Source organism: Eretmochelys imbricata, chromosome 9 (genome assembly GCF_965152235.1).
Source record: "Eretmochelys imbricata isolate rEreImb1 chromosome 9, rEreImb1.hap1, whole genome shotgun sequence".
Lineage (NCBI taxonomy): Eukaryota > Metazoa > Chordata > Testudines > Cheloniidae > Eretmochelys > Eretmochelys imbricata.
Window position 1 is genome coordinate 49,939,630 of NC_135580.1, and position 72,089 is coordinate 50,011,718.

General features: G+C 44.4%; 1 protein-coding gene across 1 annotated transcript; it reads right to left on the reverse strand.

Annotated features, from left to right (window-relative positions):
* Window positions 1-1,774: 1,774 nt before the first annotated feature.
* Window positions 1,775-33,629, reverse strand: TRA2B (transformer 2 beta homolog). Its single transcript, XM_077826963.1, has 9 exons — window positions 33,480-33,629; window positions 24,430-24,563; window positions 13,587-13,749; window positions 11,969-12,157; window positions 8,394-8,509; window positions 6,960-7,043; window positions 4,644-4,709; window positions 3,293-3,366; window positions 1,775-2,184 (listed from the first exon to the last, which is right to left on the reverse strand). Exons 1-9 carry the CDS (start codon window positions 33,513-33,515, stop codon window positions 2,174-2,176), a joined length of 873 nt encoding a protein of 290 aa, XP_077683089.1. The 5' UTR covers window positions 33,516-33,629; the 3' UTR covers window positions 1,775-2,173.
* Window positions 33,630-72,089: the final 38,460 nt, after the last annotated feature.

Sequence of the window (72,089 nt, forward strand, 5' to 3'; positions counted from 1 at the left end):
GCTCAGTGGTATTCAATATCTTTAAAAATGATGATCTCAAAAGACAAAATCATTACCTCTCTGGTTAAAAACAAACCAACCAACTTTCAATGATGGTGGAATGGTAAATTATAACGGGGAAGGTCAGATCTATACGAGCCCCTGGATTACTTGGTAAGCTGGGCTCAGTTGAACATGTATGCGTGACCAATTGCAAGATCACATCTAGGAACAAAATGTACACTTACAGAACAGGGGACTGAAACCTGGAAGCAGTGACTCCAAAAAGGAGGTAAATCATGGTTAACCAGCTGATCTTAAGCTCCTAATGTGGTGGCTTAGAGTATTAATGTGACCTTTGGAGGTATAAACAGGGGAACATTTGAATAGGAGTAAGGTTGTGGCATTACCTTTGTAGATGGCATTAGTAAGAATGCAGTTTCCAGTTCTGGTATCCACACATTGTGCAGATCAAGTGGTGATTTGATCATGGTCTAAGTACCTATATAGCGAGATCTCTGAAAGTAGAGGGCTCTTTACGCTATCAAACACATAGCAAAATTCAAGTGAGGGTAATGAATCACTGGTACACTGTTGGATTCTCCATCACTTGACGTCTTTAAATCAAGATTGGGTGTCTGTTTCTAAAAACACTGCCCTAATTCAATCACAAGATAAGGGTCTGATGCAGGAATTACTGGGTGAAATTCTTTAGCCTATGTTAAGTAGGAGATCCCTTCCGGCCTTAAAAATCTACAAAAGCAAGTTTGGAATAAAACTTTGCAATTTAACCCAAAAGGAGTGAGATTGTGGTCATACTTTGTGCTGATTACTTCTACAGGAACTTTCTCAGGATAAAGCTAAGAAAGTCACTTAGTATAGTTGCCACCTCCTCTCCATTTTCATTCTTGTTTTACCTCCCTATCCCCACATTTTTCTTTTCCTTCCTGGTATTGTTGATCCTTTAAGTTCCCCACCTCCTATATAGGCCATATGCTGCTCTTTCTACTTGTGAATGGGTGAGAAATCCACTGATGGCAAGCAGTGTAGCAAAAACAAACAAAAACTTTAGTAAACAGAAGAGTCGTAGGAAAACTACTTTGTAGTATGAGAAAGTAGGGAGCTAGTAGGCTAGTTCTGTACATTCATGGTCTCCAATACTTCAGAGATTTAAAAGCTTACTTCAGGGATTTGCGTATTACAAAAGCTACATTCTCAAGGAATAATTCCATTTTAAAGAATCAAAACAGTTTAGTTGGTTACCTTCGGTTAGTGAAAACCTTACAGGTGAGAGTCTCGGACTTTCTATGTTCGTTAGTTGTGTAAGTGTTGTCTACTCCAGTGAAATCCATTCCCTGCCCAGTCCTAATAAAGCATATGATCTCATTTACAAGCCTTCAGACAGAATGTTAGGAGGTGTAGAATGTATTATGTCACCCCATGACAGACAACTAAAAGCTCAAATATTACCATACAACAGTAATTTATAAAAAAGCCTTCTCCAAGTATATAATACTATTCAACTTACCCATCCCTCCTGCTACTGTACAAGTTACACATTAAAGGTCTAACTAGTCAGACCTTTAGATGAGCATCTATTTACAAGCCACAAAGCAGCGATTTTGTAGAGTAACTTTTGTCCAGATAAAAACAGTATAATCTTGACATTTTATTAATGGGCTTCATACTATGCATATTCTGGAAGGCTGTGGAGAAGAGTGATGACTGTCTTTTCTCTTAATTAGCAACTGAATTTGAGAGTTGGAGGAACAGATTACTTTGGCTATGCATAAGATTTGGGAAGTAAAAATCAAACTGTTTATTATTTACCATTTGAAAGCATTTTACACAGGTTTTGATCTTCAGAATACCCTGGAATCAGTAGAAAAAACTTTAAATGAACAGTTTTGTATAATAGAAACCTTTCAGCAGTCAAAATTCTGACTAAAAAAATACATGCAAAACATACTCCTCTCAAAAACACAACTTTGAACAAAGCACCGAACTACACAGATATGCAGAATGAAACAGCATTTTAACTTCACCAAAAAGTAGTCTTCATAAAAGGTGTAAAAGTCACCTATTCACTAGGCACTGCTCACTTTTTAAACAGAATAGACAATAAAAATATTGTCCACATATCTGCGATCCCAGCTCAAGGGCTGTAGTTAGAAATTCATTTAAACTTCATGTTTTAATAGCGACCTGTAAGAGAAAAAGTATACAAAACGAATTAATGTATGTTATTACTAATAGGCTAAATCTTTAACAATATCAGTCAAAACCTTTCAACATCTTGATCACCTTGTTCAAGTAGGTAACAGAAATTCAAGAGCTAAGGGCTTGTCTGCATAGGGAAATTTGCCAGCATTAACTATAGCACTGAACTTCCCTGTGTAAACAAGCCCTCAGATACTTGACATATGGAGGACTGGTGTTTCAAGGTACTGAGAAAGGACAGGGACAATGCAGATTACTATGTACGGCAGAAGGATGTTTCCATGTTTATTAGCAAAGAATGTGGGAACATTACTAATGTATTCCTTAAGAACAAGTAAAAATAATGCAATGGCATTCTATTTTAAACAGAACCTCCCCATATGAATACCTCAACAGAATGTGCACTGATAGAGAGATACTCCAGACAGAAGCCCTTATTTTAGCAACTTTTTGATATTAAATATACTAATACAAAAGCCATTACTCGGACTTTAATCTCAGATTAATTTAAAAAGTGTTCTCTGTCCTATAGAAGGTACCATGTTGGGAAACTCAGTTACAACATGTTAGCCTCTTCCAGGATTGATCATTTGATCTTGGGCATAACCAAAACGTTAACCATGACATGGCAATATGGTATAACTGGGTCTCCCATGAATTTTTAAAAGGAAAGTTATGCCTGGCAAGGACACAGTAATGCAAGAAGGCAAGAGTAAAACTGACATTTGCCTTGTCCTTAAAAAGGTGGTCACTTGCATTGAGAACTCAGTTTTTTTCCCCCCGCAAGGGGCATTTGGGCAGGAGGAGGAAAGGATAGCTCAATGGTTTGAGCATTGGCCTGCTAAACCCACGGTTGTGAGTTCAATCTTTGAGGGGGCCATTTAGGGATCTGGGGCAAAAGTTGGGGATTGGTCCTGCTTTGAGCAGGGAGTTGGACTAGATGACCTCCTGAGGTCCCTTCCAACCCTGATATTCTATGATTAATACTCTCACCATCTAGTTTAAAGTTCCAGTAGTCGCATTCTCAAATTTTTTATCTACATGAAAGTCATCATCCAATCAACGTCACAGCCAATTCTAAAACAAGACTTACGAGGTGAATAGGATCGAGATCTGGATCGAGATCTGTAACCTCCTCGGCTGTAGTATGGGGATGGTGATCTTCTCCTGTGGAAAGGATTAACATGATAATTAAGCCAATTCAGGTTTCACAGTAATTAACACTGATCTACACAAATTGAAATGATACCAAGAAATACCACATTATAATTCTCCTTCAACACCCCGTTGCTCGATTAGTGTACATGCCATGAAAACTGCTCACCAGAAATTTAAGGTTAATCTTGTCACACATGCACTCTAGCTGCCTGTGCAACATTCTTAACTAGCAGTTGATTCACTGAAAACCATGCACTGCTAAGCTGACACAGGAGCATCTGTATACTGTATTAATAGATGCTACCTAAAAGTCAGTAAAGGTACTAGAACATAATGGCCATATGGGGTCACACCAATGGTCCATCTAGCCAAGTATCCAGTCTTCCAACAGTGCCAGATGCTTTAGAGGGAATGAACAAATCAGGGCAACTGAGTGATCCACTCCCTGTTGTCCAGTCCCAGGATCTGGGAGCACACGAACAGCATGGGGTTTGTCCCTGACCATCTTGGCTAATAGGATGAATCTATCCTCCTGGAACTTACCCAATTACTTTTTGAACCTAGTTATACTTTTTGCCTTCATAACATCCCCTAGAAATGAGTTCCACAGGTTCACTGTGTGCTTGGTGACTGCATGCCTATAGAAGCTAGTAGTGTATGAAGAAAGCAAGCTTGAGGTACTTAATATTTCCAGAGAAAAGGTTTCATTTTATATTTTAAAAAACAACCACGAGTCATGCCAATGTTAATTTTTGGACTATTAAACATTCAGAGACTGAGAAACATTAATCTTAATGTAATCAAACAGCATACCATAAGATAAGTAACAAACCAATACTACTTATCTTAGCTATTCATCACCAAATATTTAAATTGGAAAAAAATCTAACACCAACAGCTGCAATCTCTGGGCTGGTCAAAAATTAGCACCCCCCCACCCCCCATCAAGGCTCTCTACATTTGTCCCACCCCCCCCAACACTTATTCTTGTCCCCCAGCGACTAAGTGCACAGAACAGTTTAAGAGTAACTGAAAAAATTCATTACACATGGAAAATTCACAATCTGTGCCGGAGTGTCAAGCTCCATCACCAGCCTATGTTCTCATCAACCTATATAATTTTAAATTAGGTGAACTTTTGTTTTATTCGTTCACCAGTGAACACTACACTTTTTTTTTTTAATGCTTCTGGATGTACATTAGGTCTCAGCTGTTTAATTTTTTAGGCAGGCTGTTTCATGAACATTTCTACTGTTCTTTGGATATTAAATCCTGTCCAAGCATACCTGTAAATCTGATCCCTGTCTTGGGCAGCTCTCCATCCTCCTCCTCCTCCTCCACCACCACCTCCTCTGTGAAGACAGAAGCAAAATAACCTTTTTTGCACTTCATTATTTTCAAAAGGTATAAAAACAAGAAAAACAGTGTTATATCTAATATAAAACTACAGCTGAATCACACAGGAAAGACAAGAAAATACCTAAATAAAATGTGCTGCATTGTGTAAGTGAAAGCTATCTGTTTCATCACAGTTCATGTGTGTATTATGCCCAACATGGTTTGGCAAAAATCACGAAGTGTCTGGGAAAGTTGAGGAAGTCTCATGGTCCAGTTTGCCAATATTATACATTACAATTTCCTATCCTCCAGGTAGCAGCAGTTTGGGAAAGGAAGAAGCTCCATCATTCAGAAGTTAAAGCCATGAGGTGCAACAGACTGGTATCAGACACCCCCAGAGGACCCAGCTCAAAGAATACTCTAGAGCGGTAAGGAAACTGAGCATGGAGTTTATTTTTGTATAGATCTGTGCATTTCTTATGCTACTAAAGGACAGGCAGTGGTGTTTTAGAATCCTGTGCAGAGTCTGCATACGTTGCGTGTTACACCTATTACATGACCTTGAAGAATTAACTTGTGGGCCCAGACAACCTACAAAGCTGGAGTTGTGGGAGCCACAGGGAGCCTGAGGGGCAAGGCAGCAGCAGAGGCAAGGCAGGAGCGGGGAAGGAGAAGAGGTGTTGGATGGGTCTGGGGTTCTGAGGGGGCAGTCAGGGGATGGGGTCCAGGCTGTTTGGGGAGGCACAGCCTTCCCTACCTGGCCCTCCATAAAGTTTCACAAGCCCAACGTGGCCCTCGGGCCAAAAAAAGTTTGCCCACACCTGTCCTAGAAGGAGTGACAGGAAAAAGGACTAAGGGAAACAGTTGCTCAGAAGGGATATTTTGAGCCAGCTAAGGAATAAAAAGACAACCTCAGATTTAAAATCTTATTGTAACTGCACAAAATCTGCCTCAGGCCTGATGATAGGAAGTCATTAAAAAACATATAAAGAAAATGAACTACTAGATATTAGCGTAACATTTAAATTTTGTCCTGACTGTTGCATGGTCCAACTTTGTTCATGCAACCAATCTGAAGATTCAGATGTAACACGACATTTTTCATCAAGACCACCACCAACCGGCTATATTCACGTGTTTTAAATAAATTTCAAACAGTTCTACAATTTATTTATGGCAACATATGTTAACTATGAGCTTTCAGTCACCTTAAGTACAACCATGCTTAAATCCTCTGCAAAATAAAACAGCGATTAAGCCTCATTGGCACTGCCACTTGAAAGGCTAGAGGGCAACTGTTAATCTACACCATAGAATTCAAAGTTCCTAGACTACCCCTGCATTCTACGGCGTTCTCTACAATTCAATCCTGCATACGTCTAAGCTTTCACTTTCTCCCTTAATTTGGTTTCTCTTCTCATTTCCTAGAGTTAGTCGCTGTGTTGGTGGATCCTGAAGCAACTGTTGTCCATAACAGGCTTTACAACAGGAAAATCCAGCTATGGGTGCCAAGGAGTTAGCGCATAGATATGAAGCCGTGAAATATGATTGCCCTCTGTTTTATAGAAAGGCTATGTGACATTTTCGTAGTACATCTGTCCAGTGCAAGGACAGGTTTAATTTATGACCCTGTCTACACTTTAACTTTCAAAATAATCTTCCACTGTTGTACTCAAAGTGGCAATAACTTTTGAGCACTGGTGGTCACTGCTATTTTCACCGCTGTGTTGACTAAGTTTCTCCAGAACATGGCTAGACCACCAGATGGGGAAATGCAAGTGGTAGATGTCTATACTAGTACTTTCACCACTGCTGTCTCTTGGAGATTCCTTCCCCCCCCCACCCCTTTTTGGGTCAGTGTACAGAAGAGGCGTGTATGTCCGCTTGCTCTTAAAGCTGAAGTATTCACAGCAGACACACTATTAAGCTATTAAACTACTTATACAGATATATGTAAGTATAGCATTATGGACTATTTATGTTGAAATTAGAGATCTCATTCAAATTGAAATTCTGTCTGCCTGTCACATTGCCATCTGTTATTTCTGATGTACAGCCAAACAATTATTTGCAGTAAAGACCAAAGATTTCAAAACCAGAGCTTGGATGTAAAACAGTGACTTCAAATGAATTTCAAAAGGTACAGTTATAAAATTTAGTAAGTTAAAGAAATGCAAATAATTTACTTCCAAAAGCACGAGTTTCAAGAGAAACTAGCCCATGGTGATCTGCACATATTTTGTTATTTGTTAATAGTGGCTCACCTATAAGATCTGCTGTAATATTCACGATCATCATACCCTCTGTCATACCCTCTGTCATAGTAATCTCTTCGTCGGGAGCTGCCACTGCATGGAATAGTGAAACAAAGTTACAAAAATACAAAATACGGCATACAGGCAAGCCTAGCTGAGTCCTACAGCACTGTAGGAATCTTCACATAAGGTAGTCAGGAAATATAACTGCAATCTCAACTTGGATTTAATTTTTTGACATGAACACTAAGTTTAAAGATTGCAGGAGGAATTCTTTTCTATGACAACTTTCATCTATTCCTAACTTTCAGGGGAAAAAAGTCCCCTTTGGAAGGATTTTTCCTTAGGTGAGGCCAGTATCATAGAAGATTAGGGATGGAAGAGACCTCAGGAGGCCATCTAGTCCAACACCCAGTAGGGACTTAAAATGTATGAACACAGTTTCAGTTACACAGCTACTAAACTGACATTTCAAAAAAGCTGTCAGCTGACAAAAATGTTTTCTTCAAGACTTTCAACTTGAGATCTTAGTTCTCATATGCCTTTGATGGTATGAAACCAAATTTTTAATGTAAGCGTTTTAGATCGCAAACTCAGATTTAAAGCTATACATTTAACATTTCCGGGTATGGCCTCTCCTACTGTTGGTCTCCAACTACCCATGCCCTCTTGGTTTTCCTGGCACCACTTCCCAGGGAAAACAATGATGTTGATAGATCTGGACGAGTCACAGCAAGTTAAGAACTGACTAAATTAGGGAACATTAGAAAGGTGGATACAAAGTACTGAAATTGATGCATTTTTGGTGCTTTAGGTTTTTTTAAAAGTGTTCTATTACCAGTAAGTGACATAAGTTCATGTAGTTTTATTTCTATTTATGGTTATCTAAACACAAAGTTACAAGTCAATAAATTATTGTACACAAATGCATCTTGACTTTTTACAGTTGGAAAAAGCATACAACCTTTGAGGGCTACCCCCAAGTAAGAATTAAATAAAAATTATGGAATTTGCTTCAACAATAACTACACAAGTTAGTCACTTTCATTAACGGAGTGGCAGTTATTTCGCTAATAAGTGCCATCATTTGACATTTTAAAAGGTTGTTTTATCTAAAAATTCAATTTTTAGATAACTGTCAAGGGGGAAAAAAGTAGTTTGATACGTAGCCCCAATGTTGACTGGCATGATTTTGTTAACATTTGGTGCAAGTATACAAATCAAGGTGCACTATTATTTTATGCCCATATACTTAGAGTTGCATGTTTACTTTTGAAAGTCTGGGACTTTAACAAAAGTACCATAAAACCACCACCACCACGTGGATGGAGAACTCCTACAAGAGCACAGATCATTAAACAAAATAAAACAAAGACTACTTGGCGAACAAAATGTGCATTTCCTTTATGCCACTTGTGCTATTCAATGTCTGAAATAACTTACTAAGTTGGTCTCCCCATGTAGATTCCAGGTGTGGGGGTGTGAGGCCTTTTTGTTATGGAGAAATCTACCCGGATTCTTCTCCCATCAAGTTCCATTCCATTGGCACGCTCTTTAGCCTATATGGAGTGAAACAATCATGATTTAGACAGTTTTAACTGCAAACAGATTAACTTCAGCCTAATAACTGCTAACCCAAGTTTCCATCAACTACTTCTCCTTTCTCAGCTAGCTCGGGCTGGATCATTGATCTGTCTTTTCCAAGCGTGCCAGTCCAATGCTTGCTCCATACCCACTCCGTCCTCCCTTACAGTCTATCCACTGTTTACTTGGTTGTCCTCTTGTTCTCAGGCCGCAAACTCTAGTCTCAGATGTTTCCCTAATGGAATGCCTTTCATCCATCCTTGTACATGCCGATACCATCTCAGCTTCTTTTATAGCTTCTCTCAGATACCGCAAACCTCGGTTTCACGCCTGATGACATCATTCCACACGTGGTCCTGCAAGGTCTCCCCCTCAAACATCTCATTTCAATAGCTTCAAGTCTTCTCAAGTGCCTCTCTTTGGTTACCCATGTCTCTGATCCACACAGAAGAGCTGGTCTTACCATGGTTTTCTATCGTTGCCCATTATGTAATCTGAGCATTCGTTTATTAGAAGTCACTCCACTTACCTTGTACCAGACTTCCCCCATGCTCAGCTGTCTTGGTTATGGTTCTCTGATTTCTCTATTTGTCACTAACCAGCCCACAAGTTAAACACAGATGATACCTGATTTAGGTGCTGGCCCTCAATGTTGATACTCATCTGTCTTTGTTCTGAGCAAGTCACTCACATGATTTCGCTTTTCTTTACTCATTTTGACTCTACAGTTTGTTAGTTCCCTATTGCCGGCATCAATTGCCTGGACCAAATCTTCCTCACCATAGGCCATTAGCAAAATTTAATTTGTATAGATCTTCATACAACCTTCCATGTGGATTTACTTACCTATGAAGTCTATCACAATTATGAATAGTAATGAACTAAGCACAAATCCCTGGTGGAGTCCAGCCTTCACCCTTGAAACACTGAAGGGCAACTGGCACCTGTGTCATAGAACCCTCATACAAACCCATCACCATCTGGACAAGATCCTCCAGTACCTCACAGAATTAGAGAGGCACCAGCAGTCATGTATGTATTTTGCCAGATGCTCTCTCTAAAAAAAAAAAAAAAAACCACAAAAACAAAACCCAGCCTAAACAATGAACCATGCTAGATATTTCCCTCCAGCTTCTTTATCACCAACTGTCTGCCAATGAATACACTATCTGCTGTCCATTTTCCTTTTCTAAAGCCAAACTGCTTCTTTCCTTAAATGGACTCCACATTTCAAAGAATGCAGCTATGATGCTCACAGTGGGTCAGGTCACTTGTGTTTCTATATCAGTACCAATATGGAATTATCTTTTCTTCCCAGAGTGTAGGATTCATGTAAGCCAATGTATCTTAGCCTCTCTCAAGGCTTTGATCATTTCCACCATTACTTCATCTGGACCTGCTGCTTTTCCAGGTGACCTGTGGGCAGACCTCAAGGCATCTACATTCATAATTATATGCTGCATTGTCATGCAAAGCAATAAAGGGTTTTCCACATTAAGTAGACCCCCCCAAAATTTTCGTTGTCAGTTACATACAAGACCCCTGCATCCTTTCTGGTGTGTTTTCTTTGTCATCTTCCTTAAAGATCTTCCTTTCTTGTCCATGAGATCATATACATTTTCTTTTTGGCAAACTGAGAACAATTGTGAAACTCATACAACGTATCCAAAATTAGGTTTCTTGCCTTCCATACTGCTTGTTTGGAGGCTCTGTAGGTGACATCCACTTCTTCTGAAGGTTTCAGAGTAGCAGCTGTGTTAGTATGTATCCGCAAAAAGAAAAGGAGTACTTGTGGCACCTTAGAGACTAACAAATTAAATAAATGTTACTCTAAGGTGCCACAAGTACTCCTTTTCTTTCTTCTGAAGGGTTATTTTCCTGATGCATGTTTCATTGGAGCAAAGCTCATACTGGATCCATTTGCCAGTTGCGACCATTACAACCAATGTGCTGGGGGTACAACTGCTTTTCTTTGGGTAACAGTACACTCATCTTCCTCTGGTTCATTTGGGTTAGCAAGAAGTTGTTTGCATGCTCAATACATTTCTTTGGTGTGTGACTCTTTTTCTAAGATAAATGATGGCAATTACCCACTGATTGCCTAGACAGATATCAAGCGGTGCAATGCCCTCCACATTCTGTAATCCCAGTTCATATAATCCTCGTGTATGCTCATAGCCTGACTTGAGCCTGCATAAGCAGTAATTTCTCTGGTCCAACCTTTAAGTCTTAATACAGTTCAATTACTTATTGTTTGGATTGTGATTTCAGCAAGATCATAAACTCATTAAATTGAGTTTGTATTTAGGAGGATAACTCTGGTACAACTGGAGATCTACAAGGTATTTTTATTTAAAGCATACCTCGCACCCTGTATTTTGTGCTGAGATACCTACAATGGACAGGATCTAATAATTCCCCAAGATGGTTTACAGCTCTTATATGATGAATAGAGTTAGCCTTTTGGGATATGTGTAAGTTACTTTCACCTCCAGCTGTGGATGGGCAACATTAATAGTCTAACTGCCATGGTCAGGTTCTAGTCTCCACCAAGTGCTCTGAAAAGGTGTTCAGTTTTATTTATCATTGACATTTGAAATTTTGCTTCAACGTGTATTTTAAACCTAATAGGATTGTGGCTTTGGGCACATATCTGATTAAATTAATCTAATATAAAAACTAAAACCATATAAACCTTTTAAAATATTGTTTTAAGACTATCATACATTTACCTGTTTTTCAAGACCTATATCCAAAATCAAATGCACCCCAGGGGAAGTCTGAGTTTAATATCTCATCTACTTCAAATTGAGAGAGTTACAAACCAGTTAACTTTTAAGCCTAATTACATATTTAAATCAACTGAATGGAGGATTTTAATACTAAAACAGTATTTCGTTCATCCCAGAGGATCCTAAAGCAATTTACAAATTCTATTCATATAAACAATACTAGTGAAATGCAACCAACCAACCAGAAAGAAAAAGCAGCTTTAGTCAAACACACGCAACCAGCTGTGTGGGACTATCTATTTCTCACCAATGTAGGGCTGAATTGACCATACTGATATTTTAACCTGTGGCATTTGAAATAGTGATCACTAAATCATTAATCATTCCTTTCAGAAATTTGTCTTTTAAACAATTGATCAGTTTGAGTAAATACATTCATAATCCCATCAGTTATTTTGAAGAACTGTTAACAAACTACAGAAAACAAATGCGACACTTTCAAGAATGCTATTCTTGTTCTTGTCCAGGTGCATATTTTCATTATAGCAGTTTTAAATATTAATACTGTACCTTAATTCCTTTTCTACAGTCTCAAAAAAAGGTTTAAAAAATTCATTTTACAGGGCTATGTACTAGTTATACAGGAATAAGTTTTTAACATTTGGGAATTGCAAATTTTCAAAGTGTTATATTCCAGCTTACCTCCTTTGCATCATCAACATTTTCAAAATACACAAATGCAAATCCTCTTGAACGCCGAGATTGCTGGTCATACACAATGGAAACATCAGCAATTGGGCCATACTTGGAGAACACTTCTCTCAGGTCCCTTTCTGTGGTGTAAAGACTCAATCCAAACACACCGAGACAACAGTTTGGGTCAGGATTTGCCTAGAAGAATAAAAAAAAGTTTCCTTTCAAACTTTTAGCAATTCAGTGACTTTACAAACATGAGTTGATTTGGCATGACTTCAAGACAGAAAAGAAATTGACTGCTATCTAAGAAGTTAGTTTTACTTACAACAGACATCTGTGTTAGGAACAAATCTTCAGACTTAGCTTTCACAAAAACATGTTTTGCATTTCTCACCACAAGAGGAGCACACAATTCCCATGCCAAACTTTGTAGTGGCATCACAACTTTATTTCCAGAAGTGGGTACTGTCTGGAAGTGCCCAACAGTTTATCCACAGAATAGGGCGCTGACTGGTGGATACAAATATCTGTATATTGGTCTGCGGGCACTCCTATATTTGAGTAGTTTGGCATTTATTTTATTCTCCATTTTATAGATCTAAGAGATTAAAAGACAGTTGAGAATGAATATGACTTTTTAGTCAAGCTAATTTGTTTTGGTTTAATGAAGACATCAAGGCAGTTTTCATTCCCCAATCTCCCCCTCAAGTGTCCTCCTAATTAGGAAACTTTGGAAATTAAAAAATGAAGCTTATTTCTTTACTAAATATTTTATCTCGAGTGGGTATGTACACTTATTTGTTATTGTAGGGATGTTCTTGAGTCAGGACTGTTTTGGTAGCTTTTTTTTAAATAAAAAAAAGCATTTGTTTGGCAACAAAAATTACATGGACTTTGCAAACAAGACAGATAAATTAAAGGGCCCACCAACTTTGACTATATCCCTTTCTATTAAAATCTTTTAAAGCTTCAGGTTTTAAGGTGCCTGAATATATGACAAAATGCTGTGTATTTCAAGAGAGACTAATACAACAAATCTAGTTTATTAATTTTGAAACCTACACACAAAAAGGTAATGGTCAATCAGACCTGTTTAAGAGAACCACCATCTCAATTTAATTGACTGTGTTTATAGTCAGTCAACACTTGTTTAGAAAAATGTCTACATTAACATATAACTTTCAGTGAACAGGCACCTTAAGTTACTGTAAGCACTGTGAAACTTCAAAAATTACAAGCTCAAATGTGATCAAATAAGGAATATCTGAAGATGCAAATATTAATGTACTGAAGTATGAGTTACCGACTCATAGTAAACATACAAAACAAAAAAAAAACCTTACAAATACCTGAGATCACAAACTTTTCTTTCACAAATTATTCAAAAAATCATTATTAACATTTAAAATGTGGTAATATAGTTAAAAACAAATGTCATGTTTTGCTGTGAATTTTTATTAATATAGTACACCATGAAGATAAATTTATTTTCCAAATCTGAGAAGAGATGGAAGCAGATCGCTTTTATAGATTCCTTAGTCAGGGGGGAAGACAAGCAGATTGAAAATTGCAATAAACCCACAAAGAGCTAAATTTAACAATCCCAATGCGTTAACAGTTTTACCCTGTTTCCAACATGACGCCTACGAGTAGACATAGGGGAATGGCTGTGACTGTGTCGTCGTCGATAATCCCGACTGTAAGACCGGCTCCTGGACCTCCTGTGAGAGCGGGAACGAGAGCGTGATCTTGTATAGTGTCTACGAGAACTCCTCCTTGATCTAGATCTGTGCAGAGAAAGAACTAAGTTACTTCTGAGGGGTTACCATGTTGCAACTACACATTAACATGAGGAAATCAAATACTCCATTTTCTATTTATAGGTAATTTTTAACTTAAAAATCATGTTGTACTACATCTTGTAGGGCAATACAAGTACTTATTTCATCACCAGTTCAAGTTTCTCAATTCAATCTTTACAGTTAGATTAGATTCCTTTAGAGTATTCATCACTATAGTGGGCCCCCATATAATTGCAAAAATAGAATTCCAAACTCCATTTCAACTCCAAGCGATTTCCAATCATTCATAATTGTTGATTTGAAGCAGTTTATGCATAATCTAATTGCAAAAGATGAATCAATGTTTCCACAAAAAGAGGGGAAAAATGGCACCTTCTTAGACAAAGATACTACAAAGAAGGGGACCAGAGATATAAGACACAAATATGACTGCAAGCACAGTTTTTTGTTTTTTTTTTTTTAAAATGAGGTGAGACTGAGATGACCATTGTTCATTTCAAGAGGGGACATGACAGAGGTTTATAAAACATTGAAAGATAAACCAGATACTCCTATTTATCCTCAATAAAAGAGGATACCTAATGAAGCTGAAAAACAACTACTTTAAGAACTGTGAGGAAATAATCTTAATATAAAACAAACATACAGCACTTGCCCAAAAGGCATTAAGATGAACCGCTAAGTGTGATTTGAAAAAGATTAGACATTTATATTGAGTATGAGAACATCCAGTTACTCTAGCTATTAAAACTCACCACTAACTATAGTTTTGAGTGTTGCCATTGTACAGTCACACTTGTGGTAGGGACCCCCTGTGCAACTGAGCTTCTGGAACCTTTCTAGAAAAGCAGTACTTGCTGGGACAGTGAAAATGCCCTCTTTCAGCATTGAATATTCAGAGATCATAAGAAGCTGTGCAATCCCGATTTGCTTTAATTCCTTCCATTAAACCTTTTAGAGCTCTTAAAACAGTAGAGCTGTTAAGAAGGGAATTTGGGTAATGAAGCCAGGTAACATTCCTTGAGCTTTATGTTAGAACTTAACTAAGTGGGGAATTAGCTTAATATAGTGCTGACCACAACCTGTCCACGTCTACAGTGACTAACAGTGGTCAGCATATTACCTTACTTGACCCCTCAACAGCGATGTTAAAGAAATTTGTAGTTGAGAAAAGCCCTTGAAGAATACAAGTTGATGGTCAACCTCTCTTCGAAGTAGTCTCTGCACATTCCCTTTTATGACTCAATCTCCAAAAGGACAGAGGACAAGAAGGGACTAAAGGAAATGCAAAATGGGTCTAGACTTCTGGGCAACCTGTCAAATTTGAAACTGGATCGATGTTGAAGAAAATGCGTCAAACTTCACCTATGTTTCAAGTGACTTTATACTCTTCAGCTGCAGAGACTTCTGTGGAAGGGGTAATGGGGATAGATGAAGGGTATTACTTCTAGAATCTAAGAGACAAGGGGTGGGGAGGGACGGGGAAGAAGGAGAAGCTAACTTTGTTCAAGTTGTACCAACCCCTTAGATGGTGCTGCAGATGTAGTCCTTCTTTTGAGTTTTCTTTCTATTCTAAGCTTGCCATTAAGAAAAGGAAGGTTTCCTACTTTGGCTTGTGACTAAACCACCAAGCAAGATAACTTGATCTAAGCTCAGTTGATAATGCCCGATGTCACAGTTCTGACTAATCTGATGGTATCCAGAAAGCATGGAGGGCATGCCCTGGAACAGAGTGACCCATCAGTTACAGTCTTAATGGGCACTGAGAAGATGGGTCAAGAAAAGGAAATACCTGACCCCAAACCTGCAATTGATATCAAAATACCTTAATCACTGGTGACATGGAGAATGCCAAGTCAATCTTCCTGGCATCTGTCAAAAAGGGTTGATAAAAATCAATGTTTATTTAAAATTTAAAAAATCGATTTTTTTTATTTAAAATTGGATTTTTTGATAAAACGCTTTTTGAGGAAAACCTACCTAAAGAAAGATATCTGAGCTATAATGAAATCTCATCATGAAATAGGGATTATAAATTCTAATTCTATAGTATGAGTATATATTCATGTAATGTTTAAGAAAAGGTTTGTAAAGGAGTTCCAATAGTTCATGGATTATGGACCCAATTTTATGGGGTTCCAGGGGCTTCTGTATAGATTTAGGTTAATCTTTCTATCTACCCAATGGGACTCAGTGCTCAGTCTAGAAGATACCATCAGAAATGCTTAGTTTTACAGTTCTCAAACTGTGGATTTGTGTGTCCAGAGGTAACATGCTTGTTAACAGCAAAAATGTTTTAAAATATACAGACGTGAGAAAACCTCAACCCTATTGTCCCTTGGCAAATTTGTGTACATAGAGTCAATCCCTTATCTCTCTCTAAAAGTGCAAAGTTTCAAAAAGTTCAATGAATAGAAGATTGTTGGAGGCAGAATAGATCTAGAGAAGGAAAAATGGTCTGGAGATAAATGTGAGAAGGGAAGGACAGGCAACAGAAACCACAGTGAAACTGTTTGAGCAGCATATTCCAGAAGTCTTGAGGTCTCTCTCAGTGTAGCCTTCATTGATTTGAGATCTACTATACCATTCTCTCACTAGAAGGGAAAACTTATAATGGTAGCAGGCCATGAGAGAGACCCAGTTGGGGAATATTTTAATGAAGTTCCTCTATCTGTGGGTAAGACGGGCATGCGTGCAAAATGCAAAGTGCAACAAAGAAATGCAAGGCCTTGTTGCCCGAATGAAACATCACGAGAAGTGTTCCTTCTCAGGAGGAAGCTGCGTTGAAGATGATGAAAGGAACATGGCTGAACACGCAGGATCTTCAGGTTGGTGAACTTTTTTATTTCATATTTCTTTCTTAAGCACTGCCTATCTTCCTTCTGGACTAGTCTTGAATTCTCATGTTTGATCAAAAAATATAGTTGTTATTCTATGGTACTATCATTGTAGATGCAGTTGTGATAAAAAAAATAGCTAAAATAAGCAGATCTTCCTTTTACAATTTCACCTTTAAAGTAGTACTGAGTGTCAGTGAATGCAATGAGTAATACTAAATGAGCAGTATGGTGGTAATTAAATAACTGCATTGACTTATTTTGTTTAGGAGAATCCATCCTCAACATACAGGATTCTGAAGACTATCCACCTTCAAGATCACCATCATTTTCTACAGTTTCAGAATTATCTGCCAATGATAGTGTTTCAGTCACATCATGTATGTCACATAACCACAGTACATCACCTGTGGCAAAAAGAAAAAAAATCTGTCATCCAGAAACAACCATAGATAAGTTTGTGATAATAACCAGCAGATTACAAGAAGTGGTAATTGATGAAAACATTGCCCGGTTTGTTTATGGAAAGGACAGTTTGTTGCATAGGATTGAGAACCCACACTTCATTAACATGGTTCAGCATTAAGACCAGGATATAGTCCACCCAACAAAGCAGATGTTGCAAGCAAATTGCTGGATAATGTGTATGAAAAAGAAATTGAGCAGTGTGCAAAAGTTCTAGAGGGTAAAATTGTCAACCTGAGTCTTGATGGGTGGAGCAACGTCCACGATTCTGTTGTATGTGCTTGTGTGACAACAGAAAAAGGGACTGTCTTCCTTACAGAAACAATTGATACATCAGGAAATGCACACACAGCAGAATACTTACAAGAAGTCAAAGCTATTAAAAAACTGAAAAAATTTAAGTGTCTAGCATGCAGCTTGGTCACAGACAATTGCTGCAAATATATCCAAGATGAGAAGAAATTAAGGAGAGCGCGAAGAGAGTCCCAAGCTAACGACATATGGTTGCAGTGCTCATTTGATGCACTTCCTAGCCAAAGACTTAAGTGTTCCAGAAATAAAGGCGAATGTTGTTGAAATTGCAAAATACTTCCGTATCAACCACTTTACAGCAGCAGCTCTGAAAAAAGTGGGAGGAACCAGGCTAACTCTCCCACAAGACGTGCGATGGAACTCAGTAGTGGACTGATTTGAGCACTATATCAAGAAGTGGCCTAATCTGATGACAGTTTATGACCAAAATCGTGAAAAAATAGCTGGCACTGTCACAGCTGAAGTTCTCAACATTGGGCTTAAGAGAAATGTTGAACACATGCTGAGTACCCTGAAGCCTATTTCTGTAGCCTTGAACAAAATGCAGGGAAATACCTGTTTTATTTCTGATGCTGTTGAAATTTGGAAGGAACTAAGTGAGATCTTAAAAAGAGAAATATGCAATGACAGAGTTAAATTACGAGCATTAAAAAAACGAATGGGACAAGCACTATCTTCAGCTTATTTTCTTGCAGATATTCTCAATACTTAGTACCAGGGTCAAACCTTAACTGCTGAAGAAGAGGAGTTAACATGGACAAGGAGCTGACATGGACATCCACCAATCATCCCTCCATAATGCCAACTTTAATAAACGTCAGAGCTAAGGGTGAACCATTTAAGAAATATATGTTTGATGATTATGTTTTAAAGAAAGTCACACCAGTGAACTGGTAGGAAGTCACTTAACCACTTGGATTCAGTGATAATCTCACTTAAGAGCGGTAGCTTCTTCCACTGGAGTGGAAAGAGTATTTTCTTCCTTTGGACTAATTCATTCCAAATTGAGAACTCATTTGGGACCTGAAAAAAGCAGGAAAGCTTGTTTTTGTTTTCCAGATTATGAACAAATAGAAAAATTAAGGTGAAGACGACTGAGTTAACAGCAGAAGCCAATATTTTTAGTTTCTCATGTTGACCTGGCTGACAGTCTATTTAATTTTTGTTTTTTAAAAAATATTTCAATTAACTATTTTAGTTAAATATCTGCTTCAATTACCTTTGGTAAATGAAATAACCAATCATTCATTTTCTGGTATAGCTGTAAAACTAATCTGAAAATATATCACTTTAAAAAATGTATAGTGTACACCTTCTAAAAATGAAACCTACATCTGAGTTGTGAAGAATTTGTATTAAGGTTATAACAACCAACAAGAATGCACTCTTATATAGAAATCCATGATTAAATGGAGTCTTCCTGACTACTGACTGAAATCATGATTTAAAGCAAGTCCACCCTGGAAAACCCTTGAGCCCCTAACATTACTGATATCTGCTGAGACAACCAGGAATCGGGTGTGGAAAGGCATAGTGGAATCCCTGTTGCAGGACCTAGTGCAAATAATCTGCTTTCTTGGTGACAACAGGTGCAGATGCTGGGGTTGTCCGATCTCAAGCAAGGTTCAACAAGCTGCCATTGTCAAGCAGAGCCATCTTTCAATGCAATGACAAAAAAGGTGATGAGTCTTCTCTTGGACTGTCGTGACCTCCAAGTCTGATGACGCCACTACCAGTATCAACAAGTCTCAAAATTGTCTGTAATCATTAGGAAGTGACAAAGATGTAGACATGACTGTGGAATCTGAAGACTTAAGTTTCATCATGACTTGGAATCACTTTCTGCTTCCTCTCCATTTGAATATGACAAGTCATCATGATGTCAGTTAGGGACAGAGACTGCAATTTAATGTACTTTTACCTCTCACAGGATGAACAAAAAAAGCAAGTTCTTAGGATCTTCTGGTCTCCAGAAAGTTGACAGAGATCCTTGACAACATGGAGGTAAAGGGGACAGGAATAGGGCATCTACACCAAATGTTTCCCCAACAAACCTGCACTGCCCTGGAGAAGAAGGCCCAACTGGAGTCTAACTGGAGCCCCAAGTGGAATCTTCCCAAAAGCCAAAGCCCAAATAACCCAGAAAAAGCCTTCATATCCATACTATATGAACCCCAGGCTGACCGAGAGCCCTCTAGAACCATGATTATGTATCAGGAGAATGGTAAATTCTCCAGATGCAAAGTAGGGATCCCAATGGATCACTACAGATAGCAATAGTCACTGTACAGATTGTAGAAGGGGTATCAATACAAAGGGACCAGCACTGTGAAAGGGAGAGCCAGAAGTAACAGGGATCAACATTCACTGGAAAAGCTAGAGATGTGCCTTCGATCTGCTCCTGTGCTGCGCTGCTGTGGATTTACATAAGAATGGCCCAACTGGGTCAAACCAAAGGTCCATCTAGCTCAGTATCCTGTCCTTCTGACAGTGGCCTATGCCTGGTGCCCCAGAGGGAATGAACAGAACAGGTAATCATCAAGTGATCCGTTCCCTGTCACTCATTCCCACTTCTGGCAAACAGAAGCTAGGGACACCATTCCTGCCCATCCTGGCTAATAGCCATTGACGGACCTACCCTCCATGAATTTATTTAGTTCTTTTTTGAACCCTGTTATGGTCTTGGCCTTCACAACATCCTGTGGCAAGGAGTTCCATGGGCTGACTGTGCGTTGTGTGAAGAAATACTTCCTTTTATTTGTTTTAAACCTGCTGCCTATTAATTTCATTTGGTGACCCCTAGTTCTTGTGTTAAGAGAATCAGTAAATACTTTGTTATCTACTTTCTCTACACCAGTCACGATTTTATAGACTTCAATCATAAATCCTCTAAGGCGTCTCTTTTCTAAGCTGAATAGTCCCAGTCTTATTAATCTCTCCTCTTAAGGAAGCCGCTCCATACCCCTGATCATTTTTGTTGCCCTTTTCTGAACCTTTTCCAATTGTAATATACCTTTTTTTGAGATGGGGCGACCATATCTGCACACAATCAAGATGTGGGTGTACCATGGATTTATAGAGAGGCAACATGATATTTTCTGTCCTATTATCTATCCCTCTCTTAATTATTCCCAGCATTCTGTTCACTTTCTCAGAGCCAGTATGGCAATCTAGCCACACAAGGCCACAGAAATCACTGAAATAATTTAAAGTCTCATCCACAAAAAATTCTTAAGGAATCAAAGAAAAAAGGTCTGGAATGGAAAAAAAGGTTCCCTCCACCTGCAGCTTGCCACAGGAAGAAAAAAGCCAAGGTAGATGGGAAGCACACAACTTCATAACTTTTACTCTGAACACTCAGTACTGGCAGGGAGTGCTCAGATGGTCCCAGAAAGCACAGCTTTTCTATAAGTCTGCCAAAGCTGAACCACGTGTGGAGAATCTTACAAATGGGAATATGCTACAGTCACCTAGGGGAAAAAAATCATCCTTCAGGGCATAATCCAACCACAGATTGTCAGGTTAGAAAGAAATTTCCTTAAGAACAGGTTCTTTTGCATCCTCTTCTGAAGCATCTAGCAGTGTCCCATCTGTGACAGGATATCAGACTAGATCAGGACTGCGCAACCACCCACGCACATGACATTCACTCTGCAAATTAAATTCTAAGCAATTTTTAAATTAGTCTCATTGGGATGCTAACTCAAGAGCTAATCACCACATTAATGTCAATAAATGTGATCACAATTTAGTCAATGAAGCTGGAAAGAGGGTAGGCAGTGAATCCTACATGGGGGTGAGTATCAGAAGTTGCTGTGAAGACAGAAATCCAGAGGAAAGAAGATGGGAAACAGAAGAGGGCAAGAAACAATGGAGACTAGAGAAAGCAACAAAGGGCAGAAATAATGGTGGTCAAATTTACATGCTTTTTCACTGAATGTTAGAATAAGGTACTGAACAAATAAGGGCTAGTAACTAGACGTCTTGTTGCTACGTGAAGCCATATTCCACCCTGACCTTTGGAAGTTCTCAGGTTGAGAGTGTATTTAGCCCTAAACATATGCGCCAGCCCACAGACCATAATTAACAATGGAGTTAGCCCTCTTCAAAGAATGAGCTAGCTGTACATCACTGGACAAGATGGACCACTGATCTGAAAAACTCCTGTCTTATAATAGATGTGTTCCTTATGTATACCCACCTTGCTTTTATTCTGCTCATACTACAATGCCAAGAAAACCAAAAATCCTGTGCTCAGAACTGTTTACTAATGGGATGTCTACACTGCAGCAGCACAGCCACAAGTTCTTCTGTTGATGTAGCTCTCAAACTTTCCAGACTACTGCACCCCTTTCAGCACTCTGATTTGTCTTGTGTACTCTCAATTTCACTGATGAAATATTAATTTTTAGATTCTGCTCATGCTTTTTATGTAGCCTGTTGTAACACTAGGCAAATATCTAGATGAGCAAATGTAACCCCTGGAAGACCTCTGTGTATGCCTAGGTATATGTGTACCCAAGTTGAGAACTACTGATGTAGATACGGTTACACCCTGTCAGATTGACTCTACTGGGGTTGGGTTAACCTAACCACAATGCTCAGGGCATGAAATTTCACAACCCATAGCAACGTAACTTAATCAACCTAATTTTATGTAGACAAGGCCCTAGCATCAATCATATGCTTATACAAGCCAGCTGAAGGCGTTTTGCTCATACAGGTGTCAAAGAGCACCAAAGACAAATGCACAATTATCATTTTGTGCATCATCAGATTTGTCTCTCTCTTCTACTGGTGTGTCAGAAAGAACCCAGTCTAGCTCTCAGAACTAAAACTAAGTTTGTAGGGCTGTTTCATTTCTGAGCAGAACCACTTTTAAAACGACTTGCCCTTGACCATGTTCAAAATCTGACAAAACTGGAGATGGAATGTAGGTACCTTGGCTCTCAAGTACACCTTAACACAAGGCTGTAATTCTACTCAAGTTAGATGGTTAAGCCAGTGGACTTTGTAAACTCTGCAAACTGACTATTTCCAGTTCAAGGCATTTAAAGTTTATTACAGTGTCTCTGTTCCAGGTTCATGAAACACAGTGGTCAAAAGCTTCCAATGAGAGTGGACATCCTGTAAAGTTAGTAGGCCGAGGAAATTATAAATTCTATTATAATGCTTGTGATCTTCCCAAGCTCAATAGTTATTGACTTCTTATTTTCTTTAAAAGCCAAGAGTTTAAAAGCCAAGAGATTAAAAGCTAATACTGTGGCAACATTAAAGTTGCAGTATCAACTATAAAACCTCAGTAAGTCCCCAAAGTTATATTAATTCCTTTCAACATCTGGCTACTTGTTGTTAATTTGTATTTTATGGTACATTAACTGATGTTCTTATCCATTAGAACATCTAAGCCTTTTCTGAACGCTCTTGGTGTCCTCAGATCTCTCACAGCAATGAGTTCCACAGGTTAATTATGAACTGTGTAAACAGGAGTTTTCATTTTGCTTTTCAGTTTCACTTGATACCCCCTTGTTCTTTTATTACAGTCAAGTGTAAACTGAGTGCAGGATTTACCATTCATTATTTTGTACACACTTATCATATCCCCTTATTCATTTCTTCTCTGAAGAGTCCAAATAACTTCATACAGAAGCCCCTTCACACTCTTAAGCATTTTGTTGCTCTCTCTGAACTTTTTTTTGTGTGGTAGGGTCACCAGAACAGTATTTAAGAAAAAGGTGTACCACTGATGTACATAACGGCATGTTTTCAGTATTTTTTCTATTAATTCTTTATACAGCCTAACACTTTGCGCTTTTATACAGTCAAAAAAAGTCAGTGTGAACAGCTCAATGAAAGCCACCTCTGCTCAGTGACACCTACGTCTCTCCCCTGAGTGTTTACAATTAAATTTAGAACCTAGCAACATGTATGAGTAAAAAGAAAAGGAGTACTAGTGGCACCTTAGAGACTAACCAATTTATTTGAACATAAGCTTTCGTGAGCTACAGCTCACTTCATCGGATGCATTCAGTGGATGCCACTAGTACTCCTTTTCTTTTTGCGAATACAGACTAACACAGCTGCTACTCTGAAACCTGTCATGTATGAGTAGTTCAAATTATTTCTTTTAATTTGTCAGCACTGAATATGTAGATCAGAACAAAAGAACACTGTACAATAAGCCATCTTTATGTACATTAAACAAAGAAAAAATTGGGAATTGTGCTTTTTTAAAAAAAACTTAATCTATTAAGACAGTCTGAAAGGTGTGTAGTTTGTAAAACCTACCTCCCCCTCCCTTCTCTGCTTTTGTATTTAAATCTTGAATTCAGGCCATATGCCATGGAAGATGCTATGGTGACTTATGAACTAGTGCAATGACATCACAAGAGTCAAGAGAGGGGAAGGAGTTTTAGTCGGACAATTTAGCAGTTTGTAGACATTTAACTATCAAATATTATGCCACTGAGAGACAGGAAACATTTTATTAAACTGATAACACACACACCCCCCTAAATCAGGGGTTCTCAAACTGGAGGTTGGGACCCCTCAGTGGGTCACAAGGTTATTACGTGGGGGGAGGAGGTGTCACGAGCTGCCAACCTCCATCCCAAACCCTGCTTTGCCCCCAGCATTTATAATGGTGTTAAATATATATAAAAAAAGTTCTTCATTTATAGGGGGCGGGGGGTCATACTCAGAGGCTTGCTATGTGAAAGGGGTCAACAGTAAAAAAGTTTGAGAGCCACTGCCTTAAATGAAGAGGTGAGCCCATACATGTGAAGACTGCAGGAGTCCTTCCAGAGGGGGAAGGAAATAAGGAAGACCTAACTTGATATACCTGAGGTTGAAAGAAAAGCAAGAGTCTTCACATCTCACTTATTTTTATGTGTCATACAGCAACTGAAATGGCACAAGATTGTTTTTATTCAAATCTTCCGTAGGTCTGTTTTAAACCTTTGGTACCAGATTCAGGCTTAGCTTGATTAGTTTCCACCCCACCACTGTCAAAACAAATTCAGACACACTTCTGTGTTTTAGGTAAACTCACCTAGATTCAGACCTGGATCTAGATTTTGACCTGGATCGTCTTGAGTCCTCCTTGGATCGAGATCTTGCAGGAGTGTGCCTTGCAGACTTGCCGGACCCATGAGCACTTCCGCTTCTGGAAGCAGAACGGGATTCCTGCATGCAGATATTGAAAGTCTAATTTGTACACAATTTCTGGGTGATCTAAACTCTGTAAACAAGCTCCAGTGAAAAAAATGGTAAAATTTGCATCTCAACTATGTGTCCGGGCAGTTGAAATTAGAACTGCCTAGATTTTAAGAAGTTTTTTTCCCTGGTAGGCACTTCTTTACCCTGCATATGCTTTCTCTATTAAACAGATAATGCATGCATGTTTAGCAAAATATACAGGGACACATAAACAGACTAGTAATTACTTAGCGTAGTGCTTTCAGATTCCAGATTACTTCTTATCTTAACTTCATTTTTATTCCTTTTCTTCATTCTTCCGTTTCAAATTCTGACTTCTTTCATCTTCCCCACTTCACACAAATTGCTCAATATTCTATAAGTGGGACTTCTGGTCTGATAATTAGCATGCATTCACTTTCTTTTTTTTTTTCAAATTTCAGCTTCACTTATTCCTGAGCTTCAAATAATTCTCATTTATAAAACTTGTCAAATGACGACTTCCGCATTTTCCTTCTTCAACATTAACCTTAATAGAAAAAGAACAGGATGAAGAATATTTTAAAACTCCAGGATAAAATCTAGTGCCAAAACTGAAACTAGAAAAAAATGCTATGGTTTTTGGACTTTTTTATTATATATGCAGTTCAAGACTTGGACCTACCAATTTTTCTATTACTTTTTACATGGATGTCAAATCAGTCTAGTATTGGGTAATTGTGCATTCTCTATTTATGCCTAATTTAAAATTAAGTGTGCAATGGATTGAAGATTTACCGGTCATTTTGAAATGAAAAATTTCAACGGCTACTATATTTCACACTTCTTTAGCCACATATTTAAATCTTAATCAACAAGAAAATGTTTAAGTGTCAAAAGGTCACCACTGCACTTGAATTTAGTTAAACTGAGCAAACCGATAATCTTTTTTAATTCAAAAGTACAATTCAGTTGTATATTAAATGACTTAACCTTACAACGTTCCTTTATGTCACTAATACACATTATAACAATTTTGAAAGTGTGATTTTAAAAGCTAGGTATGTGCATGTTTAGTTTGCCTGCAAACTCACAGAACATGCAGGTTTTGTATTTCCATATGCAACCATGGTAATTCTGCACACAAACTGAAGATGCAATTGTGCATATCAACATTAATTCTGGTTCTCAAAATCTAATGTACTATTTATACCATTGTTTACTACTTGTATTTTTCTTGATATGGATAATGAATATACCCTAGTTACTTACATTTTATGATTTAAAAGTTTCTAGCCAGTGCCACGTTCAACTTTCATACACAATCACAAGGCTGCAACATTTGGGTTGCAAACACTGGAGAAGCATGTTAGTTTTGAAATATTGGTTGGGGAAGTTTTTTGTTTTAAAGCTCATGGAAACTTGTCTATAAATAGCAAGCTTTTTCCAAATTAGATTTCTTTAAATTAACATTTTTGGGCCAAAAATTACACTCTTCTTTTGTCAATTCTAATGATTTTCTCTCTTCTTTTTAACTTCATATTCCCAGTGTTTGGAAATTCATACACAAAGGTTTTTTCGTACTGGATAGTCATTAGCTGAAGTTTAATTTTAGTTGAAACCACCACTTCCACACAACCAAAAGAAAAGCTTGTTCTGCTGTGAGTTTCATTGTTTATGTTGACTACCATTAATGTTTAAAATATCATGAAGTGTTAAGTGAGAATTTATTTCGAAATAGCAGCAATGGCAGTTAGAAGTCAGATATTCCTCTTATATTTGAGAAAAAGTAATCAACTATACTACCCAGCTATGAAGAAATAAAAAGCAGACCTTAAGTTTTCTACACTAAGCAGTATTTACTATGAGTAGTCTTTTACAGTTTCATGCAATGAGAGGTAATATGATTTTTCTAATTAGTGTGAACATTATTTAATCTGGACTCAACTACTACATTTAAAGAAAAATTCTTAATCCACCCCAGAACTCTGCCTCATTTTAAGTTTCTATGAACCAATTCGATTTAAAAAAATTTGGAACTTAGTTGTCACTTCAAACACAATTTCCTTTTACAAAGTACTTTATGCACAACAGTCATAAAACCAGTAAAGGCCAAAATGTCTTGTAGATTAGGCTTCCTAAACCTAACTCAATTTACTCAGTGTTTTCCAAATATACTCCTTTTAGGCCCGGCAGAGAAACATACTGAGCATTAAAAATTCCCATTGCTTCTATAATCCTAGTTTTAAAACCACTAGACTTGGGAAGAATTTGAGCATTTGCTTCATTTAGTGACATTTGTCCAAAAGCCTTAATCCACTTGTTAACACAGAACATTGTCCTATGTGTAGTTCATACACACTTTGCTATATTCTTCATAAACTAAGCTCTCATTTTTAAAGAAATTTCTAGTTCTTTGTGGGTCTCAAACTTGCAGACAAAGAGCAATACTATTGTATGAACGCCCAACACCCATTTTAAATGGCATAATTTCTAAGATTACATTTTATCCAAGAAACTCATGTGTTCAAAAGATGGGTCACTTTACCTATATTACCACTGCAACAATATCTGAGGTGGAACATGTTAAACCATTTAACATGCCAGACAATTACAAAGGTTGGCAACACACTGTTCCATACAAATGCAGAGGTAACCATAACTAAGTGGAATTCCCTTCCAAAAAAAAAAAAAAATTGCAGGAGAAGGAAACCTAAAAAGAGGAAAAAGATATTGCTTAATATCTACATCCTAAATAAAGCAATTGGCTTCTCTCTCATTCAGCTCTCTCTCTCCTGTAATTCTTTCAACAGACGTCATGATTCTATGCCCAACCCCTAGTTTCAGTCTAACTTTCTATACGATCTCCCCAGGTTCCTTTCTGGGAGTCTTTGAAGAACCTATTCCCTCCTCATCTCTAAAGAGGGCACACATCACTGCAATAATCCTTAGAAGACTGAGGAAAGCTGGACATGACTCCAGTAGAGCATGTCAACACTACCCCTCCACTTGGCAAGAAAGGAAGCACTCCCTTCACAGAATATATTGCCTCAAATACTAGAAGCCCATGGAGCAGAGAACCTGATTTGTTTCCCCACTACATCTTCATCAGTCTCCTCTCATCTTGGTGCAAGTTTCTCCCACAGTTGATTCTTACATTTTTCAGCTTCTAGTTTGCTTGGTTTTGCTCTTCCCAGTCTGAGTTTTCCTCTCTTCCTACTTGTATTGCTTTATGCTCCTCTCTGTATTAAGATTTCTCTTGGAAGCTTGCTATGCACAGGAGCAGCAAAGGCAAGGCAAGTTTCTGCTTGTGCTATGGCTGTGGGGAAGGGTGGCAGAAGAGAAGTTGGTTCTCCCTCCCCAACTCTATGCAAGAGTGTGAATCGGTCAAGGATTGTATTAGTTTCATACCACTGCATATCCCATTTATGGAAATAGCAAACGTTTCTAATTGGAAATTTGTTTATCCAATGTTTTATATCTAAATAGTTTTCTAAACCTGAATTTCAGAATTGCAGAGAGGGCTTTTTTTAGGATTGTAACTCCCCCATCCTTTCCCTGTATCTGCTACTATATTCATTCACATTTTTCCTTCATTCATTCAACTTTGGATTTTGAGAGTCCATGGGAGCCAGCAGATCCAGGGTCGTAGTTCCTGTAGCAGTCATGCCACATATTTTTGGCATACACATGACAAAACATTCACTTAATGCACTTAAAAAGGAAATACAAGAGACCAGAAACTCAAATCTGCGCCTTCTGTGTTTTCATTATTATTCGTGGCATTCCATTAAATTATGCTACTATAATAGAACAATTAAGATACTACTAAAAATATGGAAAAGTTATAAAATCAGAATTATTTCTAAGAAGGTAGATTGTTTTCAAGAATGCTCCATGTGGTGAAAGCTGTAAGGCATAAGGCAAGCGCAAACAGCTAAAAGAAAACCTTGTATTTCTACAAACACTTTAAAATAACATCTCTCATTCATTTCTATAATAATTAAATGACAAGTAATAGGGCTTCAGTTATCTTAAAGGGATAATCAACTTGAATTTTAATTTAAAAATATAAGCAGTTTCAGATAATGCACTTAACCCTGATTTCCTGTTAATTTGTGAGTTTACAATCACATTTTTCGAAGTGTTTTTCCTATTCTTAGTTACTATGTAAAAGTTCCACTTAACAGGAGAAAAACTGAATCTTTCAGGTTTTGTATTAGTAGATAAATTCAGAGATGTGATATTTAAGTTGACTGTGTCCTAATGTTTAGAATGAGCCATGCTTAAGTATTTTCACCAAATGGAGTTGACTGTTCCTCTCATAGTTTGAATACTATTGAAAATTTCTTATAATAATTTCTTATTCACAACACTGGGACATGTTCTTTATTTATTAGTAAAAAATTTAAAGTTGATGTGTAAGCATTCTATAAACAAGGCACCAGCAGAATACGTTAAGTCACTCATATAAAGGACAGAGGACATTCAGTACAACTATAATTATCTTTCACTGGCCATGTCTTCACTGGAAAAAGGTGTGTTTTTCAAAGTTGGTAAAAAAGCAGCCAAACAACTTTTTCATTATGAAGACAAGGTGAGTAAATCCTCTTCTGAAAGAGGTTCAGTACCTTCAGCTCTTATTTGGTCATTCAAAGGAACAGGATCAGTATTCGCAGGTCTCAAACATTACCAAATAAAAGTACACAGACCAAGGTAACTATCCATTTTCCAGAAAGACTGTTAACTCCGAAACGTATACTTCAGAGTGACCAGAAAACCACTGAACCAACATGTGGCATAAAAGCTCTTGAAATAAGAGTAGGAACAGTTGTCAGTGTTCATTGTGAAAAATGTTGCCATTTATTTCAAATCCTGGATTTTGCACAATTTACATCATCTCACTTCATCTTGGGCAGGTCGTCAGTGAATACATTTCAGGGGCGTTATCATACTGGGAGACAAGCACATTACATCTCACTCAATTACTGGGCCCCCAGCTTTACTACCCAACTTCTAGCTTGAAGCAGCTAAAAGCCACTTCTCTCTAACCTTGCAAAAAAAAGTACTTAAAAATACTAGAAAAATGTCACAAAAGCCAGTGTTGTTGTTATGTCAGTCCCAGGATATTGGAGAGACACACAAGGTGGGTGAGGTAATGTCTTTTATTGGACCACCTTCCGTTGGAGAGAGAGACAAGCTTTCAGGTAAAAAGCAGCTCTGTAAGGTTGAAGAGCTCTGTGTAAGCTCAAAAGCTTGTCTCTCTCACCAACCGAAGACAGCCATATAAAAAAATATTACCTCACCAGTGTCTCACATAAGACAGTCTTAAAACAGCAAATCTTATAATCTAGTCTAAAATAGCAGATTTGTGGTAGCTAGTTGGCTGTGTTCTCCATTTTTATTTTTTAAAATGTGTGAAATGTATGAATTTTCCCCAAAAAAACCCCAAGTCAGTAATATTACTCCTGTGTGGCTGTGTTTTATAATTAAATGCTAGTGAGACATACCTGATTTTAGGTCTTGTTCGTGTCTATGTTGATAGGGGGTTGCTTACATATGCAATTTTCTGAAGCCCCAAGGTCAGGATGATGTATAGTTTAAATTTCACACACTTTCTATAATTTATAGTTTCTATAAAACTATAGGTTTTAATATAGCTTCCATAAACACTAATCAGAGACGCAAAGTGGTTATGTTGGCAAATTACTCAAACCCTGCCAGTATTTTCTTAATCAAGTAAGGCTTCTGCCAGTACACTCTCATATAGCTACCACAGTTCGGCAGCCCACTATGAACAGGGATTAAATGGTATAAACAGAAAGTATGTTCTTTTCTTTGCAGAAAAGTTCAAGATGTAGAGATTATGAAAAGATTGGAAAAACACTAGCCTAAAATCTGATAATGTCTAGCATCTTGAATGTACCCTGAAGTTTAAAAAGGAATTCTGCCCCTAATTGTTGAACATTTAGGGTTACTACACTGCAATGTAAGCCTGTGTTAGAGCCTGGTATCAAGGCTAATGCCCTTGTGTCTCCACTGCAACTGTGTTAACCCAGGACCAGGACCCTGCAGGTCCAAGCCCTATTGTTCAGAAGTGTAGCTGCAGCCCTCCTTGACACATATCCCAAGAATCAGCTGGAAGTAGCCCACATTTCCATGCAAAAACTTCCTGAGCCCTCTTACCGCCAACAATCTGCAATCCACTCTATTGAAAAGGGAAGCTACCCCCAGCCCCCCTTTTGCAAATCAGAGCACCTCAGGTCAGTGTTAACCCATTTGGTTCAGATCACCATTCTGCAAATAAACTACCAAAATCTCCTGGGTTTGCAGCAGAAAGTGAGCAGATCGAGCCTTCTGCTTCCTGGTAATGTGCTGAGGGGGCTGGGCAGTAAACATGTCCTACCACAGTCCTACAGCTAGATTGGCCACATTTTCGGGAGGGGGAGGGGGAGCGCTAGGGACTCTGGGATATGGTTACTTTGACTTAGGTCTGCACACTGCAGCGTGGATGCCTGAGCCCTAGGTTTAAGCATGGGTTAGAAAAGTCTGAAAGTAGGGTTTAAATACAATGTAGACGCTCAAGCCCAGCGTTCCTTACCACTGGTCAACTGATTTGAGTCCCACTAACCCTAGGTTTATACTGCAGTGTAGCTATACTCTTAGGGTCAGTACTACTGTCCAATAGTAGTAAATCTGAGCCACCGGAAATTCTACACATGCTACTGGAAAGATGAGTACATGGATAAAATTTAAGATTTCATACTAACACCCTACATATTCGTTTCTATGGAAAGCTTACGTTTTACTCTGATTTTTTTTTAAAGGAAATAAAAACCTCTATGACAGATTTAAAAACTCAATTACCAAACAATGTGTAGAAATATAAACAGCTACATAGGCCTCAGGCATAACGGGAAGTCAGAAAATTTCATTTAAAAAATATGTATTTTTGCAATGTTTCAATTTAAACTAATTACTCCATTTGGATTACACTGACAAGCTTCCCCCTCCATCCCCACCCCCGACCACCAAATATCTAAATAATTCACCTCTCTTTTTCGGCTTAACTTCCATTTGTTATATTTGACCCAGCTAAATATAACATTTTTGCAGTAAATGCTGCTTGTTTCAGAAGTTGCCGTTTACTGTACCGTAACTGCAATACTACTACTTGGCTTTCATAGAAAATTTTGTGCCCCTTGTGAACACGAAGGATAATACTGTCCCAATAATCACTGTTTGCAAAACCAAAACTTCAGGACTTGTAATTTCAAGTCAGTTGATACTGTCTAGATATACCAGTCACTTTGAAACATGATTCAGGAGGCCAAAATATCTGCGCAGAATAGAATTGTGGCTATTTTAAGAGGCAAATTTATGTTTTTAGACATAATTAAAGGGCCAAAGTTCAATGTATAAAAGATTAACTTACACAAGCAACTGCAACTTTTGACTATTAAACATTCAGAAGTGCATTACTACCTGCATAGTGAAATCACGAACAGAATTATCACAGAAAGCAAGTAACAGATGTGTTGCAGTGTGGACAGGCAGAACCACTGAAAACTATCTTACTGCCACTCCAAAGATTTTCCCCTCTATTCTGATCTACCTGTGATCAAAGGGCTAACTGTATACTGCAAAAGTCTACAGTGTTCTTATCTGAGCAATTATGCTATTCCAGTTTTTGGGGAAAAAACACATTCTAAGACACTGCCATCCTTGACAAGCCCAGTAAACTGCTATGAAAAGTTACACAGTGTTTACAAGCAGCGTAAGGTTTGACAGAGTGCTCCCCTCATAGTTGTAAACACAGCAAGAACTCAGGTTCAGCTCCATTCTCCCATCCCATTGACTCAGGCCCCAGCAAACGCAACGGATGTCTATGCCAATACTAATGGTAAAGCAAGCTGGCCCTCCCCATAAGCTAGCCCTCAAGCTCTATAAGCATTTTAGGCACCATCAATAGCTTCTGGTTATTGATAGTTTGTCAAAAGCCGTCACACCCAACCATTAATAGCAAGATAACAGGGACAGTACAGGCAGCGCCAGTGCCTCCAGTGGTGAGTACAGGAACTAGAGCGTGGAGGCTTGAGTTCCAATCCCGTTTCCACGGTGCCTGGAGTGGGACTGCACCCACGTTACTTAACGTCGTCTAAATACCCCATCCCAGAAACCCAGAAACACCACTGAGGAAGAGAGGACAGGCTATAGCCACGCTGCTCTGCGGCAGCGACTGCCAGCAGACGGGTGGCTACGCCCCTGGGAGCGCCGGGAGAGGTGCTGGGCCGGAGGAATCACATGCCCTAGCCAAGCTCCTTGCTTCGCCCACGATTGGCTCAGCAGCTTCAGGGCGAAGCCCGCTGAAGCTCCCTGGTGCTACTAACTGCGGGAGGGGGGAGGGCTGTGCGCCTCTGGCGTGGAGCCCGCGCAAGGCACGTCCTGCCGGGTAGAAGCTCGGGTCGCGCCCGCCAGCACGCCCAGGCCGTGACCGTACTTCCAGGGCTGCCACCCCCGAGAAAGGGGCTCGCCTGCCAGGACCCCGACTGCGGGCCGCCTGGGCATAGAAGCGCCCGGCCTCTCGGCCATTTTGTCCCTTTGGCGGGTCACCAGCCCAAGATGGCGCCGGGAGGACTCACCATGGAGCACGCAGTCGAGCAGCTAGAGTGTCCCCGCCTCCCCCATTAGCGGCTCGGCGGCCATTTTCCCGCGCCAACCCCAGCCAGCCCTAACGGACGGGCCTCCCAGCGCGTTCCCCGCGGAGGCTAGGCCGCGCTCCGCGCCGCCCCCTGCCTGCGAGCTACAGGCCTGCCCCTGCCTCGCGGGGCCGTGGAGCGGCGCCCCAGGCCAGCCCCAGACGGGCCAGGCCGCGCTGCCGCTTTGGAGGCCCGGCCGGCTGTGCACTCAGGCTCCATGTATTACCCGCTCGCCGTAGTTCTGCTCCCCGCTGTCGCTCATTGTCCCTCGAAGGCTGCCAGCAACCGTCGCACCAACCTCCACCACCGTCCGGCGCCAGCGCTCTCTACCACGGAACGGAAGTGACGTCTGTCCCTCCCTGGCCAGGCCCCGCCCGCTCCGTGAGGCAGTCGTGAGTGACGCACCCGGTGACTGGATGAGCCTAGCCCCGCCCCCCACTTGCCCCTCCCCCCTGACTGAGCTGTGAGCCTAGCCTCATCCACCGTCCCCCATTCCCCCATACTGGGTCTATTGGGGGGAGGGGCTGTGTGTATTGGGAGGGATATTTGGGGTGTGTGGGAAGGGTGTATGTTTACTGGAAGAGGTATTTGGGGGGTGCTCGGGTGTGTGTGTACTGGGAGGGGTATTTGGGGGGGTGGGAGATATGTGTGCATTGGGAGAGATTTTGGGGGGGGTGCTGTGTGTGTACTGGAAGGAGTATTCGGGATGTGTGGAGGGGTGTATAGATACTGGAAGGGGTATTTGGGGGATACTAGGGATGTGCGTGTAATGGGATGGGGTATATGTGGGTTCTGGCAGGGATACCTGCAATCTCAATCTCAAGGAGGGGGAACTGTTGTGCTCCCTCTCAGGGTGGTAGGCCGGCTGGCGCAGGCCCCGGTCGCAGTGTCAATCAGCACCTCCCTATGGGCCTTTCCCATACTGAGAGCAGGGAGCTGGGGCCTGGCCACGCTGTGACTGATCCTGACTGGGTTCTGTGGTCATGCAGTGGGGTAGGCAGCCTGGCCGAAAGGCGCTGGCAGACTGGGTGGGATCCGGCAGTTGCAGATGCAGGGGGGACCAATGAAAGTGCAGAGATGCAGGTCCGTAACCAGGGCAGGGTGAGTGGGGCAGCTGCCCAGGGCACAAAGCCACGGGGGCAAAAAAATGATGGGGGCCCAACAGCTGGGTGCGCTGGTAGGCTTGCTCTTCCTGGGCGCTGAAGAGCCTAGTTACGGCTCTGCGGGACGACTTTTTCTGATCTGTAATGAGCAAGAAAAAATCACGGACATTTTTCCACATTTCAGAAATTTGCCCAGATGGAGATCGGAGGACCAGAAAAAAGGTCATGCCCAGGAAAACCCAGGTATGGTAACTCTAAACCCCTCCCACATCTCTTCCACAGGCTGAGGGGTCAATCTAACCCCACCCCCCACCTACCGCTCTCCCATGCTTTTCTCTCTCACCAACATAAGCTGGTCCAATAAAAGATATTGCCTTACCAACCTTGTCTCTCTAATACCATGGGACTGACATGATTATAACACTGCAAACAACATATAGATATGAACATGGAGCCTTTTTCTTCACATGAATTTTATACCAGTGTAAACTCATGCACTTTGATGTTGTTACTCATAATTCACATCAGAGTACACATTCCAACCTGTCTGCCCATAGCAAGAGCTTAATGAAGCATATAGCATGAGTTGATGTTCTGATGCCATAATTACAAATTCTCAGTGTACCTGACAATTTACAAAGGATGCAGTTTAAAAGACTCACCAGTAAGATATTGCCTGTACTAGTCATATTCTCATGCCACATACAGAGAATACCTGCTCTAACCAGGCAGGAAAGGGATAATAAGCCATAAATTTTTCAGGGATCAAAGTAGTGGTTACTGAGGCCAGATTTACACTACAACGTTTTGTCAATATAGCTATTTTGGTCAGGGGTGTGAAATAAACACACTCTCTAGCTGATAAAGGTGTACCCTCAGAGCCCTCTAATGTAGGTGCAACTTATAGCAGCAAAAGGCATTTTTCTATTGGCGTGGTAACACCACCTCCTCAAATGATACTAGTGATGTTGACAAAAAAGTGCTGCATCATTAATTTTGTTTCCAACATCTTGATTTTATGCTACCTGAATGCTCATATTTTCCCTCTTTTTACTCTCATCTTTCCATATTAGTTTTGTCAGGGAGGGGGTTAAACTTATAGTAAAAGGGTTGGGTAAAAAAAGGGAAGATATGAGCACTCAGCATAAAATTGAGATGTTGAGAACAAAATAATTAAGGAACCAAAGGACACGAAGAGAAGAAATTCTTGTATTGCCCGTACACTAGTGCCAGGAGCCTGGGTAACAAACAGGAGGAACTAGAATTGCTCTTTTTTTGAATATCAATTGAAATGTTGGAATCAATGTTGGAATAAATGGTTATAACCTATTTAGGAAGGACTGAGTGGGCAAAAAGGGATGGGGAGTGGCACTCTATGTCAAAAATGGCATTATCTGTTTCCGAGTCACTGAGAACTTCGAAGAGAATGATCTTGAATGTATATGGATCAAAGTCCCAACAGATAAAGCACAAGAAGGGGTATTAGTTGGTGTCTGCTACACACAACCAAATCATGCTAGGGAACAGGATGAGCAGCTCCTGACGCACCTATCTACAGTGTGAAGGAAAAAATGCTTTGTAATCATGGGGGACTTCAATCTGAGTGACATATGCTGGAAGTTTCAGGCTACCAGTACTAAAACATCCTTGGAATGTCTAAACATTATACATGACAATTTTATAACTCAAATAATATTGCAAACACTATGGGGAAATTCTATATTTGCCCTTGTTCTAACAGATACAAAGGAACTAATCACAGAACTAAAAATTAATGATAGCATAGGTACAAGTGATCATGACTTGATCACATTTATAATGAGTATATAGAATAAAATCCAGACCAGTAATATATATACTGGGTGCTTTAAGGGGGCTAATTTAATAGAATCATAAAAATGTAGGCCTGGAAGAGACCTTAATAGGCCATCTGGTCCAGTGCCTGGCATTGAGGCAGGACTAAGTATTATCTAGACCATTTCACAAAGCTGAAAACAATTATGGACCAAATCAGCTGGAGGAAGAATTTAATCAGAAAAATGTAAATGATAATTGGGAATCATTTAAAAGAACACCTTATTAGATGCCCAATAAACCACAATCTCATGATTGAGGAAGAAGGCTATGCTGGTTAAAAAATGACCTGGATTAGAGAGGAAGTGAAGGCAACTGTATATATAATACAAACACACACACACACACACATGGAATGAATGGAATAAAGGGGAAATTGATAGTAATGAGTATAAATCAGAAATTAGGAATTGTAGACTATAGATAAGGGAAGCCAAGGGACACAAGAAGAACTCTATGTCCAGCACAGTTAACAACACTTAGAGTTTTTAAATCCTGACAATGGTATTGGTCCTTTACTAGATGGAAGTGGTAGAACTATCAATAATAATGCAGAAAAGACAGAATCTTTCTTTTCTGTATTTGTGGAAAAAACAGCTGATGCAATCTCATCACATGGTGGGATGGAGAAAGTTGCATGATGGGAACTTGACCCCTTGCTAGCCCCCCCTCGCATGACTCGTGTGTGTTGGTGACACAGAGGCCCATTTGTGGTTCACTACTCTGTATCAGCAGCTCTTATCAGGCGTGACACACTCACTACACTTCACACATTGGTGTCATGATAGTTATTTATTAACTCACTGATCATTGATGCCACTGTGAAATGTTTGTAACAACTCAGTAGGTGAAATTATGGTACTCTCTAATATTATGTCCTGGAGACTGTAACAGACAAAGGTGACAAAACAAGTTTCTTCTAGATAAAGGGAAAGAAAATATAGTGGCAGACGCCCTGTACAGGAAATAAGGCTCTGACCAGCTGTCTCTGGGTCTGCCAGGGGTTACCGTCCTGCAGCTTTGTAAGGGGGAGATGCAATGCAAAGAACATCCCAATGCCAGAGGGCAACGGGCTCATTAATGTCATAATCTGGACCTAAAAGATGAGGGAGGTCAATGGCTGAGCACTTTGAAATGTTACCAGCCTTCATTCCTCTGGCCAGGCTGACTCACGGGACCAGGAGGTTGGCATAGAACTTCAGATTGCCCCTGTAGGACTCCGACACAAACAAATGAACCCTGGATACCCAGAGGGCCGTGCCTTTCACTCATCAGTCATCCAGGATCAGAGGACACAAGTGGTAATTGTGATAATATCGGTATGAGTCCCATGTGAGCCTCAGATTCTCTCTGAACTTTGTACTGCTATGCGCTGAGGGTAAAGAGAAGGGACGAGGCATTTAACTCACTGTACCAGCCTGGCTGAAGACCCGAGTCATTCACAAACCAAAGAGAGGCCACACATGTGAGCTGCGGATCCCCCACCTCTCTGCATGGAAGCTGAACAACGGCCCTGAACTGGAGAACAAGGGGGAAAAAGGCCAGGGGGCAGAGACGGTGCAGCCAAAGCTGTAGGGAAGTCTCCAAATATCCAAAGGGTCCTGCTTTAGCTGCTTCTGCCAGTGAAGTCTCTGGCTCACTTTTGACTGCTGTTTTTTCACATGGTGGAGGAGGGAAGATGCTACCTGAGTCCTAGTGCCCCCACAGTGGGTGGAAATGGGGGGGTGTCTCCCCTGCACAGTTCTGGGTCCAGGGAGGTCCTGTGGGAGCCCAGCTGAACCCCATTTTGCTCCCTCAGTCAGAGGATGGAGACAGGGCTTGGCCAGTCAGAGATGCACAAATATAGCAGCAGGCTGCGCTGGCTGAGGAGGAGGATCCACCTGTCCACAAGGCTGGGATGCTCCTGGCCACTACCCCCAAAAGGAGGAGACATAGGGTGCTGATGGTCAGGGACTCCCTTCTGAAGGGGATGGAAGCCTTCATCTGCCAACCTGACATGATGTCCTGAGATGTTTGCTACTTGTCTGGACACGACAGAAAGGTTGCCGAGGCGCCTCCATCATTCTACCTCATGCTTCCCATCCATTTAGGCACCAATGATATGGCCAGGTCTGAGCCTGAGCTGATCCGCATTGACTGCAGGGCTCTGGGAGCGAGGGTGAAGGTTGTGTTCTCGTCCATCCTCCTGGTTGAGGGTAAGAGCTCAAGCAGGGACACACACACATCATGGATATGAATGCATGGCTGGGCAGATGATGTCGAAGGAGGTCTTTAGCTTCCTCGATCATGGGATGCTGTTCCAGGAAGAAGGTCTGCTGGGAAGAGATGGGATCCACCTGACCAAGAAGGGGAAGAGCATCCTCATGCACCGACTGGCCCCTAGCAAGGAGGTCTTTAAACTAGGTTCAAAGTGAGCAGGAGACAAAACCCCTGTCAAGGCTGATTCCCCACTCTGGCACTTCAAGTGCAGAAGGTGAGGGCCCGCAAAGATTCTAAAAATTAATACTGGCCACTCCAGGCTTGTATCAGAGTAACAGCCATGTTAGTCTGTATTCGCAAAAAGAGAAGGAGTACTTGTGGCACCTTAGAGACTAACCAATTTATTTGAGCATAAGCTTTCGTGAGCTACAGCTCACTTCATCGGATGCATCTTATGCTTATGCTCAAATAAATTGGTTAGTCTCTAAGGTGCCACAAGTACTCCTTTTCTGTTTTCCAGGCTTGTATTAATCTCCCAAGGTTACAGCTTCTCTCTGACCTTGGATGCTGCCACCACCCAAGTGCAGACCCCCTTTGACAACCCATGAAGGCGCAATTGAGAATTTCTTCCTGTGGGGTACCCTCAAGCCCTTTCACCCCCCCTTTGGGGAAGGCTGAGAAAGAAAAAAAAAAAATCAGCTGTTGCCACCAGCTAATTAACATGTGCACAAACCTCTAAAGACACAAAAATCCAATTCAGTTCTTTAAAAAGGTAAATTTTATTAATGAAAAAAATAGAAAATATACCTGGGAACTGAGGCATTTGCTAGATTAAAAAAAACCCAAAACAACTACGAGGATTAAGCATCAAGAATAGCTTTCTTGAGGTCCAGTTTAAAGGTTACAAGCAAAACAAAAAGCCTGGAATTAGCACAGAGGAATCTACAAGCCATAAGGAAATAAAAGGAATAAACCTAATCACATCTTCCTAGACATTTCCTGATCTACTTACATATCTGGGGTTTTAAATGAGTCTTTCTAGGTATGATACTGATGATTTTTTTCATACCTGGCCAAAGCTCTTACAGCATAGCTCTGTTCTGTCCGCCTCTCCCTGGAGAACAACAACAGTCAGACAAAAGGGGAGTATTGTTTCCATTTTAAAAAGTTTTAGCCTTCCCATTGGCTTTTGGCCAGGTGCCCACTCCCTTCCTTTTACCTATGCATGGCAGTGAGACTTCTTAACACTTTACAGGTAGAGCGATTAGAGAACAGCAACTAAGAGGGATTTTATAGCTACTGGCTGGCTGGGTGTCCATAAAAGGGAGCTACCCCCAACTCCCCTTCATTTATCACACACCCTCCAAATTACAGACGGTGCTGGCCAGCCTGGTTCAAGTCGGGTCCACACTGGCTGGGATTTCTTCCTGGAGGTTTAGGAAACAGAGTTAATTAGATACATGCACCTCTAATTTTGCTAATAATGACATGAAGAACTAAACAGTATTTTCCACATGTTAAAGACTACAAGGACCTAGAATATAGGGACATTTTTACCTGGCTGATTCTGGGAAACCTTCCTAGGAGAGTGCATCAGCCACTTTGTTAGAGGCTCCTGAGATGTGTTGTATCACAAAATCAAAGTCTTTAAGAGCTAAACTCCACCGAAGAAGTTTTTTGTTAGCCTTTTTGACGGTGTCAAGCTACTTCAGTGCAGCATGGTCAGAAACGCCATCCCCAAATATATGGGTGTAGCTTCTCCAGAGCATACACAATGGCGTAGCATTCTTTTTCTGAGACTGACCAGTGGCTTTCCCTCTCCGAAAGTTTTTTTTGCTGAGGAACACGACAGGATGGAATTGTTGATCTGGTCCTTCCTGCATTAAAACTGCTCCTATACCACGCTCAGACGCATCTGTGGTTACGACGAAAGGTTGGTCAAAGTGCGGGGCCCTTAGTACAGGCTCAGACGTAAGGGCCTCCTTAAGCTGGCTAAAGGCTTTTTGACACTTCTCAGACCACTGAACTGCATTTGTCTGTTTTTTCCTGGTTAGGTCAGTCAGTGGGGTGGCAATTTGGCTGTAGTGTGGTACAAATCGTCGGTAACACCCAGCTAAGCCCAAGAAGGATTGGACCTGCTTCTTTGACTTAGGGACAGGTTAATTTTGGATAGCATTTACTTTAGCCTGTAGGGGGTTAATAGTTCCTTGACCCACCTGGTGTCCAAGGTATGTTACCCTGTTTAGGCCTATTTGACATTTTTTTACCTTAACTGTTAATCCTGCCTTCCTTATGCGCTGGAAGACAGCTTGGAGGTGTTCCAGATGTTCTGCCCAGGAATCTGAGAATATGGTCACATTATCAAGGTAGGTGACTGTAAATTCCCCAAATCCAGCCAGAAGGTTATCTACCAGTCTCTGGAAGGTGGCAGGTGCATTTCACCGTCCGAAAGTGAGCACATTAAATTCATACAGCCTTCATGGGTGAAGACTAACCTTTTCTTGGCTGGGTCATCTAGCGGCACTTGCCAGTACCCCTTAGTTAAGTCTAAGGTGGAGATGAACTGGGCACGTCCCAGTTTCTCCAATAGCTCATCTGTGCGTGGCATTGGATAGTTCTATGGGCGAGTTCCAGCATTTAGCTTACAGTAAGTGGATTTCCCCATCTGGTTTGGGAACCAGAACCACTGGAGAGGCCCATGCACTCTCAGAGGGGCAGATTACACCTATCTGTAACATGTCCTTGATCTCCCTTTCTATCGCAGTTTTGGCCTGAGCAGCTATCTGGTAGGGTTGGGCTCTAATTGGGCGAGCATCACCTGTGTCAATGGAGTGGTATGCCCGTTCTGTCTGTCCTGGGATGGCTGAAAACATTGGTGTGAAGCTGGTGTACAGCTCCTGGATTTGCTGTTGCTGCTTATGCCCAAGGGTTATGGAAAGGCTCACCTCTTTTACGCCACTGTTGCTTTTCCCTTCGGAGTAGGCCACTCAATGTCGTCTCTCTCCTGTGCTATAAACTGGAAAACCTTGATTTCTCAGGAATAAAAGGGCTTTAGAGAGTTAACATGGTATACTTTAGGTTTTAGGGTAGGGTCTGGAAATGCTATGAGGTAATCAACAGCTCCCAGGAGCTCTTGGATCATAAATGGCGCCTCCCACAACGCTTCCATCTTCTTGGCCTGGAGTGCTTTCAGGACCATGACTTGATCACCTACTCTGAAGGAACACTCTCTGGCATGCTTATTGTACCAGGCCTTTTAGTCTTGTTGAGCATCCTGTAGGTTTTATCGAGCAAGGGCTAGAGAGTCTTTGAGGGTGTTTTGCAGGTTGGTTACAAAGTCCAAAATGTTAGTTCCTGGAGAAGATGTAACCCCCTCAAATTTCTGCTTTACCAACTGTAATGGTCCCTTAACTTCGTGGCCATAAATGAGTTCAAAGAATGAAAACCCGAAACTGGGATGTGGTACAGCCCTGTAGGCAAAGAGCAACTGCTGCAACACTAGGTCCCAATCATTGGAGTGCTCGTTCATGAATTTACTTATCATAGCCCCCAAAGTCCCATTAAACTTTTCCACTAGGCCATTCGTTTGATGGTGGTAAGGGTGGCAAACCAAGTAGTTCACCCCATGAGCTTCCCAAAGATGTTTTATGTTCCCTGCCAGGAAGTTAGTTCCTGAATCTGTAAGGATGTCGGAGGGCCAAACTACCCTGGCAAAAATGTCTGCCAATGCCTGGTTCACGCTTTTAGCCCTGGTGTTGCTTAGAGCTACTGCTTTCGGGTGGCAAAATCCCAGAATATCCACAGCTACATGTTGAAATGGAACCTCAATTATGGAGAGGGGCTGGAGAGGAGCCTTGACCAGGTCTTGGGGCTTTCCCACCCGCTGGCACACCTCACAAGACTGGACATAGGTAGAAACGTCCTTGCCCATTCCCTCCCAATGGAATGACTTTCCCAAATGGTCTTTGGTCCTATTCACCCCAGCATGGCCACTAGGGTGATGGTGGGCTAAGCTCAAGAGCTTTTCCCTATACTTAGTTGGAACTACCAACCGTCTCTGAGAAAGCCAGTCCTCCCCACCAGAAAGGGTTTCCTTGTATAAGAGCCCTCCTTCTACAACAAACCTGGACCTATTAGAAGAGCTGAGAGACGGTGGGTCATTCCGTGCCGCCATCCAAGCTCCCTTAAGGCTTTCATCTGCTTCCTGCTCTGCCTGGAACTACTCCCTTGATGCTGGAGACGTTAGTTCCTCGCTGGGTTGTGGACTTGGGCTTGGTCCCTCTGGAAGCGATGCAAGTGATGGTGGTGTCTCCATTGATTGTGAACCGCTCTCCTCAGGTGCACTAGGTTGTATTTCAGGCTCTGGTTGAGCTTCTTGTGCCGGTTTAGCTGCTGCTGCTGCAGGTGCAGGCTCTGTGGCGCCCTTTGGTGCTGACTCCCATGACTCTAGTGGGGTTGCAAGCATGGGCTCTGGTGCTGACTGCTCCACCAGTTCCAATCCTTGGGCTGATTCTGGTTGGGTCCAGGAACTGGATTGACAACCACTGCCATAGACTCTGGTCTGGGGTCTAGTTCCACCACCTCTGGCTGGGTCCCTGGGCCTCTGGTATCAGGGGACAACAGACTGGGTTCTTGTAGGAGGCTCAGGAATGGGGTTAGGTGTGGAGGCCTGTTTAGCCTGGGTGAGGGTGACCATCCCCACCCTTTTTGTTAGCCTCACATGGTTGGCCAAGTCTTCTCCCAGCAGCATGGGAAAGGTATAATCGTCATAGACTGCAAAAGCCCATATTCCTGATCAACCCTTGTACTGGACAAGCAACTTGTCTGTAAGCAGTTAAAAGAGTTGGCCTTAAAGGGTTGTACTGTGATTTGGGCCTCTGGGTTGATGAATTTGGGATCCACTAGGAATTGGTGGAAAGCAGACACCTGTGCTCCAGTGTCTCTCCATGCAGTAATCTTCCTTCCGCCCACACTCACAGTTTCCCTTCGCTCTGTGGGTATTTGCGAGGTATCTGGGCCTGAAGGCTGTCAGTGGGATTGTAGGGTGATGAGTTTCAGTCAGCTGGTGCTCTTGGGGCAGTTGGCTTTTACATGCCCCAGCTCATTACATTTGAAGCATTGCCCAGCTGACTGTCAGCTGGGGCAAGGTGGGTGGTTGGAGAGTAGGGTGGTAGGATGAGAATTTATTTGCGGTCTCCCCGACTATGTGGAGGGCTCCTCCTTGTGAGGTGGGACCTTGGGCTGACTCCGATGATGGGGTGTTGTCTCGGGTTGCCCCTTCTGGTATCCCCACCAACTGCTACTAGCTTTTTTCTTCTCCACCACTTCCACCCATTTGTCTCCGATCTCCCCCACCTTGATTACAGTTTTGGGCTTCCCATCTAGAATGTACCTGTGATGGGTTGGATCACAGAAACCCCCTGGGGGCTGCCACCTGGTGTGCGAAGACTACTTCTGCTCCTGCTTTCCTGCCCTGGCAGCTTAGGACTTCAGTGCCCTGCCTGGTTTGAGCCAGAACTGCTAGCCTGGTGCAAACCCCAGACCCAGGTCTGAACCACGTCCCCTAACAGCTGTAGGCTTAATTGAAAGCAGCTTGGGAAGTGTTTCTGTCTTTAACACTCAGATGCTCAACTCCCAATGGGGTCCAAACCCCAAATAAATCCGTTTTACCCTTTATAAAGCTTATACAGGGTAAACTCATTAATTGTTCGCCCTTTACAATGATAGAGAGATATGCACAGCTGTTTGCACCCCCCCCCCAGGTATTAATACATATTCTGGGTTAATTAATAAGTAAAAAGTGATTTTATTAAATACAGAAAGTAGGATTTAAGTGGTTCCAAGTAATAGCAGACAGAACAAAGTGAATTACCAAGCAAAATAACATAGAACACGCAAGTCTATGTCTAAGAAAACTGAATACAGATAAAAACCTCACCCAGTAAGCTTCCTTTTACAGACTGATCTCCTTCTAGTCTGGGTGCAGCAATCACTCAGACCCCCTGTAATTACTGTCCTTTGTTCCAGTTTCTTTCAGGTATCCTTGGGGGTGGAGAGGCTATCTCTTGAGCCAGCTGAAGATAAAATGGAGGAGTCTCCCCTGGGCTTAAATAAACTTTCTCTTGTGGGTGGAGACCCCCCCCATGCAAAGTCTAGCTCCAAGATGGAGTTTTGGAGTCACATGTCCATGCAGGACTCAGTTTTTTCAGGCAGCAGCCATTGCTTACCTGCTACCTTGAATGTCCTCATGTAGACTTCTTATGTGGATTGGAGCCTTCCAAGATCCATGGTCTCTTAAGTGCTTCTTGATTGGGCATTTAATTTGCACATTCCTTTGTCAAGAAGCTGACCAAATGCTTTACAAAGGCTACTTAAAAATCAAGCCAGTACACAGCCAATATTCATAACTTCAAATACAAAAACGATACATGCATACAAATAGGATTAATAGATTCAGTAGATTAATAGATTCATAACCTTTACAGAGATACATTACATGGCATATGTAGCATAAAACATATTCTAGTTATGTCATATATACATTCAATAAGCATATTTCCATAAAGCCTTATGGGGGGCACCGTTACAGTACCTTTCTATTTCCTCAGGAACACCCACTAAGAACTGCTCCATTTGTATGAGGAGAGACACATCTGCCAGAGACTTAACATTTGCTCCTGATATCCAGGCATCCCAATGTTTCACAGTGTGGTAGGTGTGTTGGGAAAATGCTGGTTTACCCCTTAGGGCTCTGAACTGCTGACGGGCATGCTCGGGTGTTAGCCCCATCCTAATTCTGGCCTTGTGTTTAAAACGTTCGTACTCATTCATGTGTACGTTAGGCATTTTAGCTGCCATCTCTGCTAAGGGTCCACTGAGTTGTGGCCTCAGTTCCACTACATACTGGTCTGGAGGGATGTTGTACTGAAGGCAGGCTCTTTCAAAATTTTCTGTATTATTGCCTACCTTGTATGTGGGGAATTGCTTGGAATGGGGAGCGGTACCTGGAGGAGGACTTCTAGGGCTACCTGGTTGACCCAGCGTAGCCCTTTCCAGCTCTAAGCGCTTCATCTCTCTCCTCTCCTCCGCCTCCAAGCGCTTCGCCTCCGCTTTCAAGCGCTTCATCTCTCTCCTCTCCTCTGCCTCCAAGCGCTTCATGTCTCTCCTCTCCTCCACCTCCAAATGTTTTGCCTCCAAACGCTTCTCCTCCGCTTCCGCCTCCAAGCACTTCATCTCTCTCCTCTCCTCTGCCTCCAAGCGCTTCATGTCTCTCCTCTCCTCCACCTCCAAATGCTTCACCTCCAAGCGCTTCTCCTCTGCTTCCGCCTCCAAGCACTTCATCTCTCTCCTCTCCTCTGCCTCCAAGCGCTTCATCTCTAGGAAGAAATTCCTGTCTTCCGCTGTAGAACTTGGTCTGGGTTAAGGGCCTTGGATGGGTAGATGCTGCCACCACTCAAGTGCAGAACCCCTTTGAGAACCCAGGAAGGCGCACTTGGGAATTTCTTCCTGTGTGGTACGCTCAAGCCCTTTCACTCCCCCCTCCGAGGAAGAGCTGAGAAAGAAAGAAAAAAAAAGAAACCAGCTGTTGCCACCAGCTAATTAAACAACATGTGCACAAACCTCTTAAGACACAAAAATCCAATCCTGTTCTTAAAAAAGGTAAATTTTATTAATAAAAAAAAGAAAGAAAATACATTCGGGAACTTAGGCATTTGCTAGATTTAAAACAAAAACAACTATAAGAAGTAAGCATCAGGAATAGCTTTCTTGAGGTCCAGCTTAAAGGTTACAAGCAAAACAAAAAGCACCTGGGGTTAGCACAGAGGAATCCACAAACCATAAGGAAATAAAAGGAATAAACCTAATCACATCTTCCTAGACATTTCCTGATCTACTTACATATCTGGGGTTTTAAATGAGTCATTTCTAGGTATGATACTGATGATTTTTTTCATACGTGGCCCAAGCTCTTACAGCATAGCGCTGTTCTGTCCGCCTTTCCCTGGAAAACAACAGACAGACAAAAGGGGTGTCTTATTTCAATTTTAAAAAGTTTTAGCCTTCCCATTGGCTCTTTTGGCCAGGTGCCCACTCCCGTCCTTTTACCTATGCATGGCAGTGAGACTTTTTAACCCTTTACAGGTAGGGCAATTAGAGAACAGCTACTAAGAGGGATTTTATAGCTACTAGCTGGCTGGGTGTCCATAAAAGGGAGCTCACCCCTCTCCCCCACCCTCATTTATCACAATCCCACAGGCCAGGTCTACACTTAAAAGTTACGCCTGCATAGCTATGTTGGTTAGACGTGTGAAAAAAACCCCACACCCTGACCGATGTAGCTACACTGTCCTTATCCCCTAGGTAGATGAAGCTCTGTCAACAGAAGAATGTTTCTGTTGATGTAGCTACCATTGTTTGGGGCGGTAGAGTTCTACCCTGATGGAAAACCCTCTTCCATAGGTGTAGGCTGCATCTATACTGCAGGGTTATGCTGGAATAGCTTCGGTGACATTTCTAGTATAGTCTCTGTAGACATAGCCTCAGTCTGTGCAGTCTCTCAGTTATTTGGCTGCATATAAGCTTCTCTTTTGCATACCTGCACCCACTTGGACAGAATGCCCAGTGGAACTCTCTGCCCACATGGTGCGAGTTTCTGGGCAGACTTCATGATTCCTTGTTTTAGATGTGGCCCCTTAACTGTCTCTTCCAGCTATCCTGAATGAAGGGTGTGTTCCCACCCATCATTTTCAACAACATTTTGACTCAACCTGTAACAAGGTTTAACCCAGCTCATAACATTCATTAGTGAGATAGCAACAATGACTGTAGGTAGCTGGGCTGTGTCATCGTAGATTAAATTCCGTGTCAATGTGATCCACGTAATGAAAGCATTTCACTTGTGACTGAAGCCATTTGAATCCAGCCCTACCATGGATGTATCCCAGTAAACGCAGTGTAGCTCTCTACCCCTGGTGGCTAGAGCATGTATAGTGTTTGAGTCTGCTACTGCCCCTGCGCTAATGGATCAGGTCTTTAGCAGCAGAGGCCCAGACTTTTAGTTCTAGACTTCAGTCCCTGTTGGTGTCATTCCACAGAGAGGAAAGTCTTTGTATTAAAACAGCACCACTGAGCATACCTTCCACTTTCCCACTAGCAATACCGAGCTCCAGCAGGTACCCCCTCAGCCCTGCTGCATAGCCCTCGTGTCTCGGACGTGTTTGAAATGGCTCAGTGGCCAGAGTGCTGCTGACCGACTTGGGTTTTGCCATGAGACCTGTGACCAGGGATGTGAGGTCAATTGTTCTAGTGCTCTGTGACCAGTGAGATGGGGTGATGAAGGGGGACCTGAGTGATGAGAAGACAGTGGAAAGGATTTTAGGAAGAGCCTTCATAGTAGCAAACTTCTAGGATCATAAAACAAAGGGGAGGAAATGAATCAGGTATGGAGCAGAAATTGCTTTGGCCTCTTCTCCTAGTGGTTAGTGTTTGCTTTCCACTCTTGAGTCACTGGGATGGGATTCTTTGCTGCCTTAAACTAGTGGGGAGAGTGGGATCGCTCTGATACTCCTTTGTCTGGAGCCCACATGTGAGAGGTCCCCTGTATAGATGTTGCTTTCTTTTAAAGGTGAACTCTGGAGTAACACCAAACATTAGTTTTGTCTTTCACTGACCCTTTAAAGATAGCCTCAGAACTTGTCCTGTTCGCTTGACACTCACTTCCTTTGCTGGGCAGCCTTTGGTGATGTAATGTTCACAGCATACAGACAGAGAATTAGAATAAAATATTCCTGCTGGGAGGCTGTAGTATAACACTATTTTATTTTTTCTATATCCAGAACCCTAATGCACAAGAACCAAAACTAAACATGCAGAGAGAAAGCAGGCTGCTCTTGAAGGCAGCGTGGCACAACTCACCCCACCTGAGTCTAGGCTGGCTCTTCGCAGACTGACAGCTGAGGACACATCCTATGCTTCCCTCAGAGTCCCCTAGCCTGCAAGCTGGAACAGGAAACCCCTTGGAATTTAAAGTGACAGCTTGTAATTTTAACAGTTTTCAATACACCACAGGTGAGAGCCTAAAAGAACCTGAAAAATGATGTCATAGGAGGTACCATAGAAGAATAAATAAAGGCATACATACCCCAGGAAGCACATGGAGGGCAGAGGTTTCAGCTGGCTTTCACACCACTTCCCACTGCGCCAGCTAGGCTTTCGACTGCTGTGAAACTGAATGTTGGACTCCACCTGCTCGCAGCAGTGGAACCCAAAAACACGAATCTGGCCTGGTCCCTACAATGGGAAGAGGGACGTGTGGAACATTTGACTTCTACTCGGAATCACGTCAAGACAACCAAAGGGAGAGCACACAGTGCCATGTGCACCCTGGACAGAATGCCAGGTTGTCAGCAGTGTTCAGCACCTCTGCTGCTACTGCATGTGCCCAGAGAGCAGTAGGGCTAGAACGGTGAGGAATGGAAGGTTAGTTGCAAGTGGGTGGTTTTTAAGAGGACAACCAGCCTCTGGAATTGTATAGCTCCTAACTGGACGTTTACTAGCTGCTTGGTGTGACACAGACAGTTAGAGCCATGCTTTGAGCCTGCACTTCAGGAGAAAGGGATCAGATTCCCAATGATCAGAACTGCCAGCGTACTCACAGGCTTGAGTCTAGATAGGAAGAGAGGAAGGAAAGCACTTGCTGAACTCAAACAGTCTGGCATGCACTTCCAGCGTGCAAAACGAGAGATGATGCAGTTGTTCTGCGATAGGAAATGAAGTCATCTTACTGCATTCAAGGTTCTGTGCACAAATGTACGTAGGGGAAATAAGCAAGGAGAGCCACAAGTGATACTAAATGAGAGATTCTGAATCTCATGCTTGTTTGGTTGGCATAATTGGAGCATTCAAATGGATGGCTGCAGTCTCCCGGGTACGGGAGAATAGGAATGGAAGAAGGGGGGTGGGGTGGCACCGTATCCGAAACATTGCCTGCAGCAGTGAGAGTCGCTTTGTGGGAGAAGAGAGGAGGGAAAGGACACAAGACCTGAAAAGCAACAGAGGAAGTACAGTGAATATCTGTTGTAGTACCCCAAGAGCAGGACTGAAAATTCCTGGGGTAATTGAGAACCACAAGGGTGGTATAACCCCAGAGGACTTCTAGTTCTGCATAGCTGTGCTTGAGACCCAGTGCAGAAAACATGCATCATCCCATGGGCCCGTGAGCTCCAGTGGGCATAAGGTTGGTGAGCTGGAGGGGCCAGCGAGAGGAGAAGTCATTGTGGATCCCAGGTAATCTCTGTGTGGGTGGAGGGGTGATGCTGTGCCTCTGCCCCTGGGCTGCTCACACCCCCCGCACCCTATTCCCCATGCAGACCCTGGAGCAACCACATGGGGTGCAGGCTCCCCTCCGTGATGCAATCCCTGTGCAAACCTGGGGTGCACACTTCTCACTTGGGCAAACTCCCAGGAAAAATTTGTCTGGGTAACTGCATCAAAACAGCCAGGAATGCTGGATTTGACCCTTACTGAATATTTCCCAGCAGCCCCTAGGAGAACTGAATCCCAGGCCCTTATGCTGCGTGGGGGTTGTAGCCAGAGTGTACTAGGGCTCCAGGGCCATGGAAAACAGAGTGTAAGTTAGAGCATCCCTGAGCTGGATTTTTCACTCCCTTGAGCACCGTGGCTATGCTGACTTAAGTTTTAAATGTAAACCAGCCCTCAGACTTCCAATGTCAAAAGCAGGAAGGAAACGTGAAGACCAATAACCCCCTTGCAGGCTGCCTCACTGCATTAGAAAGAAATTAGAATGGAATGGCCAAAGTCCATTTTGCAGTTCATCTTTTACATGTGGGTGGTTTCCCTGTCGCTGGCTGAGCTTCGCTCTTTCAGAGGCACTTTTAAAATTTGCTATGCACCATTGAAATAAATCCCTAAGGAAACCTGGCTTTAATTTTCCCTATGGGAGGGTCTGTGAGGATATTGAATTGCTTGGGTAGTTCTGGAGCACAGGCCTAGGCTCTGCAGGGACGGAAACCTTTGCGACTAGCAGTGTCTTTGGGAGCGGGGGTGTCCTCACTCCCCAGGGATGGTGAAGATCAAGACAGTGGTCTCCAATACCTTCCATTCTCCAGAGAGTTTGATTAGGAGGGATGTGAAGTGCTCACAGCAATTCGCAGACATCATGTGTTACTTTTGGGTGGACTAGTCCAGTGGCTCTCAACCTTTCCAGAGTACTGTACCCCTTTCAGGAGTCTGATTTGTCGTACATACCCCCAAGTTTCACCTCACTTAAAAAGTACTTGCTTACAAAAAAATCAGATATAAAAATACAAAAAAGTGCCACAGCACACTATTACTGAAAAATGGCTTACTTTCTCATTTTTACCATAAAATTATAAAATAAATAGATTGGAATATAAATATTGTACATACATCAGTGTATAATAGATAGAGCAATATAAACACGTATGAAATTCTAGTTTGTACTGACTTCGTAGTGCTTTTTGTAAAACTAGGCAAATATCTAGATGAGTTGATGTACCCCCGGAAGACCTCTGCATAGCCCCAGGGGTACACATATCCCTGGTTGAGAACCACTGGGCACTCACTTCATTGCCCAAAAACCCCAACTCCCACAGAAAAAGCACCTGGAGACCCAGAGTTCAGTCTATAAGGATTTTCAGTAAGGATCACACAAAGTCAACCTCCCCACATTCAAGTCCCAGAAAAAACAAAAGGAATGAACTTAATTCTTAGTTAAGCTAAAGAGCGTTAGACCTGAAGCTAAATGGCCACAAGGTGGTGCCATACCTCCAAAAATGAAGCTGGGCTGTGGCTCACTCCAGTGCGCTAGCCAGAGGCTAGTCTCACAGAGCAGGTCCCACACCCCTGGGATCTAGAATGCCTCCAGAGTTGCTGGCTGACTCTCGCCCACATGGGCCTCCAGCATCTACCATCTCATTGCTTCTACCAAGCAAACCCTGTGAATCATCAGAAGGGTTCTGGCGAGAATGGGCTGCTCCACAGGAGACTGGGGCTAATGTCAGTGCAGGAAACTCAGCTTCCAAGTCCTTGAGTTAGCCAAGGAAGAGGAGGATTAAGATTTAACTTTCCACCACAGTGTCTGCCAGCTGACCTGCGTGGGGGCCCACTACAGTCCTGCGTTTGCTAGGCATGTAGCCCTCCCCTGAGGGGCAGTAGGGTGACAGGAGGGCATGGCCCAGAACTTCAGTTGTAAATTAAAATGTCCCCTTTCTGCCTCCATTTCAGCGTGGAGGACGAGTGCTACTCCGAGCCGCTTGGGACGGTGAATTGCCTCTTGCCCCACAGAGCTGTCTGTCCCCCTGGCCTGCCTTGCGCACCAGGCACAAGCACTGCTGTTTTGCCCAGGTTCTTTCCCCAGGCCAGGGAGCATGCTGACCTGGGGGTGGAAGGATGGCAGCAAGAAGGATGTTCTAATAGGACCCCGTCCTGAAAGGTACTGGGTGCCTCTGCTAGGTGCTGACCACCCTCAGCTCCCATTGACTTTAATGAGATGAGGACACACTGCCCCTGGCAGGGCCAGACCCAGGCAGAACAAGCTCCCCCAGTAAAACAGCCCTGTGTGCAATATCCCAGGGCATGGTGACACTCTCTCCTGGGTCCCCAGACAGTGGCTATTTGCGGGTGTAATAAACCCCAGGGTAAAATCACAGCCTTAAGCTTGAATGACAGCATTTCCCCTTCTCATCCCCTCTCCCCGTTTTCAGATCTCCTGAGAAGCATAGGAGAAGCTGGGCTTTCTGAGCACCGCGGACCTGGTGTTTGGCTTCTGGTGGAGGAGGCTAGATCAGGATCCTACAGTGACCCACTGGCTCAACCTCCCAGTCAACAGTTTTGACCAGTTCATGGCAGCAAACAAAGGAGTCCTAGAACAGCAGGTCTGGCTCCCACAGAGCAGGACTTGCGGTAGCATCATGCAGTCAGCTGTGCTGTGAATTAAAAAGCAGCTGGCACATAAAACTTTGTTTCCCCAGTTTAGCATTTACTCTGCCTATTTTGGCTAGTGTCCATTGGGCCAGCTCATGGAGACGAGCCGCCTGGAAAGAGCTGGAAGAGCACATCCACAAGCAGCATTTGCAGTCTAAAGTTGCTATTTTTAATACACCAACAATCCCCGCTTCCCTTTGCTGTGGTTCATGTGGGCGCCTGGCGGTGTTGCTCAGAGGGGAGCTCCAAAGGGGCCGGAGGCTGTGTATCTCACCGAGTGGGAGGAGCAGTGTCGGGTGGCACATGAAGAGGGGAGTATGTGGTATCTCCCCAAGAGGAGCAGGCACGGTGGGGTTGAATGGGGGATGCTGGGTGCTCAGGTAGGGTAGCAGCACTTAGAGAGGGCTCTAAAGAGGGAGGCAGTGAGCATTCGTCCAAGACAGTTGTGTGGGAAATACAAGACAAGGTTCATTTCCCAGGGCAGCACCCCAGAGGTTTGCATTCCCCATGGGGCGTTAGCTGGCTGTGTCCTGGCGCGTGAGCCCTTCCCTGGTTACTGACAAGTACCATGGCTCTTGGCCTTGCACAGGGGTCTTAGAAGCTCCCGAGTAGATCCAGGTCATGGGACATGAGACAGCAAATTAAGGGCCTCCCTTAAAATGCAGCCAGATGCCTATGGAGGGGAATGCACTAGGGGTTAGGGGGCTTGGCTGTCTGAACACAGGCACTTGGGGGAAAGGTCACGGTACGCCTGACCGGGCTTCTGGAAAGAGACAGGTGCCCCTCAGCGGTCACTTCTTCAGGCTGGGCTTTTCACTGGAGCCCCAGGATGGCAGGGGCCCAAATCCTGTGACAGCCAATGGGAGCTGGGCAAGGCACCTAACTTCCTCAGATGGCTTGGAACCCCTTGCTGGCTGTTTACTACTTTCCCTGGTGGAGACAGCCTTGAGAATGGAATCAGAAACTGCTCCCGAGGGCTGAGCACCAGCCACTGATGTTCTCATGGGAACCACCAGTTACTGTCACCTCAGCCACATGGGCAAAGGTCCATGCCAACCTCTGCATGTCACATGACATTCTCATACGCAAACTAGGGAAATGTGGCCTAGATGAAATTACTATAAGGTGGGTGCACAAATGGCTGAAAAACCAAACTCAAAGAGTAGCTGTCAAACTGGGAGGACATACCAAGTGGGTCCCACAGGGGTCTGACCTGGGTCCAGTTCTATTCAATATTTTCTTTAATGACTTGCTTGGATAATGGAGTGGAGAGTATGCTTATAATTTCTGCAGATGATACCAAGCTGGTGTAATCGATTAGAGTTAAAATGATCTTGATAAACTGGTTGATCTGAAAGCAACAAAAAAAAATTTCAGTGAAGACAAGTGCAGAGTACGTCACTTAGAAAGGAAAAATCAAATGCACAACTTCAAAATGGGGACAAACTGTCCAGGCAGTGGTCCTGCGAAAAAGGACCTGGAGTTCACAGTGGCTCACAAATTCAGTACAAGTCAACAGTGTGATGCTGCAGTGAAAAAAAATCAAATGACATTTTGGGCTGTATTCACAGTAGCGTTGTATGTGAGACATGGAAGGTCATTGGCCTGCTCTGCCAGGCACTGGTGAGGCCTTAGTGGGAGTACTGTGTCCAGTTCTGGGCACCACACTTTAGGAAAGATGGGGACAAATTGCAGAGACTCCAGAGGAAAGCAATACAAATGATAAAAGATTGAGAAAACCTGACCTGTGAAGAAATTTGAAAGAACTGGGCATGTTCAGTGTAGAGAAGACTGAGGGGGGACTTGATAACACTCTTCAAATATGTTGAGAGCTGTTATGAAGAAGACAATGATCAATTGATCTCCATGGCCACAGAAGATGGAAGTAATGGGCTTAATTTGCAGCAAGGTAGGTTAGATATTAGGAAAAACTGTCTAACTATAAGGATAGTTAAGCTCGTGGAAAAGGCTTCCAACAGAGGTTGTGGAATCTCCATTCTTGGAGGCTTTTAAGAACTGGTTGAACAGACCTGTGAGGGATGGTCTAGGTTTATGTGGTCCTGCCTCAGCATGTGGCGATGGACTAGGTGACCTCTCGAGGTTTCTCCCAGCCCTACATTTCTATGATTCTACACCCCTGTCTGCATTTAGGGCTCATCTTCACTAGAAAACCAGCTTGAGTTAGGACTCTGATCATGAGGAGTCATGTCCACTAACAGAATGCTGACACGACTTGCCACTTGGTGTAGACAGAAACTGTAGTCTTCAACATCATGTCAGCTGGCCATGAGCAAACCCTACCGAATTGTAGGGTTAACTATGACCAGCTGACACAGCGTTAAGTGTAACTTATCCCTGTCCATTCTGACTGCAAAGCCACGTTGAACTTCGTGTTTGTTGATGTGGCTCCTCAGGGTGGTGTTCTAAGTCTAACATGACCTGATTTCACAGCTGGGACCCCTAGGCAGCTGCAGCAGGCATGCTGCTACAGCAAAAACTGGCTGCTGATTGTTGAGTCAGGGCTACCCTCATTCCGTTGGACTGTTTTTCCCCCCCAACGGTTGTGCTAAATAGGTGTTCACATAAAGAGTTTGAAACAATTGGAATACAAATCACCATTCCCAGTGGGCCGAGGCCTCTTCCAGAGAAAAAAAGCAAAGGCCCCTACAGAACATAATGTCAAAACCAAGCAGAACCTTCCTCCCCCTCCCCCACAACCTTTTTCTTGTGTGAAAAAAACAAAGTCCAAACTTTGTTTTCTTTTTTCCCCCAGCAAGACGACAAATAAAAAGCAGGCGACAAACATTTTCTTCCCTTTGCAAGTTGCCTTTGGCTGTCAGATGCACAGTGACCCTGCTGGCTGCTCTTTGAGCCAGGCTGTTTTCTTAGGATTGGGACGGGCCTGGGTTTCATGCTAATGCCATGTGCGCGTGCACTGCCTGCTGAGGCCAGTGTTGGCTCCATGTACATAATCACAGCCTGTTGTTACAAATCACTGGAGCAGAATGGGATGTTACGGTATTGCTTGATTTTGTCTCAGTACTATGGCAATTAACACAGCATATGCAGTGGGCATGGCTGAACCTCCAAACTGGGGAGGGAGGGGGCGTGGGTGTGTGTGTGAGAGAGACAGAGAGATTTAGTGACAGCTCCATCCCTTAGACCAGGACACATGCAGCTGGATGCTCGGCTCCTCTTTGAATACAGGATGGGTCAGAACCATGCCCCTCTCCGAGTCACACGAACCCTTTCTCTGCAATGGTGCTGAACTCTGGCAGGAGGCAGGGATATGTGACAGCTTTGTGTGTCAGAAGGAACAGCCAACCCAGACAGTGATTTCTAATTCATGGACTTTTCTTGGCAAGGGAAATTGGACGATTTTTTGACTTAGAACTGTGTGAACACAGGGAGCCGCCTTCATCACATTTCCATGTATGTGTCTCTAGGGAATGTAACCAGTACACATGAACACCAGGGGGCACCATCTGCCCTCACATTGCCTCTCCAGCAAGAAAGCCCTGCTCTCTGTTCTTTCCCCTCTGGCCTCCAGAGCAGCATGCGCACCCAGGTGCGACTGCAGCCTGCAAGCTAGCACCTGTTTTTGCTCCGAGATGCCCTGAGCTTTGCTGTGATCAGAATAAGTTAGGCCTAAATTCAAGGATAAATCTCCAATTTGAGATCACTGGAGTTTATCATGCGTTGATGGATGGTTACTTGGCCTGCCGTCTACAAATCACGGTGTCCGAGCATATGGAAGGTGTCGCCCATCCAGAATGATTATGACTCGTGAAGCCTAACGTGGCATTGCCAACTCTCCCAATTTCACAGTGAGCTCGCGATATTTGGTGTTTTCCTAAAAGCCCCAGGGCCTGGAGTCTTGTGACTTCACGAGAATCTCAGCTTTCATTTACAAGGAAAGTTAACTTTCTAACCCTCCTGGTTGTGGAGCAAAGCCTGAGAACAGGATCTGAATGCAACATAGAGGCTCAGAAACCAGAAGGCCCAGTTTTTAGTACGATTATGAAAATTTTAATCTCAGCATATCTGAGATTATCTCATGATCCTTGGCTGTAGGAGGCTGTCGATACTTCTAACAATCTCCTTTACCTCTTGCCCTGAAACTGACCTGCTCTGGGTGTTTCCCTCTGGGCAGTAAGGCATCTGGGCTGAGGAGAGATATCTCAGGGGTTTTAAAGGCTCCGTCTTCTGGAAAGAGCAGGGCAGTCATTTTCACCCAGATGCCCGGAGACAGGCTGGCTGCACAGATCAGCCTGGTCTCCCCATCCCAAAAGTCCCCAGTAGCACCACATGGTACAATTAGACCACAACAGCATGTGTGAGAGGGGCCAGATGTGTGTGTGTAGCACTATGTGCATGTGGATGCTCTGTGTCCATCTCCCCCCCTTGAGCAATGAGTCAGCCCTCACGTGGGCTGCTCTCAGGAGCTGCGGAGGACTGGGCTGAGTCAGGGGATTGCACTTTGCAATGGGGGAAGAGGAGTAGTATCCTGGCCTGGTCTGCCCTGGCCTTTCCTCATGGTGGGTGCGCCCTGGTGGTGCGTGCACCTGCACCGGCCGGGAAGTGGCTGCCTAGACACAGTGGAGGTCACTCACGTGTCCAGAGTATTTGTGACACATTGAACGACTCCGCTGGGCTCTCCCTGACCTCATTGCAGGAAAGGAGGCTGCAGCCGTTCACCTGCTGTGCCAATGTATGGCACGGGGCAGCTGGAGACGCGCTGCATGTGGGAAACAGAGGCAGCTGTTCCTGCTGTGCAGGAGCACAGCCCTATGCACAGCAATGAAACTACACTTTGCCCGGCACAAGAGCCCTTCTTTAGACAGGGGGCCTGATCCTTGCTCCCCTTGTTAGATGTGGGAAAGGCCAAAGGTCCACCCACTAGTCTCACTAGACACTGGCCCTGGATTCAAGATGCCCACTGGGGAATCTGTCCTGCCTGGCAAAAGAATTCCAGACATACACTCCTCACCATTCCCTCCAAGCTGTGACACCAGCACCTCCAGTAGGGTGTTCACGGAGCCTCCCAGGGGACATGTGAGCTCTCCCACCTCCAATTTCTTAGCTTTCCAGGCATTAGTGAGTGGTGCTTCAGCCCATGCTTGGGTAACCCTCCTTTCCAAACCTCTAGAGAGTCCCATCGTGCCCAGGCCTACAGAAAGGACCAGCTGTGCTCAAGGCGGTATCCCCCCTTGGGTTTCCATTTCACACTAGCTGCAAAGCTGAAAATATTCCCCTGCTTCAACTCCTCCCTCTGCCATGATGCCTACAGAGCACAATGACTGGCATACTAGGACCATGGCTCAGTATACCAAACAGGAGCAGTTCAGGGTTACCTTGTCCATTCCCTCCCACATCGCCAACCCCAAGGGGTCCAAAATCATGAGCCAGGCCCCACAAAATTACAAGAGTGGTTTATATAAATCCTGATCCTCATAGGTGCCTCCAGGTGCTCATGTAATCAAACAACAACAGGTGGTCTTGATGTTCCCCTGAAGCCCAGTTTTGCAGCACCCCTTCAGGGAGAAGCGGTGACATCACTTTCCATTCTCCCAGTGAATACGGTCCCCGGGCGGACTGGCCCTGAGTCTTCTCACACTTACTACAGCTCCCTGCCCCCTTCCTTAGACAGCACTGCCTGTCTGGCCAGATCTAGGTGCCAATTCTGTGGATGCTCCAGGGCTGGAGCACCCATGGGGAAAAAAAAAAATGGGTGCTCAGCACCCACCAGCAGCCCCACTGATCAGCTCCTTCCCCTCCCTCCGAGTGCCTCTCACCCACTGTTCAGGCAGGCGAGAGGGGAAGGAGCAGGGGCAGGAAGAGGTGGGGGTGGAGTGGAACAGAACCAGGTAGGGGTGGGAGCTTGGGGGAAGGGGTGGAGTGGGGGCAGAGACTGGGGTGGAGCAGGGGTAGAGCACCCCGCAGAACTGGGGAAGTCAGCGTCTCTGTCTGCATTAGAAACTTCTGCCCCTGTAGCAATGTTGGCTGGGGAGTGACTCTTCCAAGGCATTTCCATCCCGGTAAAAGCTCTTGTGTAGGTACAGTTATAGCAGCCCGTGAGTCCTTTAGCCAGTATAGCTTCGTACACTCACCCAACCACTATGATCTATGCTGGCAAAAGCATTTAGTTGCTGGTATAAGCTGCATCTCCACTAGGAGGTTGTGCTGGTATAGCTAACCCACCAAACCTTTCTAGCATTGGCCTGGCCTCAGTCTTAACACAGGATCCTCCTGCTAGGGCAGTGCCTTTGCTGTTACAATGGCCCTAGTAATGGGGAATGAGGGAATTGCGTGGTTGAAAGCACTGAGCCAGTCATCCCACCAGGGGTTTGAAATGATGGCAGAGAGGTGTGATTGGTTCAAACACTGAACTCTCCACCCACGCCCACCCCCCATGTACCCTGGAGCCAATGACAGGGGCTGGAGAGCAGTTTACTGTGTTTCTCAGAAGCTCAGCAAAGCATGTGATTGCCATGGATGGGCCCCAGAATGTTGGCTCAGAGTCAAATGTTGACTTTCATGGCAGAGTTTGTTTACTCAAACTGTATCTCTCCTCCCATGTCCTTGGGGCAAGCAAGGAAGGTAAGAGGGACCTGCCTGCCCCTTTCCTTATATAATCAGATACCTGGGAAGAATTAAGTCTAGCAAGCTGCATTACCCAACTTTGGATTTCTACAAAACCTAACGAACTCCTCTCTGGGAACACCAAAGGGGCAGTGACCAGGAACTAGAACTGTGAGTTGGGTGGGAATGAACTGGCCTGCAAAGCAGAGAAATCCCCAGCCACAGTTGCATCGTGTTTGTCTGGTAACTTGGTCCCAAGCAGACCCCGAGCCAAGAGACCTGTTTTTGAAGTCTCCATCCATGACTTTCCATAGCAGTGGGATGCTCCGGGAGACCTGCTTTGCTCCAAGCACCCATACCCGTTACCCACATTCACACTGAGCTCTGGAAAGAGCAAAGCCGCCCTGGCTCCAGCCCAGATACCAACAGGCTCTCCAAAGCCCTTCCCCTCCAATTATTCCTACTACCCAAACTAACCCAGCACACTGGGGGGGTTCCCATGGCAACGGCTGATGTCATCTCTAGCACATCCTGCTGCCTTAGAGTCCAGTTCTGTCACCATCTACAGTGCAAAACTCTTGTGTCATGTCCTGAATGCTCCTGGCCTAGTCCCATGGCACTGCTGCATGCGTCTGGGGGATCAGCGGCCAGGAAGAGAGGGGGCTTGCATGGGGGGGAGGGAGGGGGATGCTGACACTGGTGCTGTTGCTAGTGTCAGTTTCAGTCGCTGGAAGGCACCTTTGCCTTCCTCAGGGCAGCTGAACAGCTAGCTCTCTCCGGGGGCTGATGCGACGATTTGGCTGTGTCAGTGAATTACAGCAAACCTGCAGTCACAGGAAGATAACTCTGCCCTGTCCTTCCAGCTGCCTGGTCAAGGAGCCATGGGCTAGGTCTCCACTGGTTCTAGCCGTACATACCCCAGCCCGCTGACACCACATCCCAGAGCTGGTGTGTTCACAGGTCTCAGGGTTCGGTGTGAAATGCCTGCTGCAAAGGAAAGCCTTCTGCTGGGATGGCTCTCTGAGAGTGCTTTGGCAGTGTTTGGGGGTGGGGGATGGCCTGAACATAAATACACGAGAGAGGTGCCCAGTGGGGTTACAACAGCACCTAAGCAGAACATGTGGGAACATTTTTGGTGCAATGAAATTTTCTGAAATATGCTGTTTGGTCAAAGCTGAGATGTGTCGGCTTCAGTGACCTTTTCCCCAGGAAGTGGGACGAGCAACAATCCTGCTCCATAGCCTGCTGGGTTAGGCACTGCCCTGGGATCTAGGCCCTGTTCTGCCCAATTCAGAGCATAGATTTTCATCCCAGGACACTCAAGCAGGCAGATCCCCATCCCATCCCTGAATTTATTCCAGTGCTGAATAAGAGTAAATTTCAGAGCTTGAAGCAGAACGGGCACCCTCCGGTCAGCACCGCACCCAAGCAGGCTGGGCACCAACTTCCAGGAATTTCAGTGGGGGTGAGCACCTAGCTTGCTCACTCACCACTAGGGCATTGTAATAGGTACACTCACCTCTCACAAGCGCTCCCTTAGCCTAGTACCTTCAGGCCTACACTTTCTCTCCCTGTAGCCCTCCTTTGGCTTAGGTCCTTAATTAGTCCTGTAGTCTATCATTGGTCTTAGCCCTGGTATCGGGCTGTATTCCAGGGCTTCCCCCTGGGCTCCATCTCTCTTGCTGGGCCACGAAAGGGTTCAGTTCCCATTCTGGGGAACCTCAAAGTCCAGGCCACTTCCCCACAGTGGCTAATGAGGGCATAGGGAGGACCCATTCCCTCCCACTGCTCCAGGTCTCAGCCTAGAGACCCCATAGACAGTAGCCATTTGCTGTGTCCCTTTATCTAAGCTGCGCCACTGCTCTAATTCCCTAGTCCACTTCCCCGTGAACCCACACCATCTTCACTCTTACCTCAGGACCTTGTCCTGATGGAGTCCCAACAACCAGACCAGAGCTCCTTCTTGCTCCCCGTGGCTTCTGCCAGCATTACCCTGTCCAAGGTCCTGCAGCTCTCTCAGCCAACCATCAACACTCCCTCAGCTCCAGGAAGGAGCTGAACTCACTCTGGCTCTGCAGCTCTTCTTATACTAGCCTGCTGGGCCCTGATTGGCTGCTCCCTGCCGCACCTTTCTGATTGGCTGTGTGGGACTCACTCTAGGCAGTCACTCTAGGCAGCTTGGGGCCCCTCTCCACTGCCCTTTTCTGGGGTGGGGTGTGGCAGGACCATGAGGTCTCCAGCAGGGGCCTCAGAGGGTCTGGCATACCCCATCACAGGCACCTCCTCCTGGCTGCTCCTTCCAGGTCTGATGCCCCCATTGGCCACTCATTTGCATGCCCTGCTGCCTCTCTCTCTCTGTGACTGAGGGTGCTCTCCCTTCTTGGCTTGGCTCTCCGGCCAGGTCACTGTGTGTTTTCCCCTTCCAGGGTATCACCAGTCCCTCCATACACACTGTGTCCCGCAGTCTTTCCATCCACTGCCCAATCTGTGCCACTTCCCCAGTGACTGGTAGGGGAACCTGGGCCTGCCCTCTACTCTAGGTTCCAGCCCAGGGACCCTTGAATCAGCAGGCAAGGTCTTCACTGTCTTAAATCTTGCTGCCTTTTCCCTGAGCCTTTTCCTACACCCTCTCCCCTTGTCTCCTTCCTTCCCTTGCTAATGTCCAGAGGGTGGCTACCAGCTCCTCACTGCAACCCCTTCTGCTGCCAGCTGCCTGACTTTATCCAAGTCCCTCCTGTTCCTTCTCAGTTAGGCTCCATCATCTATCAGGGGCTACTTAGGCCACTTAATTCTCCCCCAGGAGCAGCCTATCAGGTTAATTAGCCCCTTCCCAGCTACCTTAACCCTTTCAAGTGAGGGGTGCAGTGAATGCCCCATCACAGGCCTGGATTCATGAAGCGACTTAGGTGTTGGGTCTCTAAGCGTCCTGTCACCTAGAAAAGCACAGGAACACACTGTGATTCACAGAGCATGAGTTTGGAGCTTGTCTTCCCTATGTGAATCGCTCTGGGGCTGAGGCAGGAACTAGGAGTCTGAACACTCAGCAGGGCACATGCCCAGAGGCAGAAACTGAGGTGCAGGGAACTTTTGCCCTGAAAATGTAGGCTCTGGGTTAATTTAGGCTCCTACAAGGTTCGATGGGAGTTTTGTGAAATGCAGTGGAGCCTAAAACTGGGATGTGGGCACCTAACCCAGATATAGCCTTAATCTGGGGTGTCAGTGCCTAAATAGCTTGGTAAATCCAAGCCCATATGCCCACCTGCATCTTTAGGTATCTAAATCCCTTTGTCAGTCTGGCCTTCAGAGTTTGGGGTGGCCTCCTTAAGGAGCACATGCTGTTACAGCCATCACCCTGGCAAGGGAGGCCTTGTTTTCTCCAGGCAGACAGCTCACTCAGGCAAGACAGAAAGAAATGGCCATATTTCAAAAGACATTTATGGACACAAGGGCCCGAGCTCACAGTGCTTTGTTGTTGGAAAAAGTCCCCTGTTTGGAGATTATGCAGCCACAAAGCAACACTTGGACAATGTCAAAGAGAAGCTTACTGTGGCCTACTCAGAGGGATGGGGACTTGGGTAATAATGGAATACCACAGGAATTTGCACCTTCTAAAACCCACTCATTTGCTTGCTGAGTCATTATATTATGGTGTCTAAGGACTTTGCCTCCCCTGCCTATTATTTTAATTTGTAACCATGTTATATTCAAAAAGACCCATTTCAATGTGGACAGTTCATAAGAACTATAATGAAGACCCCCCATCTACTGTTCCCCAGAATTTTTCTGCTGCTTGTCCCATAAATAACTTGAGCACAGACAGAGATAGAAGCTTTTAGTTGCATCTCTATTTGGAAGAGACCTTTACTGATGGTACTATTCATCTGTGACACAAATAGGAGACCTGAGCTTCCAAACCCATTTCCACGCTCCTAGTTGACCGGGAATGCATTCTTTGTAAACAGGGAAAGCCCTTCAGCTCCTTTCGAGTTCTGTACAGAGGAATAAAATAAATGTTCCTTGACTTAAGCAATTATTGCCACACTGATCACTGAACCTTCAGCCTTGAAGTTCTCCATGTAACTAGCGCTTAGCAGGGAGCATGGCACTGCTAAGTTTGGAAAAAGAATATGAATGACTGAACCCGCTGTTGCTCGGAGAGCTCACCCCAAACGGAAGGTGCATGGTGCGGCTGTGTGCATCTCAGGAGTGTGCATCTACTAAGAGGGCTACCCTGCCCCTCCTCCACAGCCCTGGGACCGCAGTGGAGAGATGCCAGCAGAGAGTTTGCCTCAGAGTGTTTGTGCAGCACAGGAGGGAACTGGACATTGGAGGGTCATGTAGAAGATGCTGTGTAGTGCTCTGTTCTATGCAAATTCCCTGTACAGCCTTACACAGGGGAGGGCAGGGCAATGGGGGAGCAGGGCCTGCTCCAGGCTGGGTTAACCTAAGAACAGCCTTTCAGAAACAAATTTAACCCCTTCAACATAGTGCACAGCACGCCAATCTCAGCCTCTAACTGCAGAAAAGTGCACAAAGTGGCTCGTTTGAATGAGACTTAACCCGTTTCTTACGGCATAGGACTTTTTAAAGGTTCTTGTTCAGGGCATCTGGGAAGCTCTCCTTGCCTGGGACTCCTGCTGAGAATCAGGCCATTTCAGCTTCCATTAAAGGCAGGTGGGTGCTAATGAGCAAAGGAAGCACAGCCGCTCTGTCCAAACATGCTGCAGAGCCAGGAGTCAAATGAGGAGAGCTGTCTGCTAATAGCTCTAGGTGAGTCCTCTGCAAACCTTTGTTCACCACCCTGGAGTATGGACATGTGGCAAGCCAGAGAAAGACAGGAGAGTCTGTAGGAGAGCCCACTGACAACCCAGCTGCTGCTTGCGTGGGCTTTTTTCAAAGAACAAAGAGGAGAGATGTATTAGTTGTGCTGCCTCCCCCCATCCCCTTTCCGTTATTGGTGGGATGCCTCCAACAGCTGACACTACCAGTACCCATTGGCAGAACTGTCTGTAGTGTGGTGCTGTGGGTCAGATGGGAGCAGTGTTGGCAGAGGGTTTGCACAGGATGCGTAGAGCTGTCCCCGGGCTATGGCCCTGTCTTAAAGTACAATGGGGTTTGGGTACCCAGGTCGGACACATTCCTCAAAGGCAGTGACAAACAAACACACAGTTTCTCTGCCACCACAACCCTGGGATGAAACAACAGAAGAAACTCTCCCTGCCTGACCGTCCCCTCAGGGCAGCACAGAATTGTTAGTTGCTTCTGAAAGCTGTCTTTCAATGAACCCATTTCTGGGTGTAAATGGCACCACAGAGACTCCGGGGAGGGCCCATTCTAAGCTGGTTGCTGAGAACGTATTTACAAAAGCCATCATTAACAATCCTTGTTTTTCAACTGAGACATCATGGAAGGGGGCGTCAGCACGTCTTTCTTCTCCTAGTCCCAGGCACTTTTGATCACAAACCTTGAGCAACACTTAAATTGCTCTCCCCTCCTTCCTGAGTGAACGGGATTCCCCATGGTCCCTTACAGCTCTGCTTCTCCAGCTTGGCATGGGGTGCATGTGTGTCATTTAAAATAACTACACCCACCACACTGGGGTATTTGCCCTCATGGAAATGACCTGCTGTCCTGGCACGAGTTACTTCATCTCTCCCTCCCTTTGTTCTGACACAAGGGCGTCCTGATGTGGACTCAGGAAAGTTCACAGGCAACACCACTGATATCCCTGAAATGGTAAGGCAGGGATTTTCCCATCCAAAAAAATAAAAATGGTCCCTGTGTTGATTGCCCTGCGGCCCTTGCCCCTCCCACTATCACCAACACCAGTGCAAGGTGTGCGTGAGTGGAGCATGTTGGTTGGGTGGCATTCCACGCCCTCTCTGCACAGGTGGGAGTGACCACGCCTAGGGCAGGGCTATGGAGGGTGGGGCCCTTCATGCTGGTGACCTATGTGTCAGAGAGCTGGTGAGAAAACATGTTCCAGGGTGGCCAGCATTTCCAGCTGTGAAATCAGGCACTTGTAGCCATGGGAGGGAGTGTGAAAGGGAGGCCGTGCACACGCTGGGCATGAGTCTCATCAGCCAGGAGCGACACTGGATGCGGGTAAGTTGAACAAGTGGAACTTTATTAAACCTTGCACTGCTCTGTCCACGTGGCCGTGCTGCATCCAGCCCAGCTCCCCACACTGCCTGGCTCACTGCTGTCCCCTCAGTGACAGTCCCTCCGGGAGCACAGGCCCAGTTCCACTGGTCATGGTCCATCTTCCTGATTTTAGAGACATTGTGATACAGCCTGACACCCAGCTCCCGCCCCAGGACCCTCGGCCAGAGACTCCTAGCACAGAGCCGAGCTGGGCTTGTCTTTACCCAGACTCAACTGGTCACGGGCTCTGAGACGCACTTTAGTCTCCTCAGCAGGCGACTGCACTAAAAGCGACCTAGCTCCGTCTTCCTGTCACCTCTCTCCAAGCCCAGCAAACTATCTCTGGAGTCTCCTCCATCCCTGAGGGGTCGGCCTCCGCATAGTTCTGTCCCTCTGTTCGGGGGTGATCTCTGTATCGCTGTGGGCTCTCTCTGGGTGCTGTGTCTGCTGGCTCCCAAGTGTCTCCTCTTTCTTTGGGTCTCTCGTCCCTCCTGTGCAGTCACCTTGTGTGATCTGTGCACCACTGCACCTCTCGTGACTCCTTTAGTGTCCTCCTCCCTGTGTCTCTAATGGCTCGACTCTTGCTGGATTGCCTGCCTCTACAGCTGGCAGGTCTGTGGCTGATCTGCCGTACTCTAGTGCCTGCTTTCTCTGATTGTCGGCCATCTCCTCTCAGTGGTTTCTCCATCTTTCTGGCCGCAACAGGTCTCCCCTTGCTGGTAGCAGGGTTTTGGTCCTTTGTCCCATTGCTGCCTGCACTGGATTGTTTTGGCACCCCTGGGATGGGTACTCCTGTGTGCCAAAAATGCTAACAAAGGGGTTGAACCAGAAGAAACAGCCTTGCGTAACAGCTGATTCCATCTTACCGTTACTCTGTCGGTGTGCTGGGGAGGAGGGGTGGTGGTCAAACTCTCTATAGCATGAAAACTCCTGGAATTGTTCCAAGACAAACGGAGGCTTGTTGTCAGTGAACACAGTGTCTGGAATGCCACATCTTGCAAACAGGCCTTCAGTTCGCCAATGACTGACTTGCTTCTGGTATCAGGCAAGGCACTGAGTGGTGAATAATAGTCCACTGTGCTGCTTTTCCTCAAAGGTAAATACGCTTGCTCCAACCTTTTCCCATGGTTGGGTGAGCCATTCACGTGCTAACAGTCTCTTTCTTCTGGTGGTTATCACACGACAGGCAGGTGTCCCACCCTTCCACCAAGCAGCAGAGCTGCATGTTTATGTTTCTGCTTCTACCAACAACAGTATTTGGCTTTTCTCTCCTGGCCACCCTGCTGGTATTGCTCTCTTGACTAGATGTCCTTTTCCATCACCTCTTTGATTTTCATCTGCTTTGCTGTTGAAAGTAGGACACTGAATCCATTAACATGCTGCACTGTGCCCTGAGTCCCTTCCCCCAGCTCGCTGATGCTGGGTATAGATGTCCTGCTCAGGGAGCCAGCTCACACCAGTAATAGTCCTTGACAGTGACTGGTCTCTAGCTGGGGTAGCACTGGAGGCACATCAACATGGGTTGCAATCTCTTTGGAGCACTAAGATGTGGCTTTGCCATGACTGTCTCTGGGGTCTGGGGTCAGATTGCCCCATTGTTGGGTGGCCCCAGGTGTCCTGATGAAATCATTCCACTCCAAACACCACAGCCAGAAGTAATTTTTTTTCCTATTTGGGTGGATCCCTGTTCAGTCTCTGACAGGGCTATGCTGGCGTAAGTGACCAGCTGCTTCTGCACCCAATCCTTTCTCTGATGCATCACACTGGAGTGTCACTCTCCTGCTTGGTAATATTTAAGGATGGGGCATCCGTTATCATTTGTTTCAGAGTGTTAAATGTCTGCTGTTGGGGACCTGCCCAGCCCCACTCAACATCCCGCCTTGTGAGCTGACGAATGGCGGGTAAGCTGAACAAGTGGAACTGTATTAAACCTCGTGCACGGCTCTGTCCATGTGGCCAAGTCGCTTCCACCCCTGCTTCCCACACTGCCTGTTCTGCTGGTGTCCCGTCAATAACAGTCCCTCCAGGGAACCTGGGCACTCTGACTCCAGTTCCACTGATCATGATATGGGCATGGATCCACATCTGCCTTCCGCTTTGTCTATCACCACTGACAACTTCACTATCATCCCTGGCTCTCAAATAAATCATCTTGGCCATCCCAAGGAGAGAGGATGAGCCGAACTGGATGCTCTGAAGTGTCCCTAGCCTCTGTTTGCCAGAAGCTGGGAATGGGTGACAGGGGATGGATCACTTGATAATTGCCCTGTTCTGTTCATTCCCTCTGAAGCATCTGGAAGACAGGATACTGGGCTAGATGGAACATTGGTCTGACCCAGTCTGGCCATTCTTATGTCCTTTTTAACACAGGGCAGGTGGGGAGGATGTGGTGTCTATGCACTGTCTCTTTAAATCTGAAGTCAGAAACTGGGCAAGATCTCGGCAGTGAAGAAGAGAAAGAGAGGGAGCAGCATTAGGGATGACGCTGTTTTTTAAATTCCAATAAAGTCCTTTGTTCTGTGTTAGAGGAAAGCAGCACGCTTCCACTGTCACTTTGCTTTTTACTGCTGGCACCCTGGTGGCCTCATGCTCCAGCCAGCAGATTCCTCTCTGGGCAGTTGAGGTGGACTAGCTGGTGGGAGCCTTTTAGCTCATGGCTAATACTACATTAGTCAGGTACTGCTTTCCTACCTAATCCGCTTACCACACTAAAACGCTTATTACTTAACAAAGAACTCTGCCCAGGAGGGCTTAGTGCTAAAGATGTTTGGAAGCTTATCTTTAGCAAGAGCTTAGAACATAGACTACGCAAGCAAGAAACCACGTGTGTCACCCTCACCTACCTTTGCCCGCCCCTGGGAGACAAGTCGGGCACAGAGAGTTGAGATGAAGGAAGGAAATGTGCATTGGTCTTCGAATAACCAACTCAGGCTGCAAAGTCAGGGCTTCTATGCCATCGGAGAGCAGAGAGGATTCACTCCAGGGAAGGGAATCCCAGAACAGAAGGCCCCTTACAAACATCTGTTCAGCTTGGTATTTTTTCCCTGGAGGTTCTGGAGTCAGGAGCCTGGCTCTGATTCCCTTTGCAGCATGGCCCACCAGGGGTCGGTGGCCCGGGGGTCCATTTTGAAAATAAACAAATAATTTCCCCTTTCGTCTGAGGGTCTGAAATCACTTTGCAAACATGAATGACACTTCATAACACCCCTCTGAGATCCAACTGACTAGGTCCACCTTATGGCTAAATAAACTGGGCAGAAAGGTGAAGTGGTGTCACATCACATAGTGAGTCATTTGTAGGGTCACGAATAAATCGCTAGACATCACATTGCCCCAGGATTGTATTTGAATTTCACTTTCCATGTTTTGAGCCTCTGGTTAGAGCTGTGCAGGAACCACAATTTGTTACGTGGGACATTCCACCATTTCAAAATTTATTTTCATTGCCAACAGAATTTTTGAAAACTTTTTGTTTAAGGCAATTGGAACATTTGTTTTCAATCAAATCAAGTCATTTTGTTTCGATTTCAACCATTTAAAAGTTTCATTTCGTATTCTGATTGATAAGACTATAAAAATAATATACATTTTGCAATGAAAGGTCATTTTGAAATGAATCAACATGTTCCACTCTGTTCTGAAAAGGAAAGTTTCCACCTTATTGAAATGCTTCGTTCCAGTGTTTTTGTTTTTGTTTGTTTGTTGAAATCAGCACATTGGATTTCACAGATCAGAAAGTTTTGATTTGGACAAGATGGTATTTTCCACCGAGAAAACATTCTGTCCGATAACTGTTGATCTCCCTCCAATGCTCTCTGGAAGCGTTTACAGAAAGTATAAAAACACTTACCAAAAAATAGCCCAGCAAACAAAAAAGTCAAGGACTCTCCACACCTCTAAAGAGAAAAACAACCCCTTCTCCTTCCCCACCAACCCCAGGAAGAGCTGTGTTAGTAAATAGATGGGCTTTGCACAGTGACCTGAAGGTCAGAAAACTCTGGCTCTGTCAGACCAAACACTGGTGGTTTGCTAGGCCAGGTGCAATCCCGACCTGAGCAGAACCAGCTGCTGTCTTTGCTCTGTCCTAGACTCAGTGCTGTGCTCCTGACAGATGGAAACACTGGGAATAAAGTCAATGGCTGGCAACATTCCCTTCCTTGCTATTTCTGTCCCTGTGTCTGCTCCCATGGCCTTCAGTGTGGGCCAGGGCTCATCCTCTGCCTTCTGTTTCTCAGGCCTTCATTATCTCTTCCCTTACCTGTCTCCTCCTGTCCCAGTCTCTGTCCTTTCCCTGAGCACCTATAGTAGCAAGGGCCTGCTCCACAGCTCCTGAAATCAGTAGCAGCCTTTCCCTTGCCTCAAATGGGGTTTGGCTCAGGTCCCAGGAGAAGATGGCTGTCTGAGGGGCGTAACTCTGTGCTCAGACCCAGCAGCGCTTTCCCATGGGGGAGTGCAGGGCTGCCGAGTTCGGCAGGCTCCTTCCATGTTGGTGCAGAACAAAATGCAGGACGCTGTGAGTCAGTGTTGATTTGCCCCCAGCCTTGTGTGCTACCAGAGCCTATTGATAACAGTCTTTCTCTGCCACTCCCCATCTGGAAAGGAAGCATCCTTTGTGGGCAAGCTGCTTCCAGCGTCCATCCGCCACATGCTGTTGTTGTGGAGCAGGACACGAACCTGCTGCTCCTGAAAGCAGCCTGAGATGCCCCGGAGGGATTAGTTCAGGGTCTCTCAAACGGCTGTACAGGGCAGATCCCAGGGTAACCAAGAGGAGATCGCCTTCCCACTGGCCTTCACGCAGGCCAGCTTCCCACATCCCAGAGGCAACTGCTGCCATGGATATCACTAGGGAAGTCCCAAACTGTATCCTTAACTGTGGGAGCCAGCAGCATGCGATCACCAGTTTCCCACAAGCCCAGGGACCTGCGCTGCATGGAGCAGTGCTTGCCCAGTCCTGAGAACGTGGGAAATGCTATGGAAGGGCTCTGTACTAGTAGCAGTAGGTGGGGATATCAATATCTTGAATGAGTCCCCAGCCCTGCAAACCTTTGTTAGTGGACAGGCTGGGAGGGGGGCACTTGTCAGCCCCTCAGAAGACAGCTAATGTGGGGGACAGGGGAGAGCATGGCAGCAGGGCACCCCCAGAAGCTCCTGGGTAGTGTAAGCTGGCAAGCTGGGACTCCACTGCAAACCTTGGGAGAGTGGGCAGAGCCCCCTCGCCCAGCCCCAAACCCGAGTGGTGCTGCCATCCTGTGTACTGGTCATAATGCCCTGAGCAGGGAGCCAGGGGACAGGAGCTGTGCCATTGCAGCATGTGGCATGGGCTTGCTCTCCAACATCTCTCCCAGGTCTCTCCCCCACCCCAGGCCAGAAGAAATGTATGTTTGCCTAGGCCAGGGCCCTGTGGTGGGCTAATCTGGCCCTAGACATGGCAACCCATCTAGAACCTTCCACAGCCCACTGGTGGGTCAGGAGCTGCTGTTTGGGAAACGCTGCCCTACAAGTTGTTTTGCTTCATGTCAGAGCAGGGTTCTGCTTTTGAAGAGGTGCCGCGTTGTTGTTAATTTTGTGCTGTGATTTATTTGGGGCGCTGTCGCAACCAGCAGGAGAGTTTGCTTGCTGCCCAGAGGCTGCTCTGAAATCTACTTGAGTCATCTGTAAACAGGTTTCCCCTCCAGCCCCAGAACCCCTGCCTGGTAAGCCCTTCTGGAGCTTAGACCAGGTACCACCAGGTACCTTCACCAGGTGTCTAGTCCTATTTCTTGTTTTGCGTTCCAGGTACAACACAATGTAGCAGCAGGTCAGAGGGGCTCCCTGGCTCAGCTGTTTTCTACTCATAGAATCATAGAATATCAGAGTTGGAAGGGACCTCAGGAGGTCATCTAGTCCAACCCCCTGCTCAAAGCAGGACCAATCCCCAACTAAATCATCCCAGGCAGGGGTTTGTCAAGCCTGACCTTAAAAACCTCTAAGGAAGGAGATTCCACCACCTCCCTAGGTAACGCATTCCAGTGCTTCACCACCCTCCTAGTGAAACAGTTTTTCCTAATATCCAACTTAAACTGCCCCCACTGCAACTTGAGACCATTACCTCGTGTTCTCAGCTACCACTGAGAACAGTCTAGATCCATCCTCTTTGGAATCCCCTTTCAGGTAGCTGAAAGCACCTGTCAAATCCCACCTCATTCTTCTCTTCTGCAGACTAAACAATCTCAGTTCCCTCAGCCCCTCCTCAAAAATCATGTGTTCCAGTCCCCTAATCATTTTTGTTGCCCTCCGCTGGACGCTTTCCAATTTTTCCACATCCTTCTTGAAGTGTGGGGCCCCAAACTGGACACAGTACTCCAGAAGAGGCCTCACCAATGTCGAACAGAGGGGCACGATCATGTCCCTCGATCTGCTGGCAATGCCCCTACTTATACAGCTCAAAATTCTGTTAGCCGCCTTGGCAACAAGGGCACACTGTTGACTCATATCCAGCTTCTCGTCTACTGTAACCCCTAGGTCCTTTTCTGCAGAACTGCTGCGTAGCCATTTGGTCCCTAGTCTGTAGTCGTGCATGGGATTCTTCCATCCTAAGTGCAGGACTCTGCACTTGTCCTTGTTGAACCTCATCAGATTTTTTTTTGTCCCAATCCTCTAATTTGTCCAGGTCCCTCTGTATCCTATCCCTACCCTCCAGCGTATCTACCACTCCTCCCAGTTTAGTGTCACCTGCAAACTCGCTGAGGGTGCAGTCCACTCCATCCTCCAGATCATTAATGAAGATATTGAACAAAACCGGCCCCAGGACTGACCCTTGGGGCACTCTGCTTGATACAGGCTGCCAACTAGACATGGAGCCATTGATCACTACCTGTTGAGCCTGACAATCTAGCCAGCTTTCTATCCACCTTATAGCCCATTCATCCAGCCCATACTTCTTTAACTTGCTGGCAAGAATACTGTGGGAGACCATATCAAAAGCTTTGCTAAAGTCAAGGAATAACATG

What these genes read in the sequence shown, in the direction of transcription:
- TRA2B (XM_077826963.1), bottom strand. Translation starts at nt 33,515, where the DNA reads ATGAGCGACAGCGGGGAGCAGAACTACGGCGAGCGG. An exon ending in ATGTTGATGATGCAAAGGAG is followed by an intron (nt 8,510 to 11,968) that starts GTAAGCTGGAAT and finishes CACTCCATATAG; the next exon opens with GCTAAAGAGCGTGCCAATGG. An exon ending in GACAGGGATCAGATTTACAG is followed by an intron (nt 3,367 to 4,643) that starts GTATGCTTGGAC and finishes TCCTTTCCACAG; the next exon opens with GAGAAGATCACCATCCCCAT.